This window comes from Juglans microcarpa x Juglans regia, chromosome 4S (genome assembly GCF_004785595.1).
Source record: "Juglans microcarpa x Juglans regia isolate MS1-56 chromosome 4S, Jm3101_v1.0, whole genome shotgun sequence".
Classification (NCBI taxonomy): Eukaryota; Viridiplantae; Streptophyta; class Magnoliopsida; order Fagales; family Juglandaceae; genus Juglans; species Juglans microcarpa x Juglans regia.
This window is the reverse complement of record NC_054601.1, coordinates 9191721-9263809: the sequence shown is the minus strand read 5'-3', so window position 1 is coordinate 9263809 and position 72089 is coordinate 9191721. Positions and strand designations below refer to the sequence as shown.

Sequence of the window (72089 nt, the reverse complement as noted above, 5' to 3'; positions counted from 1 at the left end):
AATTTGAAAAATAAATTTTAAAATTTAAAGAATTAAAAAGATATAGATATAATTTGTAGATTAGGCTCTAGGACTAAGTTCCGACTCCGACTCCGATCAAGAGCAATCTCTAACTCCAATTGAAACTTCAGAGTCAGAATCGAAACTCTAGTCGAAGTTGGGCTTGGGTGGAAAGACACAAATGCACTTATTTGCTCTTCTTCTTCTTCTTCTTCTTCTTGATCTGTAAAATCTCAAAAACTCAAATCTCATTTCATAACTTATAACAATCTTATAACAATTTGAATAAGAAAAACATATATGAAAAGATAAAACTTTACACACATTAAGAAGAAAGAACCAACTGCACCCAAGTAGAAATACATGAGTTAAGATTCATTCGCTTAAGCTCCCGAATCGCTCAAGCTTCAAGCTAAAACCCTTTGTGACTCGATCCATTCAATCTTTGATGCGAAAAATCCAACATACATCTCAACTAAATTCGATCCAAACTCGTATAATCTAACCAATCCACATTTGGTGGTATAAAGAAGAATAAATCTTGGGCAATATTGAGAAGAAGAAAGAAGAGAAAGAGACGGGAGAATGAAATGAGTTGGTTTAGGGCTAGCGAAAAGGAAAAAGATGAATATATAGGAAGATTTAAACGGCTTCGTTTTAAGAGTCTTAAAAAAACTCAATGAATTCGGTCTTACGGTCGTGGGGGCTCGAACTCGTGATGCAGGTTTACAAAATAATATCGACAATCGTTAGGCTACTCGGCCTATTTTCAATTTTATTACAATATAAAATATATTACAATTTATCATTTTACATTTTTTCTTTTATAAATACTATCAGAGTCGGAATTCAGAAGTCTAAGCTGACTTCAGCTCCAACCCCGACTCCAACTTCGAGTCCCAACTATTTTTTTCTCAAAAGAACTCCGACTCCGATTCTGAACTCCAAACCACTCAATTCTGTCGAAGTCAAAGATGGAGCGAACATCAGCTAAAGTCAGAGCTGGCGGAAGTTTTGCACAGCCCTAATCAAACATCTATACTGGGTTAGTCAAGCATGAACTAAAGAATAATTCTATTCTAAAAACTTTACACCATATACCATCCACATCACATAATTTGTTTAGAAGATAAATTTTAAAATTTACATTTTACAAATCAAGTTATGTCACATATATGATGTGTGGTGTAGAGGCTTTAGAATAGTATTACTTCCGACTAAAATAAAATTTTGCTACAGTGCTCCAACAGATTTGTTTGCTATGCTAGTTTCAGCTATGAATGCTTTTAGGCTTTGTTTGATGAGTGAAGTAGTCTCACTATTATTCACTATTATTAACAAATTATTCATTAATTTTTTATTATTATTTATTGCATTTTCTCTACTATTCACATATCATTTAAGATCACCTCAAAATCTAAACGTAGCCTTGATAGATCCTACTTTTAATATGTGACAGTCTCACATACTCTCTTTTTAAAAAGTATAGTCTATTATTATAAAAATATTTTTTTTATACAGATTTTAAATTTATTTACTTTTTTCTAATAAAATATACGAGATTTGTATACAATAAAATTGTAAATATCGTTTCTCTATAATCCAACGTCGTAGGATACATAGCAACTAGATCACCATGTAAAATAGTCAAGAGGTCATGTTCAGCTAAAATTTAGCTAGAATTATACATTAACTGACACTAAATGATATGAAAATGACATTTTCCCAAATACACTACCAGCTCTATTAAAAATAAATAAAATTAATTACTCATTATCATAGAGTACTCCGCAACCTAATTCATAACAGAAAGAGGACAGTCTTTGCCCGGCCAGCTCGTGTTTTAAGGTTAAGGTGTTATCTTTTTCTCCTTTCCACGTGTGAAACGGCCAATAGTTCATGCAACGTGATGAGTCTAAAGGAAACGTAGCTAGCCTTTCACCATGAAACGACAAGATAATTGGTATTATTTAAAGAAAAAGTTGATCTCATTTGCGCAAAAAATTAAGAACTGAAAAATAAAGAAAATTAATTGACGTGATATATATGTGCGTACTGCATGGTGGCCTGGAATTCTAGCCATAGGTGATCGATGGGCGATTGGTTGCTCGCGCTTCTTGAATTCAATGTTAGAATTCTCTCATTTTCACGATTAAATTCTTTTTCTTTTTTTCTGATCTTTACTCCATCAACAATTTCTGTTAGGATATAAGATCTATTTACAATACATTTTCAAATTTCTCAATCTTGAGACTAAATAAAAATCTTCATTCTAATTTTTCAGAATGTGTAATTGTCTCTACAAAATAGTGAAGGCCGATTACTAGATTAACTTTTACCAAAGATAACTGTAATATTAACCATATGATCTTAACTCAAAAGATAGTGAATCTTATAAAAGAGTCCTTACTTTGATACCAATATTGTTGCCTAGATAACTAACACAAGAGGGAGTGAATGTGTGATATTTAAAAATTGATAATTATAAACTAAATACATAATATAAAATATGAACAAAATACGAAGCAGTACTAGTAAAGAGTAAAGGTAAGAGAGAAGCAAACTTAGTATTTTAACAAGATTCAGCCTCATTACCTACGTCCTTACCTCAAGCTACACCTTGAGGATTTTCAAATTCACTATTCAACTTCTTTTAGGTAGAGATAGAAATATATTACACATTTGAGTAGTATCGTTACAAAGTTTCTGTGCAGAATACCCTCTGCACTTACGATCACCTTACACATTATGATTTAACTATTCCTTATGTAGAATACCTTCTACACGCTAAGATCAAGAGGGGGAGTGAATTGGGTTGTATTTACCTGTTAGGATCAAGCGCTTACCAATAGGTCAAAAGCAATTGTTGTTAACAAAGGCGCAACTTTATTTCGTTATACATTTTGGTAGTGCAAAGCCCCACATTTATACGTGTTGCGGGCGGGCATGAGGAGCTTTATGCACACAAGGTGTACCGGCGGGTTGGTCTATCAAACACCGATAAACTCCCATAAGCCTAGCAAGTTCCTAAGGGAGATTGCTGGATCCCCAACAAAGTGGTATATATATAAACCCTGAATTATTAGGTAACTAGGTACTATAATTTTTGGAAATTGCTATGTACTTGCCTCCTAGTTTTGTCCTCTGGGTTTGACCGTTTGTGTATTTTAATTTTTTTTAATGATTAAGAAATGACTACTGAATTTATGTATTTTTTTAAAATATTTAAAAAATATTTAAAAGAAAAAAAAAATACAATTGTACTAGGGGCACCTCACGCTCAGTGTATATGCTAGCAGCATAGTAGCATGATCCATAATTTTCTCAAAATAAAAATAAAAATAAAATAAAATAAATTGGTCAACTTCGTTAGTTCCGTATCTAATTACTTTCCATCATCTTCAATTTCTATAAGAGAAATTCTATTTGCAGTCCTCACTTAGGAATTGTGAGAAAAAGAATCATTTTAAGAAGGATAGTTTTGTAATTTTAAAAAATTTTAAAGATAAAATTATTTAGACTTATATTGCAGTCTCCAAATAAAAACTGTAGATAACATTGCTCCTCCTATAAGGTTGGTCAATTTACCGAAAGGTAATTAATTACATGCAAGCAATGAAGGCCGTTCTTCCTAGTAAATTAAGATGCTACTAATTAAATCGAATAAAAGACAAAGTCTTCGTGAAGGGACCACAGCCAATTAGCCAAATACAATAGCTTACTTGGTCACGTGAAACGCCGCCTAGGAATATTGCTTTCTTAATTTCCACCTCCAATTAACCCAATCCTGTTTCGACCCCAAATGAAATTTTGGGACCCTCTCGGAGTATCGAGCATCACTTTAATTTAAATACATCACAAGTGCTGGCTTGCTAGCTTTTCATGTGAATCATAATCACGCGAACTGCCTCGTTTGTTTTACATATAAAAAGAGATGGATTGAGATTAAAGTTAAAAGTTAAATAAAATATCGTTAGAATATATTTTTTTAATATTATTTTATTTTAAAATTTAAAAAAAATTAATTGTTTATTTTATTATGTGTAGAAATTTTAAGAAAGTTGTAAAACTTGTAATGATTAGAAGTAGTTTAGATTCAGAGATGAGTTGAGATGATTTGTGAATAGTAAAATAAAAGTTGTATTGTTAATTATATTTTGTATGTGAACTTGGAAACGTTGTTTTGAGATTTGAAAAAGTTTAATTGTTTATTATATATTTTGTGTGAAAATTTGAAAAAGTTATAATAATGAGATGAGATAAATTAAGATGAGTTGACGTGGGTTTTGAATTCAAACGAGTGAGTTGAGTGGAGTTGTGAAATCAAACGAGGCTGAAACTATCATAAACATTGTCGCTGCGAAAGGCTAATTTCCCTGCATAAATTCAGTTTTGGCTTATATCCAGTAGTACTGAGATCAGTAAAAAAATGAATGGACAAAATTCATTATTTATTCGACTTCGGCCTCGTTTGGAACTTAGATTTAACTGAAATTAATTTTGTTCAGTCTAATTTTAAACTGAGTCTAATATCTAAACATCAAAATCTCAAATCATTAAACTCATCTCAACTCAAAACCTCTTTACACGTGGGACTCATAATCTTTTTTAGCTCAACACCTTTTTACACATGAGACTTGCAACATTTTTTAATTTTTCATAAATACATCTAAACTCATCTTAGCATCCAAACACATCTAAACTCATCTTAAGTGGACCTCACAAAATTTACTCCACATTCTCAACTCATTACTATTTATAAAGAACTCAACTCATCTCAACATCCAAACAGTGCCTTAATTCATTTCTTTCATTCATTTACTTAACATGACATATTTAGCCAAAAAAAAAATGGATGTAATTAAGCCAAACGGTTAGTATAAAATGAGCATAATTAACTGTTAAAACTTGAGATATTACACTGTTTTTTTGCATTATTCATGATTTCTAGCTGCTAAGAACTCAGTTCCTAATTGAAGTGATAGCTAGAATGGCACAGCTAGCTTGGTACTTAGCTTTAAATTTCCCTAGATCTCATGATCTCCCATGATTATACATAGATCTAGCTAATTAACAACTTCAGTAACATATATAAACAGAAGCTAGGGTTTTATCTGATCTTCTTTGCATGAGTACTTGTGGGAAGTACACACTAAAGTGAGAGCTTTAGGTCTAGTAAACCTTTTTCTTCTTCTTCTTTTTCTTTTTCCTGATCAGTTTCTTGAATTTGAGAAGAACCAGAACTGTTTTGAGCTGAGCTCCGGCCACCTTTTCCATGAAGTCTTCGGGTTCGAAGGACGGCTTCCAAACTTCAGTGACGATCTTGATCTTCTTCTCTTCCTCGATGACTTTATTCATCTTTGATCTCTTGTGGTCTATCGATCCCTTTATTACATCTGGGCCATTCGATCTCACACGCTGATCACGAGCCTCTTGGATATTCCTGATGAGCGCAAAAAACTTTTCCATTTTTTGTTCGTCATCTTCCTCAACGTCGTCATCATGATGAAGGCAGTATTTTCTCTTTTTGCTTGCATCCTCCATGTGATACTTGTGCAAGAAGAAGACAAAGAAGAGAGAAATATACCCGAGACTCGAGAGAGAGTGCAGTTTCTAGGTTGCTTCAGCGCTACTTCTCGTGGAAACGCTCAATTTATATATAATAGGTTTATGGTCATTGGTCAATGGGTCATGGAGTCATACGTGGAATCATTTATTGTATGTATTGCTATCATGTGAACCACTTTAGTACTGCGTCTCAGACGTGAATTTATTGAATTACCCTCGTAGGTCTAACACCTAAATTACCTCTATATATATAAAAGTAAAATACTCTAATCATAAAAAAATCAGAGATATTATTTATCATCTTCGTATCATACATTAATATATAATTTATTATTTTATTTAAATATACATATTTATACATTAATATATATTTAAATAGAATAATAAAAATATTAGAGTACATATTGATATGTGGTATTTGTAGGAGATGATAAATAAAATTTTTTAAAAAAAATTACATAAAATTAAATTTACAAACTGATATAATTTATATGATATATTAGATTATAAAATTATTTTTATTTTAAATTAAATCTAATAATCTCATAAAGCTTCTTCCATTTATTAATTTATTTCAATATAATTACTTTAGGTGGAGCATTGACTATATTTGACTGTGAGCATCTGGGTCAAAGAACATGGCAATTAATTGGTCATTTGGGTTCTGCAATAAAGGATGAAAAATTTTACTCATTTTTATTCTATATATTAAATATAATTTTTTTTTATTAAATATGTAGTATATAAAAGATGAGTAGAATAAATTAATTATTTAAAAAAATAAAATTAAATAAATTAAATAAATATAATATATAATATGCGGAAATGATAAGTAATAATTTATGTCCCTGGACCTACAATGTGACGCACACTCGTGACACCAGATGGAGTAATAATTTCTTTTTCCTTTTTTTTAATCATTGCACTCTTCTCAATTCGAAGATTGAAAAGTAATAAATTTATAACTTTTTTAAAAAGTTATTTTTAAATCTAAATAAAGGTAGTTATCTCAGGTTATTTTTAATTAAATAACAGTTAAATTGATTGATTATAAAAAAAAAAAAAAAAAAAGTGTTAAAATAGTTGTAAATACATAATTACATGTAGAAAATTAAGATTTTTTTATATTTTGTTTGATCCAAGACATTTTTCATGATTCGAAAAGATAGACACATTATATTAGACTTTATTACATTTAAATCTTAGGTCCGCATTGTCTATTAAAATTTTGTGATCATCCGAAGACGATAGATATTGGACGAAAAACGACTTAGAACTAGAAAATTAGGTTAAGGTCCCGTTTTGAATTTGGATTGAATTGAGATTAATTTAATTCAATTTAATTTTAAGTTAATTTGATATCTAAATACCTAACTCTCAAATCATAAACTTATCTTAACTTAAAATCTCTTCACATGGAACTCATAACTTTTTTTAACTCAACACATCTTTACACGCTGAATTCATAATTTTTTTCAATTTCTCATAAATATATCTAGACTCATCTGGATTGGTTTGAATTTAGAGATGAGATGATGTGGTTTTAGATGAAAGTTAAAAAAAATATTGTTAAAATATTATTTTTTAATACTATTGTTATTTTGAGATTTAAAAAAGTTGAATTGTTTATTACATTTTATGTAAAAATTTAAAGGAGTTATAATGATGATATGATATAATATGAGGTGAAATGGAACATTTTTCGAATCCAAACGAGGCTATTATCTAAATATATATAAACTTATTTTAGGTGGATTCTACACAACTGACTCCATAATCTCAACTCATTATTATTTATAAAAAAATTTAATTCATCTCAATTCAACATAGTAATCAAACGGGACCTAAGAAAAGAAAAGTAGTTTATAAACATCATGTCTGTCTTTGAACCTTTTGGTGGAAGATCGAGGGAATGGTAGAGAGGATTCGATGCTCCTCCCAGCACTCCAGTGAGCTAGTTCTACAGATCAGAAGAGAGATCTCCAGAGATAGGCGAGAGATCATAGTTCACTCTTGTTTTTTGGCAGATCAGAACAAGAAATTAAAGACTCTTCGTTTCTTTTCTAATGCCTAAAGAAATAAAAATAAAAAAGTTAAATGCATGCATCCGAGATTTCAGGCTTTATTAAATAATTTTAATTGATCTTTACCTTTTTTTTTTTTTTTTTTTTTCCTTCTCATTTTTCTCCCGAGTACTACACCTACAACATGATGATGATGCAGACTAGACATGAGGACTGCCAGGAAGAAGAAATTAAAGAGCACTAAAAAGTTAAGTCTAGCTAGCAGCAAGCTGTAGTAGTACTGCAACTATCTCATACGTATCGATCTTTAAATAATTCGATTATTTGATGGTATATATGTTGTTTTTTAGGCCCGTAAATTAAAGGGTTTAACAGTACCATGATGATGTTTTATATAATGGAGACATCAATTGATGGAGGACTGTGTTCCATCCATTATGGTGTGGTTCGATTCTGTTTTATGGCATCCCAATCATGACTTGGATCACGTACAATATCTTTTGTTATTTCCACTACTTGAGGTGATTATTACGACACGAAGAAACAACGAATCCCAACTAAAGATATATAACTGCAACATAATTATTTTTTAGAAATCGTAAAGACCTTTTAATGAAACTATCACAATTTTATAACTGGTACTAAAAAGTAATTGTATTATAGTTATACATTAAAGATAGATGAGATTTTTTTTTTTTTACGTTTCAACGTATGAGAAATTTATATTCAAACATCATATATGCATTCAAATATTATGGTTACTTACGTTTAAACGTAAAATATTTTAGTGCCAACGTTCAAACGTTAGTAATTAACGTTCGAACGTTAATTGTAAATTTAAATTAAATATGATCCTAATTTAAAAATGATGTACTTTTTATAGTGCATAATTTGTGAACAAATCTAAAAAATTGATTTGTATATCTTTATATTCACACAATTTACAAAATATAATTATATATTTATATAAATATATAAAAATATTTATATATATATAAATATATATTTATATTTATATATATTTGACGTGCAGTGATTTAATATTAAAGTTAAAAAATATAACATTAAAGAAGGTTAAGAATTGAAATTAAAAAAACTATAGAAATATTAAATAATATTATTCCTTAAATATATTAAAAGCAAAATATAAAATATGATTGAATTTCATAAACAACACTCAGATGATTGCGTTATTTGTAAAATTCGTACTCTGTATCTCCTCAGTCAAAGGTATCAACTTTGTTGTTGAGGATACCTACATGATGGGTTATCTTGGCGACAGATGCCTCTACAACCCCGATCGATCAATCTTACGATCGATATGTGCAGTCAGCTGTGAGATCACCGCATCAATCCAAGCAGGCCGCTTATCTCCTGTAGATGTACTCGTCGGCTGCTGACTACCACTCCTCACACCTGGCTCAGGCTGCGTTGGAGGAACTAGATCCTCTATAGGGGTGGCTGATGTCCTCTCGTCTGTCCAATGTTACATCGATGCGTAGTCATGTCAAGAGGGCTCATCTGATCTTTGACTTGCTCCTCCGACTGGGTTGGCACTCTTCGAGCAAGTAATAGCCGGCTGATCAGGACACTGTATGGGAGATTGTCCGTGGAGAGGATGCTTGCCTCGTAACGGATTCTCTCAAAGATGTGCAGTGAAAAATCTATGGGATCTCCACGTGCCACTCGTATAAAAAATTGTGTCTGAAACTGACTAAATGTGGTTTTATGTGCGAGTAGATGGTTTTAGTTCAAAGCGTTCTTCCTCTCGATCTCCGTGCAGTCTCTCCCGGTGAGGATGTAGAAATCCTCTTCTCGGTCATCATCCCGAGTCTCGAGGCCAATATCATTGGCTTCTGACCAGTCTGCATCTCTAGCTAATGTTGGCTCAAATGAGCCAGTAGATATGCAGAAGTGCCTACATCCTCGTCGGGTGTGCCATGTGCAGATGTAAATGTGCGAACCATGCCTAGAGAGTTTGCCGTAGTCGATGTCTCAACTCCTCGACGAATCCCGAGGTGCTCGGCGATGACATATGGCGAAATCTCAATGGAAACACCGCGTACAATCACGATGTGAGAGGATGTGTCCTGAGGCATGTTACACATCCCCATATAGAATTCTTGAACCATTGAGGGATATACATTCCCCCTCAATGTGTAGATGTTTCCCCATTATCTACAGACGAAGACATCTCTAAGGTTTATCTGCTCCCATTTGAGTTCGTCGAACTCATTAAGCAGGACCTCTCGCTCCACCATAACAGTATGAGCCCCAATACGAGTAGTGTCCTGAGTGGCTATTTCCCCCCTCATTTCTCGGTATGTAAAGGATGAGTCATATCCTGAAAATAGAAAAGAAAAAAAATTATTTACATTGATGTATTTTTCATGTTAATTTTACACTGCTCTGCATTAACGTTCGAACATAGTAACATAAATGGTCAAACATTCAGATAAAATGTTGGACGTGTATAATTTACATTCGCACGTAAAACACATACGTGTGAATGTATAACATACACGTTTGAATATAAGTAGTAAATAAATTTAAATAACGTACGTTTGAATGTTTATGTTATACGTTCGAACGTAAGGGTTTGACGTGCGAACGTAAAAGATACACGTTCTAACGTTGAAGTATAAATAAATTTAAAAAGTAGTACGTTCAGATGTTATAATTAAACGTTTGGACGTAAATGTTATTGAAAGTAAAGTCTGAATGTAAAAAAATATACGTTCAAACGTATAAGACATAACGGCTATGTTATTGAAACATCGTACGTTCGAACATCTTGGTGAAACGTTCGAACGTTAAGATACAGAATAGCTGAGTCGACTCAGTCATTATTGAAATCTCGAAAATCATGTTACAAGGTTCTAAATGCTAAAATGCCACTATAGAAATGAAGTATACACTTCAAGAAATTTTTTTATGGTGACTATTTGACCAATGACAACTCGTGGTGGTCGAAAAAATAGAGTTGAAAATCTGGCCACCACTTTACCAGTTTTAAACAAAACTGAACCAAATCTCAAATAAAATACATGTTACAGGTTAAAAGACGAATGCCTACCTTTTAGTGAAAGGTTGTGGCAAGGTTCGAAGGGAACATCGACGAAGGAGTGGCGGCGTGCAAATGGAAATGTGTACAAAACGGTGAAAATGACGTTTTGCCGTTACTTTTTAGGCTTATATACACAAAACGTTCGAACGTAATTCTAAGTACGTTCAAACGTTTGTCGATTAATTTTTCAAAATATTGACTATAATATATTATATTATATTATTAATATATGTTATATATTATAATGTATACTATAACATATAGCATACTATATCTAATATTATATTATAATATATATAGTATATTATAGTATATATATAGTGTATTATATATAATGTATTATATAGTATATTATATATATACTGTACTATATATGTAGTATAATATATATCTAATATTATATTATATATTATAATATAATATATAATATATAATATATATAGGATCTATTATAAACTAATTAAAACAACATTAGAACCACAAACTCTTATTACTAGCCCAAAAGGATATACTTTATTATTAGAATTTAGTACACAAAATTCTAGTGTATAAATTCCTAAACAGATTAATTGGAATCAAATTACTCTCCCTAATGAATGGTAATTAGAAAATATTACTTCATTACCTAAGATATAAAAGAATTCTAAAGACGATCTTGAATACACCCAGATGATCTGTTATTACATTAATATCTTGAAAGAAATCTCAAAATTTTGACAATAAATCCCAGAATCTAGACACACAGATTCGGAAAATTATTCATGAAAATATTATTGATACACCGGTATATTATTAACAAAGAATATTTTAAACAAGATTATATGAAAGAAGAAAATGGTCACAAAAGATAAATATTTTTCTTGACTTTTACAAAAATATAAAGAGATTATATTCAAGAAAAATATTACAAGTACTTAGAAGGAATACATATTAATATACATTTCTTTACATGGTTTGAAATTTATAAATAAAATCAATTATCAACTATAAACAGGACTACTAATCAATGGATTAAAGAAGAAAATAATCAAATTGTTTATGAAGAATATCCTCCTTTTGAAGCCACTAAATTCATTCAAACAAATACTCAATCCAGTACCTCTGATGGATTCCCAAGACTCGTTTGATTTGGAATTAACAAATTATGACCCTCAGATGATATAATTCTAGAAAATTATTACTTCCTCAGTTAGTCAGCATGATAGATGGAAGTTATCTGAAATATTATCTTTTTAGAAGAATAAGGACAAAGAACTTCGTCTATATATATATAGATATATTATATATATATATATATATATATATATATATATACTATAATTTAGAATATATATAGTGTATTTTATATATAATGTATGAAGATGATGGGGTTTCTTCGATCGGCAGCTCGGTACTGAGGGAGGCTAGGGTTCCTTAACGGCACTGAGGAGGAAGGTTAGGGTTCCTTACACAGAGAGAGAGAGAGAGAGAGAGAGAGAGAGAGAGAAGGTTGAAGGGTATGGGCTTCTTCTATCAAAACACAAGGGTTAAAAACCCTTGTGTCAAAACGACGTCATTTTGGTTCATCAAAACGGCGTCGTTTTGATACTGGGTTTGATTTGAAGAAAAAAAAAAAGGGTTCTAAACCTAATACCCGGCCCGGGTTGACCCGGGTTTTGCAACCTGGGTTCCAGCCCGGGTATGATCTAGGCCAGAACTCTGAATTGGGATCCGATTTTCCAGGTTCCGAATCGGGCCGAAAAAAAAAATCTAACCCAAATGAACAGTGCTAGTTGTGCACGGGGAGTTGTTCTTAGAATTTTTGCACAATTTGCACGTTGCGTGAAAATCTCGTAAAAACACAGGCCTATGGATGTATCAATTCTCATAAATTCATTGGATTAATTTTGTGGGTATGTTCAAAGTATTGGTAAAATAATTAAATTGATCTAAGATGTGGGCCACAAGATTTTTATGCAGATCAAGCATTTCATGAATCATGATCTCATGTTGCCGGCCATTATGATTATAAAAAAAAAAAAAAAAAAAATCCTTTTCACACAAAAAAATTGCATGTTCTATTAATTGTGAACGGTGCCTTTTACATTCGAATCCATTAATCCCTTTTGAGAATACCTAGCTAGCTCGATCGAAGCCGTATTTAATCAAACTAATTTATGATGTAAATAATTAAGGAGATTATAATATATATTCTACATCTCCTTAATTGCTGTCATGTAAATAAAAATCCTGCATGATGCTCGACATGATATAATTTAATATCAGATATATATATATATATAGTACAGTATTAATACAATTTCTTTTATTTGTTCTCTCTTTTCGGTTTTATCATTAATTAATTAAGCAATTAGCAAATTTCATAAATTTTCTCAGCTAAACTTTTCTCAGAAGTTAGAATTATTTCTTATATATCCAAGCATAACCTAAATCATCAGGATATAGCTACATAGATAGATTCATGATAAAACTTCAACAACTGTAACTAATTTTCAGCTGAAATGAAAAGTCGATCGCTAACTATGTGTATGGTGCGTAATGATTCTGCAAGGATAATGGAATTCTAGCTGGCCTGATCAGAATAAAAATACTGTTTGACCTCCAGGAAACGTGCACATGATCGATGAGATCATATCATGGTTTGACGACGAAGCTCCAGTACTTCCACAAATTTTGCTGTACATGCAACAGTTTTAGAGTGAAAGCCTTAGGTCTAACTCTAACCCTTCTTTATGATCAGTGTTTTCTTTCTGATGATCTGCTGATTCTTCCCTTTGCGCAGAACCCACAAAAGACATTGTCACATGGGCAGGAGGGACGACGAGGACGACGTTGTTGTGCAGAGCGGTCTGATCTTCCGTGAAGTCTTCACGTTGGAACGAGGGCTTCCATGCTGCAAATTTCTTCTCAGCTTCCTCGATTTTCTTCTGCTTTCTGATCATCTTATTCTCTGCGATCCCGGTCAATGCCTTAGATCCATTCATCATCAAACTTTCACGAGCCCCGCAAAATTTTTTTATAATATCATAGAACTTCTCCATTTTTTGTTCATCATCTTCCTCCTGATGATCACCTGCATCATGGCAGATCTTTCTCTTCTTGCTTGAGGTACCCATCTCCATGAGTGACGATAGGCTAGCTGCTTGCTTAAGGTGATTATCCGCAGGCAAAAGCTAGCTAAAAGCTGATTTAACTCGTAAAGAGACTCAGTGTACTACTACGTACCTCGGAATGAACTTTCTTGGGTGCTTCTAAGCTCCTTCTCGGAGAGCCACTCAAACTAGCTACTATAATAAGGTCAAGGTCTGTATTTTTCTGTGATTAATATTGCAGTCACGATGTGATGCACAACCAGACATGATTATTTTTCCAAATGTGGTGTAATTAATGTGCTTGCACGTGAAAACATGATAAAGTTGTCCCTTTTTTCCTGATTTTTGTCCTGTAATGTAGACTAGAGTTTTTGTAGTACTTTATATTAATGAATTTAATTAGGTCTCACCAAACTACTTAGTGAAGCCCAAGGCCATGATTAGTCTCTCGATCAACGCCCTCGTGCGTGCATTTTTAATGAAAAGAAGCTCCGGGGGTTCAATTTTTTCATTAATTTCATGCATGGTGGCCGGTGGCAGGGACAGGGCAACACCGCGCGGACATGCAGGCTGCGCATCGATCTGGCCTATATGTTAATGCATGGTACTTTTCTTGATCTTCAATTACTTGGGATTAATGCTCCACAGCCAAAGCTGCTAGCTAGCTCTCATGATGTGCATGCAGTACTACCTAATTAAATAAACAAGTTGTAACAATTAAATAACTAAAAAAATAGACTTGTACGTACGGATGTTCAAATTGGTTGAATATTTTAAAGAAATTTATATTATTAATATATAAGTAGTATTATCAAACCCAAGTCATTTGACTAGGACTTAACATTTGGACAATAATTAACTTGATAATTAATTAATTAATTAATCTAAGCCTCCTAATTAATTAATGTCCAGCGATCGACCTTCTTTTCCATTGATTTGAAATTACAGGAAAATTATTAGGAACTAGCAAGAAAATTATGATGATCAAGACCAAGATATAGAACATTAATATAATTATATGAAAGCCAGAATTTCTCACTTAAAGCTTATATTAATTTGGTTATAATTAGCTGTGAAATACAATAATATTTATCAGGTAGGTAGAATATATAATGGGCTTTTGAAATTAGTCTGGAGCTAGGCACGCACGCGCATTAGTTAGAATTTTAAAGGCATCGTACCCTATTTTTACGCATCATATAAAAAAAAAAGTTTGTGAAAGGTCAGTAAGAAATTAGGATCATAATTAACAGTACCTTCTGATCTTTGTATTGAATTTTCATCGATCGTTTTCCTTTTGTTTTATTGAGTTTTGAAATTACTCCGTTTTCGCCTTTAATTTTATGGAAGAATTTGTAATTTCAACTTAATTTCCTTGAAGTTTCCTACATCTGCTTGTTCAATCACTATCATTGGAATGTTTATTTCTAGTACTGAAATTTTGTGTGTCATCGGCAAATCGTGTTTTCGTATTGCATTTGTGTCATGTCAAACTATAAATATTTGACTATATAGATTAACTCGAATCTAACTTATTAAGTTAAACATGTCAAACTTCTAACTCTAGGTTTGAGGAGTGAGATGTAAATTCTTGACCTATTTAATAATTAATTAGAAATATGTTAACACGACATAACTCATTTAAATCCGTTTGTTTTATGTAAATGGGTTGAACTAATTAAATGCTTAACTCATTTGACCTGATTAACATAATTTCACATAAAAGTTAAAATCTATATTTATTAGTAACCACAATATCTTAAAAAATATATATCAATATTTTTCATATTTTAACATATAATAAAACCAATGTTACAAACCATACAATAACAAATATAAGCATAGGTCTAAAACTACAATCCTAACAATAAAAACATGGGTATATTGAAAAATATCAATATTACAACTTAACAATAATAAAATTTTAATTTTGAAATAAATTCTAAATGAGTTGATTTCGTGTTAATTAAGCAGGTTGACCAGTTATTGACCCATTTATAAGTCATATCTTAACAGGTCAAATCATTTTGACCCGAACCCGTTAACATCAAACCTAAATTTGCTAATTTCGTATCATGTTAGTGTTAAGTTCATGAGTCGTGTCACATATTGACATCCCTAGTCATCTACCTATAATCTAGTATAGAATATATGGCATTTCAATTATTTTATATATGAAATTAATATTTTAGAATAGAATTTCTAAATCACATGATCATGTTTTGCAATAAATAGACTTGAAAGTAGAGAGCATCATATTCATTAATAATAAGGGTGATATTTTCATATTTTCATAAGAAATGCTACTTAATATTTTCACATCACACACTATTATAAAATTTTGAAAAAAGAAAAATATTACTTTACTTCTCAATTCGACTGCTCAAGTTGATCGCGTGACAATAAAAAAAAAATTAATTTTTTTTTACGATTAAGAAAATGATTTTAAGTGTATTGATATATTTTTTATTTTTTAAAAATATTTAAATATATTAAAAAATGTGAATAAAAAAACAAAAAAAATTATAAAAACAACTAACGGTCAAAGTAATAGGCGGCAGAGTAGTCCAACAAACGTAAATCTTTGAGTGTAAATTATAAAAACAACTAACGGTCAAAGTAATAGGCGGTCAATGTAGAAAAGAACTGAGGGTATTAACGTCAATTGAGTGTAAAGACGTTCGAGTTTTTGACTTTCTGCCACCGCAAACGTAAACGACATACGTCACTAACGGTCCATCTACAGCCCCTCGGCCTCCCACTCAAAAAGGTCCACATGCCAGCGCACATTCGCGGAAGGTACGCGAAGGGCGTTTACGTCATTACGCGAAAAATATTTCACACTTCCGCGTGTCCGTCAAGCGAAGCTCGCATTCGTGTACTTTCGACTCTCTGAGCGGTCCCCATGTATCGTACGGACTATAAGCTCACACCTGTCCACCCTCTCGACAACTTTACCGGTAGTCACCGGTCAATCAGTTTCCTCCACGCTCCTCTTATAATGACCAGTTCCGACCGTTGCCCCCTGAAAAGCTTCTGGTCATTGCTACGACATACAACATCCCCAGCGCGAGCAAAATCTCAAGAAAGACCGAGAAAATATCAAAGATATCTTCCTTTTGTTTGTTCTGGAATGATATTGGAAAATGGTTGCTGAAGCAGAGATTGTATGCCAACAGAGCATGACTGTGTTGGACGTTCAGTATATCTCAGCCTCTCAAACGGTGAGATTTTCTAATCAGCTTAATTAGTTTGATGTTTTGTTTCTTTGGTCTTATAATAGGCAATTTGCTAATGGGTTTGTGCTACTCTTACACATGAAGTTCAAGATTTTTTTTTTTTTTTTTTTTTTTTTTTTTTTTTTTTTTTTTTTTTAATTTCAGGACTTGTATAGTTTTATATATTAATATTTCCCTTGCATTCTCACCTCAATGAGCTCTGGATTCGGCTGGTGGGTTTGTGTTACTTTTCAATATGAAAGCTAAGGTTCTGATTGTTTAGGATTTTAGGACTTATTTTGTGTTGGATCAAGTGCTTAGATATTAAATTTAGCTGAACGTTATTGAGGATTGTGTGAAAAATATGACTTTCTTGTAAGATTGATATTGTCAGTAAATTCCTAGTGATGAGATTAGCACACACCCTATGCCACTAAATATGAAGTAATGGGATTTTCCAATAAATTGAAGCTATAAAATTGATGCGTCAACAAGAAGATTTCATATGCACTGTAGGTGCACAAAAATGTATGATTATTTGTGTCAACATGGGTGTTGGTATTATTCGTATTAGTAAGATTTGGGGCTGGGGGCCTCAATTTGTAATATTTTAGTCTTCAGGGGAAAATTTTGACGCCCGTTTATTTCCTACTGATAGGATATTAAAGGCACGGACAAAGTTCTAGATGCAACTCTTGAATCTTCCACCCTGCCATTTATGCCCACTACCCGTTCTGGTAGCTTTGCTGACATTGGTCCTCGAAGATACATGGAAGATGAGCATATCCGTATAGATGATCTATCCTCGCACTTGGGATCAGTTTTTAAGTTTCCCAAACAAAGTGCCTTTTATGGGGTAATGAGCTCTCAATCCTTGGCTGCTGTGAAATTAATTCTGATGATTGTGTTGCTTTGCAACTTGCTGAAACGACTGATGATGTATATGCTACACAGGTATTTGATGGTCATGGAGGACCTGAGGCAGCAGCTTATATAAGAAAGAATCTTATTAGACTCTTTTTTGAAGATGTCGACTTTCCGCAAACATCCGAAGTTGATGAAGTTTTCTTAGAGGATGTTGAGAACTCACTTCGGAAAGCATTTCTTCTTGCTGACCTGGCCTTAGCAGATGACTGTGGTGTGAGTAGTTCCTCAGGGACAACCGCTCTTACTGCTTTGATATTTGGAAGGTATATACCTGCTTTAGGATTTCTCTTATCAAAAAGATTTTTCTTCTTTCCTTGGAAAAACACTGTTTTAATTACATGATATTAGTTTCACAGCATCATTTTATGCCATTTTACTGCCTTGTTTAAAAGATGCTGAGTTAGGAATATACGTATTCATTTGCACACGTATCTTGTTTTAGGTTCCTTGGAACACCAAACAGTTGCACGATTCCTGATTTCCTCAACTCAACTTTTGCTGTATTGGTTAGATGAGCTAATGTTATCTTTAACTATTTCTTACTTATGTTGAATGTGGGTTAGCTCAAGAAGAAGTTGCAAATTGCTTTATATATGCTTTGGTTTAACCAGTCCGCTTAGAGTTGTTTTGGCATTACTTTATCTCCTTCTGACTTATCTCTTTTCTCTTCCAGGATTCTCTTGGTTGCCAATGCTGGTGACTGCAGAACAGTTCTCTGCCGGAAAGGAGTGGCAATTGATATGTCTAAAGACCACAGACCCATTTATCCATCAGAAAGGAGGCGAGTTGAGGAGTTGGGTGGTTACATTGAGGACGGGTATCTCAATGGTGTTTTATCAGTTAGTCGAGCCTTGGGGGACTGGGATCTGAAGTTCCCTCATGGTTCTTCTTCCCCTCTCATTGCGGATCCAGAGTTCCAGCGGATGGTCCTAACTGAGGATGATGAATTCCTCATCATAGGGTGTGATGGAATTTGGGATGTGATGTCAAGCCAGCAGGCAGTTAGCCTTGTTCGTCGTGGGCTAAGGCGGCATGATGACCCAGAGCAGTGCGCAAGGGACCTTGTCATGGAAGCCTTGCGTCTCAATACATTTGACAATCTCACTGTGATTGTTGTATGCTTCTCTTCTTTTGATCACTGGGAGCCATCACTACCTTGGCAACCGAAGTTGAGGCGCTGTAGCCTCTCTGCAGAGGCCATTTGTGGCTTGAGGAGCTTGTTGGATGGCAGTGCCAGCAGTTGAAGGTATATACATTTTTTGACTAAACTTAGACTGTTTTTGGCTGCTTCAGTTAGGTGGGAGAAAAAGCAGCTAGCAGTTTTGTTGGTGCTGATTATTTAGCTATATGTTGTTGACTCCCGGCTTATGTACATAACCAGCTTATGTTGATGGTGATGTAGAGATGTTCTGTATTGATACATTCTGTGTCCAGAGTGCCCTACCTTCTGAGATAATCCATTTTTCATTTGTGGTGTGTACCTTTTGTATATTCTTAATAAAAGGTCTTTATTTCTTCCTTGCTTATCTGATTCAGGCGACTACCCATGTAATATATTTGCCATCCATGATGTTTTAGAATGCCTATATACCGAGGGAAGCTAGCTTTTGAGGGCAATAGTAAAAGGCCCTCAGACTTCAGAAGAGAGCACCAATATGTGATGCGTGGTCATTTGATGAACAACATTGAAATGACATTTTTTTTTCTCCAAGATTCTTGCTACACATCCTAGATCCCATTAAACCGGATTAATAATCAAATCATGCAAGTAAAAGGGGTCGACCTAGTAGTAATTATCACATACCTATCAATGCGCTGTCTCCAACCTCAAGGAAACAAAGCATTTCCGTCTGCACCGCACATTGATGGTGGGCAAATGTCCATTCATTGGCAACAGATACACATACATGTTGATCCCATCCATCTCACATATCTAGAGGACTGGGCTTGCACGTAAACCAGTAGGCAGTAACCCATTATACAAACAATCGTCTGGTATTGTCATCCATAGGCGGTAATCCTTGGCATTTTTCATTCTCGAATTACCGAGAATAACAATTCAAAATGAGAAATCAACAATTATTATATTTTCTAGTTTATTGTCTTTGTTAAGTGAAAGATAAAAACTCAGCCTGAGAGGCAACAAGCAGTATATGATGGCAGCAAGGTCTTAAACAAAATGAATTCTCTGTTTGGGGGGTGGTAGCAAGTGACATCAGGAATTAGTTCTCTCCCAGTTCACTGCTTTTGTCCGAGAGTAATGTTACTCTTCATCCTATATTTTATCATCTTTAATCGGGTTGATGAAGTGATATATTTTACGTAAACTTAAATAGAAAGCTTCTTAAAATGTGACATCTCAGCTTTGCTACGATGGCAAAATTCACCACATTTCTCTCAACATGATGCAATGAAAGAAAACTTTTGAGATCTATAACAATGTAAGGTAATTGTATTTGTATCTTTTAAGTGCATCTTTGGGTCCTCTGTCCTCAACATCCTAGCCCGACCCCGACGGAGGATCAGAACCAAGAACTCCTGTACAGATCTCGAGTTTGTGGGTCAGAGAGAAAACCTTTCTCCGATTGAGTTTTCCATATTGGTAAACATGAACTGAAAGTGGACAGGGAGGCTAGGTCGGTGAAACAAAAAAGCCATGTTCTTGCAACTACCTTGATCAACACAACAAACGAATTAACCTTTTCTATGGGATTAAACGAGCCCTCGTTTTGCAGAATCCTGTAAATATAAGAATGTGCACCAAATATTAAACAAGCCCTCGTCTGAGGTGTAGTACTTGTCATCAGTAGTCATTATTCTTGCTGGTTAAAATAACTTTTGATTGGTACTGAGTGTCCGAGAACAACTTCCTTACTAATCCTGTGGGTATATGGGCCCTCAGCAAAGAGTTATTCGCAAGTGCATATCAGATAATTCAAAGAAAAAATCTCTCGGTCCGATGGCCTCTATAGATTGTTTGTATCTAAGAGAATTTGAATCTTAGACCGAGGGGGTGCATACCCCAAACCTTTTACCACTTGAGCCAACCCCTAGACGTTAAGGTTAAAATAATAACTTCACGATGTCAGAGTGGCACCATTCTTAAATGGAGAGACCATTAGGTAATACCAACAAATCAATAACAATGTACATCACCAAAATTGATCCGAGTTGACCCTAAAATTATTCACCAAAGAAACTCCATAATCCCAGAGAAACAAAGTAATTTTTAATATATGTATGATGTCTAAAATACATGGTACCAATTATTTCTTTACAGTTTATGCATTACCATTGGATGTGGCCAAAATACGCATTCCATGTCGAAAGAATCAGTGACAACTATCGCACATAAGGTTTACCTGCCCTTTGTACTATCAGCTAGTTAAAGTCTGCCTAGTAGCTTTTCACAAAAGTTGCAAATCGTTCCAAACCACTTCGTAGTAAGCGTTGAAGTAAAGGTTGCAGTGCCTGAACAAATTCAATATCAGAAAAAGAAAAATGATGGATGACATCTTTACTTCTTTAAAGTGAAGAAAAATCTAATGCGAAATCTTTTTTTCCTTTAAAAATGGAGAAAAAAATAAAAAGAAAAAGGGAACTTTGAGGCATATGCCTGAAAAATATTTCATACTCAGATCCCTTTCCTTTATCATTCCAAACAACAGACAGATCTTCTTATGATAATTTATTGTTGTTCCCTAAGTAATTTGAGGTGCTCCAGCTTGGAGCGATGCATAACATCCAAAAACAGAGTCAGAAAGCTTACCGATGCCACTGGAACTAAAATTTGAGGAACTTCATATGACACTGTCAGCTGGAAAGAACAAATACAAATAATTGCAAGGACATAAGTAAACCTTGAACCAAGAGAGGTGGAAAATAGTTGAAGAGACACTTTTTCTACTTCTGCTATTATGAAAGCATGTCAATAATTAACTTTTTAATCACATTCCGTCATAGACTCATATGCTATTTCCTCTAGCACATGGAAACAGTGGTCAAGAAGGAATATCCTTCTTACTATGACAATCAAATTTAACGTACTGTCTCCTTACTGCGGCATCAATTTGATTGCATGTATATCATTCACAAGTTCATCAAATTGTGGCAAATTAAAATTGTTAAGAAGAGAAGGCAAGGAACATTGATAAGACCATAAAAACAATGGTGGAAACTATAAATCAAATGTTGGAGGAACAGCAGCCTTACTTCTACAATGCATGATGAAGGCCCTTTTGGATAAAATCGAACAGCACCTCTGCCATGAGAATAATCAGTCTATCAAGATTCTGATATTATCTTAAACATAAATATATTATATATATTGTGTATGACCTGAAACTATACCCAATAAATTCATTATTTTATGTTCTTATCCATGAACAAAAGGGGACTTAGACATAGCAAGTAAAGCAGTAGCGAATACTTGTTAAAGGAACAGGCAGTAGTATGTTCTAATTTCCAGTGCATGCTCACAAGAAACGATAAAACTGAATAGGTCAAACGGCAGAAAGAGGTTTTCGTGATGGTTCCAAGGACTCAAAAGTTGTAAATTTCAACTCTTGGTTTCATTGCGCTTCACAGAATAAGCAAACCACCATTTTTCACCCAAGCAAAATGTAGACAAATTGCAGCAATTTGACACCTGGGCAGAAGTGTCAACTTTTCAAACAATCCATACTTCTTGAATAATTGATATCCAAGCAACTAAACACGTGCAAATACTAAGGGTGCTATTACTGTAGGAAAACATAGAGGGTCTAATTCAAAATGTCAATAATTTAATTAATGGACTGCTTCACGTAAATATTTGAAAAATCAAACTAAACCTGGTCATTTAGGAAATGGTAAGCACTACAAGGCAACGAGGAAATGTCAATGTGTTGAGGACTGACAACCTGCAAGATTCCATTATACTCTTTTTCATTGTTTAATTTCCAGATTCTGTATTGTCTCTCTCTCTTTCTCTCTCTCACTTTCTCTCTCCCCTTTTTTATGCCATCATGTGCTTCACCTAATACCCTTGGAAGACATGCACCACTAATATTGAAAACAACAGATAAAATACCTGATACTGTATCACTGTTTCTTCTAATTACCTGTTAGGAAGACCTTCCAGAGATCTCCAATGGATTTTCTGATTTGGGATAGGCTGCAAAAAAATGTATAATAGCATGACTCAAAGGCAAACATACAAAAAGCATAATCATATATTAGCAGAAATAACAGGAGGAAACAAAAACGAATTACAGGAAAAAGTGCGACATAAACATTCTTACCTGCATATTTCGGGCAAGCCAAGAGAATTCAAAATCACGATCAAATGCTTCATACTTCAGTGACCATCGAGATAGGTCAGGCTTGTCTTCCAATATCTGTTAGGAGAAACTAAACATCAAGTTCTCACAGATGCACAATTCTGAAGCTGATCAGTTAGCTACAAGGGACTCAATACTATCATTACAGTGATGCACTCTTTTTGAGGTGTTAATTTGACTGGTTTGCAAACTCATTAATAACTCAAGTCTGCCATAACATTCCCTGCAGTTATGGATACTATGGAAAGCAGAACCATTTCTATCTTCTCAGATTTGGCAGACTTAATAATTTATTGACTGTTTGCCATATTAAGCTGAGCTTTAAAACCGAGTTAAGTGTCGTGTAGTATCAGAGTCAGATATACAAGAAACTAAACATACCCTATAAGCTTTACAAAGGAAACTTTGCTTTTGCCCAAGCAAGTAAAAAAATCTGATAAGGGCAATACTTTGGAAACTCAGCCATCACAATCAAAGTCGATTTAAAGAGTTATTTTATGATATCTAGTGGCACCTTTACAGATGAAATGAATGGCATCCAACGGGGAATGGCTTCACGGTCAGAGTAACAGTTATAGGCAACTGAAATAGGCACATCAAGTTCCATCTTAACCCTGCATTTTGTCAAATTTTGTAGTTAATAGTAGTAACTAGTAAGCTGGTATCTTAGGTCAAGTTGCCAGCCGAGGCACATCGGGAAAAACGGTATGTAAGGACTTGTATTATATCAAATAAAAAAAGTCGACACAATAGAGCATCTTGGCATCAATTATCAGGTAAAAAATTCACATTAAGAAAGAAGCTATGCAGAGTTACAAGATAACCTCATTTTGTGTAAAAAAGATAGATCCAATGTGTAGAATCAACTAAGAGATACCACATTCTCGCAGATTGTTGGGAGTAAGTGTAGCTAGGACTAACGCGAAGTATAGTAGCGGAACTAAAACGAAAGAAGTTGATGACAATCACACAGAATGAACATCAAGAATTAAGTGGTTCGACTCAAAACGAGCCTACGTCCACTGGTGGGGTCGGTATCGAAGATTTCACTATCAACAGAGATGGAGTACAAATCAATACAACAAAACTTCACAAGGAAGTTATCTCTCAAAACTCTCTCTAGACTTCTCTCTCAAGAAAACACTAAAACAAATGCCAAATGAATTCTGAAGTCTTAGGACAAGAGAGAGGCGCCGTTTGATATTTATAGGAGAAATGAGAATTCACTTTTGTGAACATTGGCTCGAGCGAACGTCGAGCGAGTGTCGAGCGAACGTAGATATTCTGCACTTCGCTCAAGCCAACAGTTGTGCGAGAGTCGAGCGAAGCTCTCTGCCTGAACTCGCTCGAGCTGGGTGTCGAGCGAGTGTCGAGCGAAGCTCTCTGACTTGGATATTGCTCGAGCTAAATGTCGAGCGATACTTGAGCGAAGCTCTCTGTCTGAATTCGCTCGAGCTGAATGTCGAGCGAATGTTGAGCGAAGCTCTCTGTCTGACTTCGCTCGAGCTGAGTGAACCTCCGCTCGAGCGAACCTACGACACTTGCACTGTTCAATCAGAATTCAAGCTACCTCATAACAAATCTCCACCTTGGCTTGAACTCTGCCAAAACACAAAAAACCTCCGACCACAAAACCAATCCCCACCACCAAATCCCTTACGGGAATAACAAAATGCGAACACCAATCAAGTCCAAACAAAGTTTGAACTTGTATACTGCAATTGGCTTAGTCATCATATCTGCTGGATTCTCTGTAGTAGCAATCTTCAGAATCTGTATAGTACCCTCTATAACAATCTCTCTGAGAAAATGGTACCTAACATCAATATGCTTTGTTCTTTCATGATACATTTGATTTTTGGTCAAATGTATTGCACTCTGACTGTCACAGAATACTGAGATCCCATCTTGTTGTAAACCCAAATCATTGACCAAGCCTTTCAACCAAATGGCCTCCTTAACAGCCTCTGCTGCTGCCATGTACTCTGCCTCGGTAGTTGATAAAGCAACAGTGGATTGCAGTGTTGCTTTCCAACTGATAGCTGACCCACACAGAGTGAAAACATAACCTGTCAATGATCTTCTTTTATCTAAGTCTCCAGCATAATCTGAATCAACAAAACCAGTAACTTTGGAACTGAGATCGACATCTCTATCAAATATTAACCCAAAGTTCAGGGTTCCCCTCAGATACCTGAGTATCCATTTCACAGCCTGCCAATGAGTCTTACCTGGGTTAGCCATATACCTGCTAACTATGCTCACTGCCTGTGAAATGTCTGGGCGGGTGCAAACCATTGCATACATGATGCTGCCAACTGCACTTGAATAAGGAACACTAGCCATGAACTGTTCCTCTTTAGTTGTCTGAGGAGATAGGCAAGCTAAAAGCTTAAAGTGCGTAGCAAGTGGTGTACTTACTGGTTTGGAATCAAACATCCCAAATCTCTGAAGCACTTTCTCAATGTACTTTCCCTGGGACAAGTACAACTTTCCAGCTTTCCTATCTCTGAAGATTTCCATTCCCAAAATCTTCTTTGCAGCACCTAAGTCTTTCATTTCAAACTCATTTCTGAGTTGGGTCTTTAACAACCCTATGTCAGATATGCTTCTAGCAGCAATAAGCATATCATCAATATATAATAGCAAATAAATGAAAGACTTATCAGATAATTCCTTATGATAAACACAACTATCATAGTTACTTCTCAAATAACCATGATCAATCATAAAGGAATCAAACCGCTTATACTATTGCCTTGGCGACTGCTTCAAACCATATAAAGACTTCTTCAATCTGCACACATGATCTTCCTTGTTTTCAACAATGAATCCCTCTGGCTGATGCATGTAAATGGTCTCTTCAAGTTCACCATGTAGGAACGCTGTTTTAACATCAAGTTGCTGTAGCTCTAAGTCATACAATGCTACTAAAGCTAGTAGCAATCTGATCGAACTGTGTTTCACCACTGGAGAGAAGACTTCAGTGAAGTCGATGCCTTCTCTCTGACTGAAGCCCTTAGCAACTAAGCGTGCCTTGTACCTTGCATCTGTATCACCCTGGATTCCCTCTTTTCTTTTGAAAACTCATTTGCAGCCAACAATCTTTACCTTCTTTGGCAACAGAACCAAATCCCATGTTTGGTTTTTGTGAAGAGACTCAATCTCTTCAGTCATAGCTGCGCGCCACTGTGCAGATTCTACGCTCTTGACAGCTTCTGAATAACTGGAAGGTTCCTGACCAACTATATTCTCTGCCGTAGTAAGAGCATACATAACCATATCTGCATGAGCATACCTCTGAGGTGGTCTAATCTGCCTCCTTTGTCTACCAGTCGCTATACTGTAGTCTTGCTCACCTTGTGCGCCGCTACTTGAATCAGAATCATGCTCATCTTCAAAAGCATGATCTTGGGCGCCGTTGGGCAGCCCTTGTGATGCTTCCACCTGAAATTCCACCTGCTTTCTAACATCCTGTTCTTGTCCTATAGACTCAGAATTCTCCTTCCTCGGATTAAGCATGGACTTTTCATCAAAAGTGACATCCCTACTGATTACAAACTTGGGTGATTTAGGATCAGTACACCACAACCTGAATCCCTTCACCCCACTGGCATACCCAATGAATATGCCCTTCTTTGCCCTTGGCTCAAGTTTTCCATCATTAACATGGAAATATGCAGGACAACCAAAAATTTTCAAATTTGAATAATCAGTAGGAGTATCAGACCATACCTCATTCGGAGTCTTCAAACCAATCGCTGTGGCTGGAGAGCGATTGATCAAGTAACAGGCCGTGTTGATTGCTTCGGCCCAGAAATCCTTAGCCAAGCCTGCATTAGAAAGCATGCTGCGAGCTCTCTCCAAAAGGGTCCTGTTCATCCGTTCAGCTACCCCATTTTGCTGTGGAGTATGTCTAACTGTACGATGTCTGGCAATACCCTCATTTCTGCAGAATTCATCAAACTCACCTCCGCAGAACTCCATACCATTGTCAGTGCGAAGTCACTTGATTTTCTTGCCCGTCTGATTTTCAATCAAAGCTTTCCACTATTTGAAGTTGACAAATACATCACTCTTCTACTTCAAAAAATAGACTCAAACCTTCCGAGAGAAATCATCAATGAACGTAAGCAAGTATTGAGCTCCACCTTTTGACGGGACGGAAGATGGGCCCCAAAGATCAGAATGAATGTAGTCCACAGAACTTTTGGTTCTGTGAACCCCTGTTGAGAACTGAACCCTGCACTGTTTGCCAAACACACAGTGCTCACAGAAATCCAGTTTCCCTATCTTCTGATTACATACAAACCCTGCTTACTCAGAATTGACATTCCCTTTTCACTCATATGACCCAAACGCATATGCCACAAACGAGTGACATCTGAATCTGGATCATCTGACACTGACACTGCAGCCGCACCTGTCACTGTAGAGCCCTGAAGGAAATAAAGACCATTTGTCTTATCTCCTTTCATCACAACCATAGAGCCCTTACTGACTCTGATAGCTCCACCTTCACCAGTGTACTTATAGTCCAGAGAATCAAGAGTACCCAAAGAAATGAGATTCTTTTTCAACTCTGGAATATGTCGAACATTAGACAATGTCCAGACAATTCCATCAAACATCTTGATTCTGACTGAACCAATTCCAGCAATTTTACAACCCATATCATTCCCTAACAAAACAAAACCTCCGTTGACCGATTCATAATTAGTGAACCAGTCCCTCTTGGGACACATATGGAAAGTGCAAGCTGAGTCCAAAACCCATTTGTCACTAAAGCGACTATTGGAGTCGCTTATTGCTAGAACAAGATCTAGGTCGTTAGACCTATCATCAGCAACACTAACGGCATTAGATGAACTAGTGCCGTCCTCCCTGTTTTTCAATTTTGGACACTCGTTCTTGTAGTGACCAAACTTATGGCAGTAATGACATTTGACGTTTTTCTTACTAAACGTTGTTTGTGAACTGCCCCTGAATTTCCCCTTATTCTTTTCTGAACCCCTGTCATTCGATCTACCCCTGCTTGAGGACCCCTTAACAAACAAGCCACTAGCTTGTTCATTAGTGTTCTTCACACTCAATTTATTCCTCAACTCCTTAGAATTCAAAGCAGACTTTACATCTACCAAGGAAATTGTATTTCTACCATACAACATGGAATTTACAAAGTTCTCAAAAGATGTGGGTAATGAACATAAAATAATTAACGCTTGATCTTCTTCTTCAAGCTTAATATCTATGTTCCTCAGATCCATAATGATTTTATTAAATTCATCTAGGTGTTCAGAAATAAGAGTACCTTCCTTCATTTTGAGAGTGTATAACCGTTGTTTCAAATACAACCGGTTAGTGAGAGATCTCTTCATGTACAGATTCTCAAGTGCCGACCAGAGACCAGTTGCAGTCTCCTCATCAGCAACCTCTCTTAAAACTCCATCAAATAGTGACAAAAGAATAGTACTGTGTACATTTTCTTCTTCTTCTTTCGAAGGAGCCGTAGAATCTTCAGATACCGAGACTTCTAATACTTTTGACAAGCCCTGTTGTCGCAGTAAAGCCTTCATCTTGATGCGCCATAGACTGAAACTGTTCTAACCATCAAATTTCTCCACTTCGAACTTAGCCATAGCCATCCCTCCAGATCCTGAGCCAAGCTCTGATACCAGTTTGTTGGGAGTAAGTGTAGCTAGGACTAACGCGAAGTATAGTAGCGGAACTAAAACGAAAGAAATTGATGACAATCACACAGAATGAACATCAAGAATTAAGTGGTTCGACTCAAAACGAGCCTACGTCCACTGGTGGGGTCGGTATCGAAGATTTCACTATCAACAGAGATGGAGTACAAATCAATACAACAAAACTTCACAAGGAAGTTATCTCTCAAAACTCTCTCTCAAGAAAACACTAAAACAAATGCCAAATGAATTCTGAAGTCTTAGGACAAGAGAGAGGCGCCGTTTGATATTTATAGGTGAGAATTCACTTTTGTGAACATTGGCTCGAGCGAACGTCGAACGAGTGTCGAGCGAACGTAGATATTCTGCACTTCGCTCAAGCCAACAGTTGTGCGAGAGTCGAGCGAAGCTCTCTGCCTGAACTCGCTCGAGCTGGGTGTCGAGCGAGTGTCGAGCGAAGCTCTCTGACTTGGATATTGCTCGAGCTAAATGTCGAGCGATACTTGAGTGAAGCTCTCTGTCTGAATTTGCTCGAGCTGAATGTCGAGCGAATGTTGAGCGAAGCTCTCTGTCTGACTTCGCTCGAGCTGAGTGAACCTCCGCTCGAGCGAACCTACGACACTTGCACTGTTCAATCAGAATTCAAGCCACCTCATAACACAGATACCTCTTAAAACTACAAACAAGTAATGCGGATCTTCAATAAGATGGAAATTAGGCACACTGTTTAAAGAAATTAAAATGTCATGGGTGTCAACCCATCGCACTAAACCTCACACAACAATCCAATCACTGCATCAAATAATTCGTCACAAAAATCATTGGGAGCCGTTAGAAAACTTGAAGTTTTATGAACCTGGGCAATAACATTACAAAATCCGATATGAAACAAACAAAATGAAGATAAATTCTTCCGGAAGATTGAGTTTTTACGTGCAATCCTGCCATTCCATGACGGGAGAAAGGGGCTTGGAGCCAGTGAAAACCGAGCTTCGCTTGGAGGACCCATATGGGATTCTGAAGAAGCGAGACTGCGGTCTCAAAGAATGGTAGCTTCTCCAAGTGGGTATGCTGTCTATGGAGCTGAACAGGATACCGTTTCCGGGTCTTGTTCTTGTCATCAATTTTCTAACACACAAAGAGTTTGGGCTTGAAATGGCATGGGATATTGCGATTGCAGACATGGTACACTGATTTTGGGGAAAAGCCAGGAGAGAAGGATAAACGAGGCGGTGACTGTTTGACTGCCAATGGCAACAAATCCACGGTAGAAGCGAGCTTGTGTATCTGACACAGATTTCTCAGCTGTGAAACACTGCTGCCTTGATGCTATCCTACAAAAGCTGTTACAACATAGATATGACAGACCAACGAAGTCCTTCCAACGGTGAACCCACATGTGTGGGCATGCCTGTTGCAATTCTGATAGCCGAAGAGATGGATTGTCCTTGCCCCTCTTTTGGGCTATCCAAATTTCACTGAAGTTCAGAGAACCTCATTGAAAACGGTCATACTGCTCATGATAAAATTTCTTTATATTTTCAATATCTTTAACATGTGGAGATATAAATTAAGATGGTAATTAATAACACACTCCATTTTTTGACCCAATGTGGTTGGAGATGTTGATGGGGTCGATAATATGGTCCAATCCACTTGGATGATGCGCATGAATTCATTTAAGGATATATCGCACGTAGGGAAACTTTAGAGATGTTTGGCAAACAAAATCTACTCAAGCCATGTTTGGATACATAGATGGTTTCATTTCATGAGAAAGTCTACCATGCCGTCCCATTTTGACCTCTCTATTTGACCATTAATAAAAAAAAAAAAAAATTACTTAGTGGTTAAGAAAGTGATTTTAAATGTATTGGCATATTTTTTTTATTTTTTTAAAAATATTTAAATGTATTAAAAAAATGTGAGAAGAAAAAAGGAAAAAAAAAAACCACTGGGCAGCACGCCCAGAGGTAAGAGTGGGGCGGCATAGTAACCCCACTCTTTATTTCATCTTATTTCATCATTACAATTTTTTCAAATTCTCACACAAAATATAACAAACAAAATATATAATTATGCGAACCGATTCAGTTCGGTTCGATCTGATCCTAGAAAACATAAAACTGAGACCGAATCGATTATGACCGATTTTTAAAATAGAGGAATGGGTCCCGGACCGAACCGGTCCAAAATCGAACTGAATCGGTCCGATTTTCCGGTTCACCGGTTTATTTTTACAACCATATATATAGTGTCCTACCCATAGTTGAACGACGGCATTATCGATCAAAGGGTTATTAACTTATCAAAGATATTTATTAGTTTTAGGGTATTTCATTTTTGAAATTGTTCTACTACTAATATTTGAATGCTAAAAATGAATTATTGTTAAACAACAAAATATTGATTGTTTTAACTAAAATATTCATTAGGGTCAGGTAGCATGCATCTACAACCCGACTCACCTAATCTGCCCATCCCATTATAGGACGAGCATGCAACCTGCCCGCCATGGGTCATGGCCACGACCGTGGATCTATGTTTTTTGTACACAAATCTAAACATCTACAAAAAAATATGAAATTTCTTATTGGTTTTGTTTTATTCTTTTTCCATATTTGAAATTTTGTGAAGAATCTATTGTTAGACTGGATGGCAAGACAATGGTGGCGTCAATCTGCCTAGTAAGCGAAAATAAACAATCAGATATATGTGCGGAGACGGGATGTGGGAAGGGTGGCTACCCACCCAATTAGGATGAATAGCACCCCTAAAAATCACACCCTTTAAATTTTACATTATCTCTATTTATCTTAAACCAAACAATTACTTGTTAGCCATTGATATCAAGTATAAACCTTACAACATGCCTAATGCAGCGTGCCAACATGGAACTAAGGGTTGAAAACAAAATAACAAATCTAGTTGTAACCAATTAAGGTGTCATTTGGATATTGAGTTAAGATGAGATGAGTTGAGATCAAAGTTAAAAGTTGAATAAAATATTGTTATAATATTATTTTTAATATTATTATTATTTTGAGATTTGAAAAAATTGAATTGTTTATTATATTTTATGTGAAATTTTGGAAAAGTTGTAATTAGGGGTGGGGGCAAAAACTATGCCCACTCCGACTCTGTCCAAATTCCGACAAGACTCTGACTCTGACAGAGTCAGAGTTTTCAAAAATCGGAGATTGGAGTCGGAGTCCGGAGCCCATGTTGGCTCCATACTCCAACATAAAAAAAAATAAAAAATTCTGAAGCATTTTCTATTACTTCTCTGTCTGTATTTTTAGTATATTTTCTATCAATCTGCCATTCTGCCTTTCTTGAGACTTGCGTCTCTCTGTCAGTTCATTTGTCTTGTCCCTTTCTGTCTACTTCACTTTTTTGCTTTTTTGAGTTTTTCCTTCTTTTCTTTTTAATTTCTGTTCTAGGGCCCTGTGAGTGGACTAATGACATGATGTTAACTTTTTAACTTTTTTGAGTTTTTACTTTTTAAATCACTGTAAGGACTTTCTTACTTTTTGAGTTTTTTATTTTATTTTATTTTATTTTTTTAAGTTTTGGTTCAAAGTTTCAAACCGTCAGTGTTGGTACCAATCCCCACCCTTCATTTGTTTATATCTATTTTTTGATCTCTCATATCCAAGCTCCTCTTCATCTTCAACATCGATTCCCTACTCTCTCTAATTTCCTTTTATGTTTTTGTGAAGCCATCTTGCAAATAGAGAAATACATGTGGTTTAGACTCTTATAAGTATAGTCTCTATAACAAGCAAACCCATTAGCCTGGAGATGGTTCGATAGGCAACAATGGCAACTCAAGTTCTCGCAGAAGATGGCTCCATTGGCTTTAGCAGTGTTGACACCTCTGCCATTCGACGATGGCAGTCACCGAGGCCCCCCTCTCTCTATGTGGCTTCAACACTCCAACAACTCCGATCGAAGTTAGAGTCCACTCTTAATACAAAAGTTGGAGTCGGAGCCTAACTTCAACTCTGACAAAAGTTAGAGTTGGGCTTTCCGACACCACCGAAGTTGGAGCCCAACCCTACTTATTATGATTAGATGAGTTGAGATCACTCTTGTATTCAAGCCGGACTAAGAATGTTACAATATTTTAAGAAACATTTGACTTTGAGAAATAAATTATATATATATATATATGTATATGTATGTTGAAGACCAAGTCCAAGATACTGTTGTTAGAGACCAAGTCAAGGAGGTTATGATGGAAAAGGAGCAGACTTGATCTTGGAAATTATCACAAACTTGAAATCTGAAAGTTACCGTAGTTATAGTTTATTCAAATGTAAACTTGAAATTTAAATTCTTGCTATTTTGTTCAACAGCTCTTATATAAATCATGTGTAATCCTCACGGAAATAGAGTAGAGAAATATACGACTTCTTTTCAAATTTCAGTCTTCTGAACATTTTACATGGTATCTGAGAGCCAGCAAGACTAACGTCCCACCATTTACAATGCCTGTCTCCTCCAACTCCAACCCAAATTAGTCCCAACTTCCAACCTTTAAAACTATGCCCTACATGGTCACAATTAAACTCCACCGTGAGAATTATCTTCTTTGGAGAGCCCAAATGGTTCCATACTTCAAAGGTCAAGATGTATTTGGCTATATTGATGGTTCGATTCCAAAACTATCTCCGACCCTTGAAAGTTCTTCCTCCACCAGTGATATCTCCCCCTCACCAAATCCTGCCTATCTACAATGGATAAAATAGGATAATCTCATTCTGAGCACTCTGATGGCCTCTCTTACTTAGAGTGTCCTTGTTCAAGTTATCAACTATAACACGTCTCGAGACATGTGGCTGTCCCTTGAACAAAATTTCTCCTCCCAATCGAAGGCTCACATTGTTCATATTCGGTCTCAGCTAGCCACTGCCACCAAAGGCACTTCCTCTGTCATTGATTATTTTCTTCATGTCAAAGAGCTCTCAGATGAGCTTGCAATTGCTAGGTAACCCCTCTCTGAAGATGTCATCATCTCTTACATCCTCGCCGGTTTGGGAAACGATTATGAGTCGCTGGTTTCCACTTTTACGGCATGACCAGATCCTCTTAAACTTGAAGATGTCTATTCTCTTCGATTGACAAGTGAGTCTAGACTTAACCATCACGGTCAAGTCACACCCATTATCAATGTTATTGCTAATGTTGCGACCAAACAATCTCCACAAAATTGCGGATGAGGCCGTAATGGAGGGTATAGAGGCCGGGGGCTTGGTGATTGTCAGGATATTTTGTTAAAATATCTATTTAAAGTAAGGCAATTGAGTTTGATTGGTCATACAAATAAGATTAAATGTTACACTTTTTATAAAATGGATATTGTCTCATGGGCTGTGAAGTTTAAGAGTTATTTTTCTCAACACTTGCTTATTCTTTGTAATGGGCTAATGAAGGTTTAACTGTGCAGGTGTTGAAGGCCCTAGAGCCCGAGCCCCACTCAGCCTTTGAGTCCCGAGTCCATCGAAGCATTAAGCCTCTCAACCACTCAAACCCTTTACATTTCTTCTGCTAAGAAGCCAAGTTCTTCCAGAGGGTAGAATGGAGATAAAGAGAAGGCGATGGTTAGAGGAGAGAGAGGGAGAAATGATGAAGGAAAGTGAGGATAAAAGGGGTCGAGGCTCAAGGATGCAAGGAGGAGTATTTTGTTGTTCTTGTAGTGTTTTCTATTTTACTTTTGCTTTCTATTACAAGTGTTGCTCTGTTAGGGTTTCTGTGAAGCTTTGGAATCATTCTAGGCTAATCTCTGCAACTAGGGTTGTAGGGAATGTGGTTTTCTTCCTCCTTTTGAGTATTGCTGGTTGCTGTGATTTTTAGCAAGACTCTGTCTCTGCGTTTTCATTCTTGATTCATTGTGGGTTTCTGAAAGATCTCTTGTTCTTGACCTATTGTAGACTCATGGCATGTTTTTTCTGAGTTTATGTGTTAATATCATGACTGGTTTGACACAAGCATATGCACCCCCCGGCCAACATCTCGATGGTTGAGGAAACCCTAACCCTATGTCCCTAGTATTTACTCTTCTGCCATTACTTTTTCAATTCCCCAAAGGTTCTAAACTATTTTATCTAAGTTGATTGTTTCTGTTCATCAACTCATTTTTCCAAGAAATTAAAGAGTGCAAAAGCTATTTTCATTTTAACTTGAATTCATCTTTTATTTCCTTTAGAGTAATTACAGTCCCTCATCCTTAATGTCTGAATACAAACTCATCCTACATATTGTACAAATTCCAAATACATAATTCATCCCATTCTCACAGTAAATAACCTTAATCCCATCTAACTACGAATGTCCATATGTTTCCATCTTTTACTGTTCTTTTTCATTTGAACCTTTTTGCTTGATTGATTGTGTTGACAAAATTATCCCTATGGAGATGACCTAGGAAGCTCCTTGTACTATTAAATTTGCTTTTATACTTGGAAGCAATATTTGGTGAGTACCATATGGTAACCATAGTAGTAACAATAACTACACTAGTCGTGGACAGTTTAGCCGCACCTCTCTTGTCTACCAAGTATGTGAAAAACCTGGACACTCTGCTAAAAAATATTTTCACAGATTTGATATTTCCTATTAGGATAATTCTAATGCGGCTCGACAACCACAAGCCATGGTCGCATCAAACCAACACAACTTGGAGTCTAATTGGCAGCCAAACACAGGAGCCACGCATCACTTGACAAATGATGTCAACAATCTCAATCTTTGTAATGAAGACTATGATGGACCTGACCAATTTTTGTCCATCACAAAAATTGGTTCTACCTTATTTTCTTCTCCTTCCAAACCGTTTGTTCTCAATAATGTTTTGCTAGTTCCTGAAATTCAAAAAAATCTTATTTCTGTTCAGCAATTCTGTCTTGATAATCATGTTTATTTTAAGTTTCACGATCTTTATTTTGCCATCAAGGACTACTCGGGGAACATCCTACACCGAGGCAATCTTAAGGATGGTCTGTATTCCTTCTCACCAGCTCCATGTCAAAGTCACCCTTGGGCCCTCTCCAATGTTCGTTTATCTATTTTTGGTTGGCACCGCAGAATTGGCCACGCGTCCATATCTATAGTCCAAAATGTCCTATCTAATTTTTATGTTCCAGTTGATAAAAATAAAATGCAATCTGTGTGTCTGGATTACCAAATGGCCAAATGCCATGCTTTGCCGTTTAAGTCTTCTTCTCATGTGTCAAATAAACCTCTTGATTTAATTTTTACGGATACTAGCTTCTATTCTTTCTAATTTTGGTGCAAGATATTATGTTAGTTTTCTTGATGATTGCACAAAGTTTTTATGGCTTTTTCCTCTTAAACTAAAATTCGAAGTTGAAAAAATATTTTTTAAATTTCAAGCTTATGTTGAGCACTTCTTTAAAACAAAAATTAAAGCCATTCAATCTGATAGGGGTGGTAAATATAGGCGACTTAACCAATTTTTCAAAGATTATGGAATTCAACATCATCTCGCCTGTCCCTACACCTATCAACAAATGGGTTCCATTGAGCGCAGGCATAGACAGGTAGTTGAAATGGGACTTGCTCTTCTCTTACATTCCAATTTATCTAAATGTTTTTGGGAAGACGCATTTCAAACTGCTACCTATATTATAAATCGACTACCAACTCCAATCTTTAAAAAAAAATCCCCATACGAAATCGTTTTTAATAGAAAGCCAGATTATTCATTTATGCGCACTTTTGGTTGTGCATGTTGGCCTTACTTTTGACCATACAATAAACACAAAATTGATTTCCGATCTAAAACGTGCATTTTTATTGGCTATATCATTTGTCATCACGAATATAATTGCCTCGATTTATCAACTGGAAAAGTTTATATCTAGCGACATGTCGTCTTTAACAAAAATCTATTTCCATATTGTAAAAGCCAACTTCCACAAAAATCTACCAACTCCACCGACCTTGTTCTCCTCCCATATCTCATTCAAATGCCTTCTACTTCACCTATTTGTGATGTAGGTACTCGTGCCAATCCATTCTCTATATCTCATTTGAATGCAAGTCAGGGACAACATACATCTTCATGGCAAAAGGAAGAGAATGCATCTCCTGTCAGGGATATTGAATCACCTCCTGAGTTGTCTCATTTGGTGCAGCCACGTTCCTCTCCACCAGTCCAACACATGCCAGTCCCGCAAACCCCAAGGCACTCAATAGTCACTCGCTCAAGAAATAATATAGTCAAGCCAACTATACCATTTTCAGGAATTATTCGGTATCCACTTCTGAAAGCACTTGTTGCTTTTGTTACCATAGAAGATTTTGAGCCAGCGTGTTATACGGAGGCCTCCAAATATCAACAATGTCGAGAGGCGATGAACAAAGAGTTTGATGCCTTGCTCCAAAATGGCACATGGACTCTAGTACCTCCAAAACCTAACATTAATGTTGTAGGTAGCAAATGGGTATTCAAAATTAAAAGGAATGCAAATGGTCAAATAGCACGCTACAAAGCAAGGTTGGTAGCTAAAGGATATCATCATCAACATGGTGTGGGTTTCAATGAGACTTTCAGCCCTGTGGTCAAACCAGCAACAGTTCATACTGTTCTTTCACTAGCTGTGACTCACAAATGGTCCATTCGCCAAATTGATGTGCAAAATGCGTTCCTACATGGAACCTTACAAGAAGAAGTCTATACGGTTCAGCCTCCCGGATTTCAACATCCTCAATATTCAAATCACCTTTGGCGTCTCAAGAAGTCTTTATATGGCTTACAGCAAACCCATCGTGCTTGGTTTTCTCGGCTTACAAAAAAACTCATGACCCTCGGGTTTCACAATAGCAAGGCATATACATCTCTCTATATTTATCACACCTCCTATATGATTATATATATATTCTAATATATGTTGTAGACATCATTATAACAGGACCAAGTTCAGTTGCTATTGATCAGTTAATTAACGTACTAAAATCATATTTTGCAATGAAAGATCTCGGGTCTCTTAGTTACTTTCTGGGTGTTGAAGATGTGCCATATGATGGTGGTTTATTCCACACAACGTCGCTATCTTGTTGATCTCTTCAAATGAAGTTTTATGGATAAAGCCAAACTTTGCTCCACTCCAATGGCTACTACCATTTCTCTCACAGTAGATGATGGAGAATCCTTTGAAGACCCTCAGTTATATTGCAGTATTGTTGGAGGGTTACAATATCTTTCCTTCACTAGACCGGATTTTGCATTTGTTGTACACAAGGTTAGCAAATTTATGCACAACCCATGTGTTCCACATTGGCAATTGGTTAAACGTATTTTACGTTATCTTAAATTTTCCGTCTTGGATGGATTATATATTGACAAAAGTCCAGAATTTTCACTTCATGGATTTTTGGATGGTGATTGGGGGGGAGATCGTGATGACCGCAAATTTATCGGCTCCTATTGTGTATTTTTGGGCCAAAACTTAGTCTCTTGGAGCTGTAAGTAGCAACAAACAGTTGCTAGAAATAGTACAGAGGCTGAGAATAAGTCACTAGCAAATGCAGTAGCTGAGATTCAATGGTTGAAAACACTACTGACTAAGTTACGCATTCCTATATCTTCAACACCAGTGTTATGGTGCAACAACGTAGGTGCAGTCTATTTGTCTTCTAATCCAGTGTTTCATGCACACACAAAACATATAGAAATCGATTTCCATTTTGTACTGGATGGTAAATAAATGTCTACAAGTTAAATTTATTTCAAGTCGAGATCAACTTGCGGATTTATTTACCAAACTGTTGAGTGTTACACGGTTTCAGCTTCTAAAGTCCAATCTTAAGGTATGAAATCTTCCCTTACGATTGCGGGGGCATGTTGAAGGCAAAGTCCAAGTACTACTATTAGAGACCAAGTCAAGGAGGTTACGATGGAAGATGAGCATACTTGATCTTGGGAATTATCACAAACTTGAAATTTGAAAGTTACTGTAGTTGTAGTTTATTCAAATGTAAATTTGAAATTTAAATTCTTGCTATTCTGTTACAACAGCTCTTATATAAATTATGTGTAATTGTCACGGAAACAGAGTAGAGAAATATATGACTTTTTTCCAAATTTCAGTCTTTTGAACATTTTACAATGTATGTATGTATGTATGTATAGATTCGGTTGAAAAGTATAAACCCTTGCTCCAATTATTGAATATGACATTTTAAAATATCCAAGAATGGTTGACTTGAGAATGAATGCTTTATGGGGCATCACTAAGTTTATTTCCTCATCATTATATATATATATGATAAAGGTAATATAAACAAGAGATCCAACAGAACAAGGACATATTGCTAATGTCTAAGCCAAGGTAAGACTTTCTAATTTCCTTGACCACCCTTAACTAGATATGCCTTCGAATCCATACATTCACCTGTAATTATGAACTTCTAATCTTTTTCTTGCTCATGCACGATTTCAATATTTTTCCAGCATAAAGACATATTTTCCAAGGAAAATTATCACGCTTTATATGCTTGATGATCTTTAGGTTGCAAGGCAAGGTGGTCCTCATCACTGGTGCAACAAGTGGAATTGGTAAGGAGGCAATCAAATTATTCGCTGAGAATGGAGCTTTTGTTGTTGCTACCGATGTTCAAGACGAATTGAATAATCAAGTTGCAGCATCAATAGGTCTAGAGAGAGTGAGCTATCGCCATTGCGATGTAAGAGACGAAAAGCAAGTGGAGGGAACAGTGAATTATACTTTGGAAAAATATGGCAGCCTAGATGTCTTGTTCAGCAATGCAGGAACCCTAGTTCAATTAACTGGCATCCTAGAGCTCGACATCAATGGTGGCTTTGAAGATACCATGGCCACAAATGTTCGTGAAATGGCTGCAACAATGAAGCACGCAGCCCCAGCCATGGTTGACAGAAAGACACGCGGATCCATCATCTGCACCACGAGTGTGGCTGCCTCGCTCCGAGGAGTCGGTCCACTTGCCTACACTCATCCAAACATGCCCTCGTTGGTCTCGTCCAGGCGGCTTGCAGCGAGTTTGGGGCCCACAGTGTAACAACCCGCTAGAAATTCACCGGTGGAATTTCTATTGACTTTAGAAACCTTATGAAAACGCCATAAGTTTTTACGAATCGACCAATCACGCAGCTTTTAGTTTGTTAACATAGTCAGTGTTATCACTCACTATGATCCTAGAAATATGAGTTTAATTATTTGAAGTAGTTAGAAGTGTCAGATTGTGTTTTGGTCTACACCATTAGACTTAGTTGATTATTTAAGATTTTATGACTCAATAGCCAATTTTCATAATTTCGGACAAAACAACTGTTCGAAATTGTGAAATTATTTTTAGGGGCACTTCGGGGTTGAATTTCAGTAAACGATTTTCACTACAGGTTAATATGAATATTTTGGATTTTTCTGTACTAAGTTTATCATGCATTTCTTCGGAATGAATAGTAACTTCGATAAGCACACCCAGTGCAGTGTTTTCAAAATCACTATGTAGAATGTCCAAATTAGCTTAAAGAAGTTTTATTTGGACACTTGGCAAGATCTTAGCCATATATAATGATTAGTATTAGACACTTGACACCATGAGGAGCTATTAGATGGATTTGTGAAGGAAGTCAAGGTGTGAGATCATGCCGCCTAAGCAAAACTTTGTTTCATCTGATCAACCAATTTGTGCTAGACCAAAGAGGATTTCAATCCTAGCAAAACTCTAAATGGTTGGAATCCAATTGAAACCCCAAAAGCTTGATTGAAACCAAAACCCTAAACAGTTTCTCCAAACCCTAAAGTTGGCCTCCAAACCATTTTTAATCCGATTTCTAGCATTGTGTTTAATTACTTGATTAAATCACTCTCATATGCTATTAATTAATCAAACCCTTGTTATGATATTATTATCAACCTTTTAAACCTTGTAAATTTTATTGGGCCAAAATAAATTGGTTTTGGGCTTGATAGCATCTCAAACCCTAACCAAACCACCTTTAAACCCCAAATTGAAGCCCACTTGGTTGGGGCCCACGAATTTGGCTACCTTGGCAAAGCTTCTTGAAGAAGTTTCCTCCCCACATGGCAGACCATCCACTGCCATTGGTTGTAACCCATTAGAGCCTTGATGTGAAGAGAAGTCCACACCATCAACCTCCATCTCTCACGGCTACTGCAGGCAATCATTTGCCCTCATTACTATCTACTTTATGTCACATAGACAACTCCAATCAAGGGTCTTTCAAGCCCATAACTTTCCCCACCAGGAGTCTAAAGTCATGCAAGACACATTTCTCTCTATTTTATCACTTATTCCCCCGTTTTTAGAGAGAAACCCAAAAGAGCTCTCTCCGGCAGATTTCTGGGTCTTTTTATGTGGCTATTTTTTACCATTTGTATGTATTTTCTCATGATTACTCCATCATAAAAGTTTTTTGTTTTTGAGTCTAGTTTCCGTAGATGTCTTATTAGTCTCATTCCATGCTCATTTGCTCAGTCAAAAGTATTTTTAAACATAAAAAGGTCATTCTGGGCATGAAACTAGAGAGTATGATATGTTTTGGAATTTTTTACCAAGCTAGTGGTCTGAAAATTTTGTGGATTGTTGTTAGCATTTGTTTATGAATTTTCATTAAGATTTTGTTGCATGAATAAAACTTTTGATGATAGATTTTCTTAGGTTTAGAAACTTGAAAATTGGAAGTGAAAAAACAATTTTTGTTTTGTGAAAGTTGGAATATTTCGTGGTTTGATGTTATTCCAAAGGCTTTAATATTTTTATATGATGATCCTAAGCCTCTTATATACTTGTTAGGATGTTATTTTGAAGATATTTAGTATTAGTTTTAAAGATATGATTTTCTATTCAAGAGGATTTCGGTTAGGCCTAAGATTTGATGTTTTTGAGTTAGATCCATGTTTTATTGAGTTTTAGCTATGTGATTTTAAGTTTGATGGTTAGATCTTCTTTAGGGCACATTTTTAAACTATGAGATGTTTTAGTTTGAAGATCACATCTGTTTAAGCCATGGATCAAGAGATTGATCAAAGTTAGTGGAGATAAAAGTTTCTGTTTTGGATTAACTTTAAAACCAAAAACTCCAAGTGTTGTGTTGTGATTTTTGGTGGTTTTTGTTTGATGATTTAAAGCATGGTTGATCTTAGGATGATATTATGAATGTATTAGAAGTAAGATTTGTTTTTTTTTTTTAGAATTCTTGGAGATGTTTTTATTAAGGCCAAAACTTATGATTTAAGAGTTTACTTTTGTTAAAATGTTTGGGTCTTTTTATAAAAAGTCTGGTGTTGATGATTAGTTTTTTCTTAATGGATATTTTAAGTGTATTTTTAAACTTAGGATAGGAAGATCCTTGTTACAAAATTTTGATTTAATCATGGATTTTGAAGATGGAAGAAATTGTAACCAAAATCAAGAGAAATGACCTATGAATGTTTAGGCTATTGTGAGTTTTTCATAGTTGTAAATAGTTTTAAATTTTTTGAGTTGATATTTGAGTCTAGGACAAAATTTACATGAGAAATATAAATTTTGGTAATTTTTAGAGTTAGGATGTGAAATCCTTAAGTTAGGGGTAAAATGGTTATTTTTCCACATGTACAGGGTAAAATGGTAATTTTATTATAAGTTATCTATTTTCACATTTCTAGTTGTTAGTAATTAAACTTCTATCTTTTAGAATACCCTCTTACAGTTACTCGTGTTTCGCACTTTAATCTTGTAGAATGCAACGATCAAGGTAAGTTAACTCTAAACTTACTATCAGTTTACAGTGTATGTGTGATGGATAAGGGAACTACAGTTTATGTTCGTATGTTGTTATATATGTCATGTCAACACATGTTTATTACATGAATTATGTTGTCACGAAAATCTTATCTGTTACACAATATATTCTGTCACATGTTACTATATGTTGCAAGTATGTCACATTACGTATACAATTTGTTATATGTATATCATGTCACATAATATTCACTGTCACATGTTATGCCAAGTTATGAAATGTTGTCTATTACACGTTATGCCATGTTACAAAATATTGTCATGTTATGCCATGTTACGTTATATTACGGAATATTTTATGTTACATGTATTACATGTTATGAAATATTATCTATTATATTTATGCCTCAAAGTATGTCATGTTTGCAGTCTTACATTCATGTCATGTTACGCTAAGTTAGGACTTCTCTCGTTTATGTTACGTCACATGACGAAATGTCATATATGCCAATTAAGTTATTAATGTCAATCACGACCCTAAGCGTTAGGATGGAGTAATGTCCTAGTAGAACTTATTTGTTCACGCTAGAGTGTCTAAATAGGTATGAAATTTATTGGGTTGACGAAGTACAGTCAACATGTTGCGAATGGAGCCTAACTAGCTAGTCACCGGAGCGCGCCAGACACTAACAACGATGGAGTCACACATTATGTTACGTGTGTCCACATCAAGTGTGGCACAAACAATTCATAGGGCCACAACAACATACACTACGTGAGACACAGCAATTGTGACATGTAGAATACGTGGGGCCACAACAACTGTGGAGTACGTATTAACTCATTCATAGCTGGTATAGACGTCTGTATTGTGATACTGCAATCGACAGGGACACACGGCTCAAGGGGACCCGTGTAGCACTCGTATGGTCATTTTATTAATTAAATCTATTGAATAAGATTTCAAATTCATGTATTTCACATTCAAGTTATGTTTCACGTCATGTTAAGTTCAAGTATATGTCCATGTCAAGTTTCAAGTTCATGTCAATCATGGTAACCCCATGAGACAAAAATATATTTCAAGTTCATGTTTATATCATGTTATGTTTACGTTCATGTTATGTTCAAGTTCACGTTCATGTTGTGTTCAAGTTCACATTCATGTGATATCATATTCACGTTCATGTTATGTCATGTTCACGTTCACGTTCACGTTATGTTCCAAGTTCACATTGATGATATGTTATGCGTGGGTTCATGTTATGTTCAAGTTCACATTCATGTTATGTCATGTTCACGTTCATGTTATGATCCAAGTTCATATTTATGTTATGTCATACTCAGGTTTATGTTATGTTCAAGTTTATGTTCAAATTATGTATGTTCATGTTCATACTATGTTTCAAGTTCACGTTCATGCTATGTTGCTAGTCCATATTATGTTTTAAGTTCACGTACATGCCATGTGACGTCAAGTTAAGTTTCAGTTTTAGTTCAAGTTATGTCATTTATGCTATATTGTATGTCAGGTTATGCTATGCTTACTTATGACTTTGATTATACATTCATACTTTTATTGTCATGCATGCATCATTAACCTGTGTGGAAGTTTCCTATTAACTTGCTGGAATTTGTAATCAAATCTCACCGTGATAGTCCCAACTACCATTCCTCTAGAATGGTAGGCGATGCGTTAAGATCAGAGCAGGGAGCAGACATTGGCAGACTGGAGGAGGTTGACTAGAAGCCGTAGACGCAACACGGAGCTTACAACCTCCATAGTTAGGTCTTTGGATAGTATTCCTGCATTGTTAGTCGAATTACGTGAGTTATTCAACGAATTAGTCCAATAGTATATTTTGGCAATGTAATTATGGAGCCAGGTCTCCGTTGTTTTGAGATTACAATCTTTTGAGACCCGTGCTGTAATCGTGGATGTTTTAAGTATGCATGATTTATGTTTTAACTAATTGAGATATTATAAGTTTGGTGCTTAGTATTGCTAAAAAAAATTATTCACTGCAAATATTACAAAATGCTAAATGCATGTTAGGAACATTGCATCTTATATGTCATGAAATGGGGCAGGCAACCTTGTATTGCATATCTCGACGCTTCAGATATCCGTCTGATTCCAAGTAGAATCTGGGGTGTCACACACAGGATTAGTGTAAACTGCATTTCCCCATTTGGGATTGCCACTCCTCTCTCATGCAGAGCTTTCAATCTGCAACCTGATCAGGTAGAAGCTTACAGTTATTGTGGCGCCCTCGACCTCCACATGTTATTTTTTTGAAGTTTGTGACACCGGGATGATGACCACACAGATCACGCACCCCAACGACCAATGCTTAGAATGTGTACAACATGCAATAAATGTACAAAATAATATTTGTAGCAGAGAAATAAAAATATCTTTCTTTATTAAGTACTAGAATTGGTCAAAAACAGTAAAAGATTATTACAAGATTTATACAGTCATCCGACAGATAAATTAAAGACAAGAAATAACATAAGGGAAAGAAATCCCATAACACTGATCAACATATCAGCAACTCAAACCTCCAGCGGAGCTGATCCCTCGGGTTCATACTTGAGTTTTGCGTCAGACTCTACGGCACCATAAGACGGAAATGTAGGGTAAAACATCACAATGGAATTATGACATCTCAGCAAGTAATTAACCAAAACAACATCCAAGAGATTTAAAAAACATTAATGTAATCACACGTCTCCATAGGGACAAATATGCAAAAAACAAAACCACGTTCATTTTTTTCCAAAAATATACTTTTAATTACTCACGCCATTTTTTGGCCCAATCATAACCATTATTCTATTATTCATGCACCACAGTCTCCCTTATGGATTGTCCGCACACTCTGACTCTCATCGTCACATTACGGGTAACGTCCGTTTATGAGACTTCGTAACGAGCGATGCACAGTTCCGCGTCCAGCACGTACATAGCCAAGCATCTTCTAACTTCGCCAGCCTAAAGGTCATGGAATCGGTACGAGAGTGTTATCGTCTCGTTTGTTTCAGTCATCGCCCTACGACAACTCAAAGGACATCACGTCAGTCTGTTACGATCCCGAGTGACCAGAGGAGCTCCATCGAGATAACGCCCCCATCTCGGCTTGGGGTCATGATACACACGCTCCCACGTTGTTTGGATTCGAAGATGAGTTGAGATGGGTTGTGAATAGTAGTGAGATGAGTTGTGAATAGTAATGAAATTTGTGAGTTAAAGTTGATAAATAGTAGTGAATAGTAGTAATATGAGTTGAGATGAGTTGTGAATCCAAACCTCAATTCCAAACATACAACGTGACTTCACAGCAAAATTTATTAAAGATGATAAATATGCATTTCAACAGTTATTGGAATACATATTAAATTGCTCATTTATAAATTCACAATAATTACAAAAATATAATTTACAACCAACTACACACGTAATCTTATCCTCCAATCCGGCCCAAGGCCCAATTCCAACAATTACATTTAAAATTCCAACACTTCAACGGCCTAAGGCCTAATTTCAACAACAACTCCGTCTAATACCCAACATTTCAACGACCCAAGGCCCAATTCTAACAAATCAACAGTTTACAATTAAAAGACAATTATAACAATGCTATTTAAAACTCATGGGTTGTGTTGGAAAATTACATACACGAAGATGAAAATTTTTTGGAAGATCGCACGAAAGGAGGTGTTGCCAAAGGTGGTAGTGCACGGCGGAGGAGTGCCAAAAAGGGCTTTTATTCTCACAGGTTGGCTAATTTTTACAAGTTGATATTCACGGGTGACTCACGGGGATGGTCAAACAGCCAAGGGAAAACACTGTGTGCGGCGGTTCATGATGGTGTACACGGCAAAAAGCCTAAGGCTTTCGGGTTAACAAATACAAACTTTGAAACAAGATTTAGAGTTGAGAGAAAAAGAGAGAAAGATGAACTAATATTCTAATCTCTGGGGAACTCAATCCTATTTATAGGCTGAGCACAGTGGTAACAGGTGGCCGTGTGTCACTTGAATAGAGAAAACAAAACCGCTAGCTCAAGCCGTGGAGGAGAGGGAGGCTAAGGAGTGGACGTATGGCACGGCAGCTGGACAACAACTCTTCGGAGTTCATTGCCGCACGACACAGAGAAGAAAGTAGAAGAAGGAGGTGGAAGATGGTGGCCGTGTGGAGCGGCAACTGGACAACGAGTCTTCAAAGTCCCATGCCAAACGACACCGAGAAGAAAAATGGAAGGAGGAGGTGGGAGGAAAGGAGGTGGCGGCCGATGGTGAGAGAAAGTAATTTTATGTGCTGTCGTGCTTTGATTGGAGGAAGAAATCGGCATAATAGTAGCTAGTATAAGAAGAAACAGAAGAAAGAAGAAGATAGAAGAAAGGAGCAAGAAGAGAGGGACGTCGCAAGGAAGAAAAGGATGAAACCCTAAGGGGTTTTCCTCCAAACGGCGCCATTTAACTAAGGGGAGGGCTGGGTTCCAAATGCCACACGGGCTGGGCTTCAAACCACACGGGTCGGGCCAAAACACAACACACACACGGGCTGGATTCAAATCACACAGGTTAGGTTCAAAATTCATATGGGTTGGGTCCAAACACACGGGCTGGGTTGAGATTAAACCCCAAGGCTGGGCCAATTAACACAACACACACAATTCACGCATAACTCAAAAAAATAAAAACACAACAATTTAAAAAGTCCAACCGAAAATACACCAAATTAAACATAAATAAAATAAATAAAATAACACAAATAAAATAATAAAAATACAATTAAATAAAAAATAGGGATTTAAAATACATAAAAAGTAGGAATCTCACAGTTACGTAGCAACCAATTTGAAGGGAATTGTGTTGAAGGCTAAGTATGTTGCTGAGGCTGCTTTGTTTCTCGATTATGATGAATCTGCTTACATCAGTGGCCACAACTTAACTGTGGATGGAGGATTCACGGTGGTTAATCAATAGTTTTCTGCTATGTAGAAGATGAACGACCACATTTTAATCTCTATCTGAGGAACCAGACGTTATAATATTCTATGTAGGATTGGCTTTTTAGTTTTTCGTCTTCAATTCCATGTGAAATTGAAATGGTTTTGATTTTTGAACTCCAACCGGATTGTAACTGAGTAATGCTATATACAATTATGGAGTGTGCAAATGTCATGCAGTCGCTTTGAAAAAGAGTGGAGTTTATTATTAAAAAATTAATTTTTTTCATATGGATCTCATATTTATTCACTTTTTTCAAAGTGATTGCGTTGCGCTTACACACTCACAACTGTAAATATCATTACTCTTGTTACAAGTACTTCTCATGTGCGTTTTCCTCGAAATCTGTATGCATTAATGTTACCTCTCATGTGTTTTATTTTCCCATGGGCATGGCGAAACCTAAAAAATATTTCCTATCAATAATTTCTGAGTTTTTTTCAATCTCTGATGACACGGATGCTTGTCACCATGATCATCAACCTAGAACTTAAGGAAGAAACATATTTTAAAATTAATGGTGTAAATTGCAAGAATACATGTTCATCCAAATCACTCTTAATTATAAGTCAGACATGTATTTTGATCTATTAATAATGTGTTACTGATTCACAGGTGCTTTGGATTAAAGAATAGCAGGAGTACATGATGTTTTTGTCTAATTTTTTATAGGACCAAAGCTTTAACTTTCCCATTTTAAGGCCAGGGCTGATCTGTAGTACTCAATAATTTTATATTAATATGTGATATGCATTATCAAGTAATTTTACTATCGTCATCAATCATATAAATACTTTAGTGAAAGTCTATTAAAAGACCATATTAGATTATTACAAGTCTTTATTATATTTCACTTGCCAAGCAATCATATAACCATACACCATAAAGTCATGTTAAGAATGTGATGATTGAAATGATGATAAATAATATTTTCATTCTTATATCCTTTACAAAATAAAACTTGAGAGTCTATAATTTTTGGTTATACAAATGAAATGAGATGAAAATTAAAAATTGAATAAAATATTATTAGAATATAATTTTTTAATATAATTTTTTTTTAGATTTGAAAATCTTTTATTGTATTTTGTGTAGGAGTTTTAAAAAATTATAATAATTAAATGAGAAGAGATAGTTTGTATAAACAAGACCTAAAGAATTTAATTAAAATGATGAAGAATAACATTAATGCATTGTAGAGAAAACTCGAGGGAAGGAAGAAGTTGAAAAGAAAAAATCTATTAATCATCAATTTTCTCATCATCCTCTTATCATCTCATGATGTGGCATTAGATGATAGGTTCACAAATGAAATATAATAAATAGTTTCCAATCATTTAATGACACATCATAAGATGATGAAAGGATGATAGAAATTGGGATGATGAGTAACATTACTAAAAAATGGGAAGTTTTCTTGAATTGTGAGTTGCTACTAGGGGTGGCAATATGTGACACAATCTGTTAATCCAACACAAATACGACACGATAGAAGCGGGTTAGGATTTAGCCTTAACGGGTTCGAGTCAAAACCGGTTGACCCGTTAAGACACGATTACTTAACGGTTTGATAACGAGTTAATCCGTTATGACTTATTAAGAAAGTTAAAATTACAATTATATCATTATACCTAAAAATAAAATTATTGAGATTTTTATTGTTTGGATTGTAATTTTGGACTTATATTTAGTTTTATATTTTTTATAGATATTGTGATTTTAACATTTATATAAAATTATGTTAAACTTAACTAGGTCAAACAAATTAATTTCAGGTTTGTTCAACCCATTTATATAAACGAGTCAAAACGGATTGACACAACACGACCTGTTATGTTAATGGGTCGTGTTAAGGTTTGAGATTTTGACACGATAAGCTTAACGGGTCAAATTAAGATTGACCCATATAGTATAATATATATGTTTTGACACGACACGAATACGACCGGTTAACACGATTTGACATCCCTAGTTGCTAGGATAGTATTTAGGCTTGTCATTGTCAATATTGAGCCCAAAACACAAAGTGCCGCACACGTGATTTTGTTGGGCCAGTGTCTACTGTAAACAAGTGTGGTTAGCAGTGGCGGACCTATTAAGGGGCAGGGGGGCCATGGCCCCCCCCCCCCCCCCAAAGTTTGAAAAAAAAATAATATATATTAATTTTTTTATTTAATAGGATTATATTAATCTCATATTGCGTTGGCCCTCTCTCTAAAAAATTATCTTGGCCCCTTCTACAAAATTATTTTGATCTTATAGATTATTTTGACTCAGAAATATAATAAAAAATATTATTATAGTTTTAGCTTTGCTTGGCCCCCTACAACAAATTTCTAGTTCCGCCACTGGTGGTTAGGCTATAAATCTCTTCTTCATCACGTTGAATATGATAAATTTGTTTATAATTCAATCCAAAATTTTAAATTAGATTAGGGTTTTTGACTGAATCTCTAATCCTAAATTAGGTAATTAGGAGTTCAATCCTTGTAGGCTTGAATTAATTTTCTTTCATTTTTTTAATTCAAGTTCTTTTATTTGTTGGACATCGCATTATCATTTTTATCCATATTTTTTTATGTTTTTTTTTTCAGGTTTTTCTATAGTTATTAACTTATTGCATCTTGGACACTTAGTTCTTGTTTAGTTACATAGATGAGTTGAGATGAAAGTTAAAAGTTAAATAAAATATTATTAGAATATTATTTTTTAATATTATTTTTGTTTTGAGATTTGAATAAGTTGATTTTTTTTTGTTTTTTTTTTGTTTGAGAGTTTGAGAAAGTTGTAATAATTAGATGAGATGAGATGGTTTGTGAAAATATATCCTTGAATGGACCATTTGTAATAGATTTGTTATTTTTCAATTACTCAAACTATTTGTAAGTTTTACTTTATAAACTTTATTTAGGGATTAAATTTATTTCTTGATTATTTATATTTTTAAATTTGAAAAAGTATATTTATTTTGTTGGATATGGGCTGAAAGTCATTTTTGGGCGGGAAAAAAACCTTATATATTTGGGCTCAATGGGCAATGACCCATGGGTGACCTTAGTGGGGCCGCCCGACCACTAAGGGGACTTGATAACGGACACAAAAGGAGGCTCCCTATCAAGGAGTAAGAGCATTCTCATCCCTTTTCTTGTAATCTTTCTTAAAATTTGGTTAAAAATCAAACTTCTTATAATTTTTTCCTAAATTTTTCTTATTTTTAAAAAATTTCATATATCTTATTCTCTATTATTTCTCTATTCTATTAAACTAATATTTTTCTATTCTTTCTTTATTAATTTTTTCTCTCACTTCTATTTTCATTCTTAACTGCCAACTCTTTTGTATTTTTCTCTTGTTTTCAATATCACATTCTACTAATTTTGTAAATACTGGTACAATTTTTTTTCCCAGATATAATAATAGTTTTCAAACTATTACGGTATTACAAATAATAATTTGTTTTTGAATATGCGCATTTTCCAATACGAATGCATTTTTTAATATGGTTTTGTTCGTATATATAACGGTAATATTTGATTTGTCTTTGTCTAATGATAACATTTTTTGTCATTTTATATAACGGTAATATTTTGTTTCCATTCTCCAACTGTAACACATCTTCTCCGTGTAACAACGATAATATTTTTTGTCATTTCTCTAATGATAATATTATTTGTCCTATATTTAACGGTAATATTTTTGAATTTTTTGTAATGACCATATGGAATGTAATGGTATCTTTTTTTTCTATATAAATAGGATTTTAGTTCCATTCATATACTCAGGAACCTAAGTCTAATTTCATCTTAAGAGAAATTTGTCATTCCAATCTTATCTTCTACTCCTTTAATTAAATGACTTGTTCGTTCTTTCGTAAATTGCTAGTTAACTTATTCTTTGAAGATGAGTTGGATGTGTTCGATTTGTGTGAGAGAGAATGATAGAGATTACAAGAAATCCGACCGATGAAGAGAGGCCTCTAATGATAGTAACAAACGGTGCGAGAGAGGGCCGTTACAAAAGAGGACAATCAAGACTCGAGAGAGATTTTCACGTGAGACCAACACCAGGAAAGGAATGGATGGGTCAATTGGGGATATTTGAGGAACCACTAGAGCAACTCTAAATCAAATCTCTAATTTAGGAATCTGGATGGGAGGGGGTTTTTGAGGTTTTTCTAAATTTTTTCTTCAAAATATAGAGATAACGGGCGTTTAAAAAAGGAGAATGCTGAGGCAAGGTGGGCAGTTGCCCAGGTAGCAAGCTTATAGGAGATAACAGGCCAACTTGTAACACATATGGACTCTAACAAAAGAAAGAGTGATTTACAGCTTGGTATTATCATCATACAACTTTGTTTTTCTTTTTTCTTTTTATTGTTTTTAAAGCAAGTCTACCCACTCTCATTTTACATATATATATATATATAAAATGTACACACACAATTACACATTATTGTATTAAAATAATTGTAGAATCGTGGACTTAGTTTTTGGTGGGTCCTTGTCATTTTCCTTCCCACTCACCAGCCAATGCAGCCATACTTCAACACAACTTTCACATAATTTATATAAAGTATAATTTATTATTTTTTTTAAAATTTTCTTATAAATTAAAATTTTCCATGTCCATTTAGGCAATATAACTTTCAAAGAAAGCACTTTCGAATCTACCATCACATGTGGTCGTGTAAAATTGAGTCATTAATCATGCAATTGTGTATACTCCACAATTTATCCTATCCTAAACAAAACCAGACACAAAATTTTGTTTTTCCTCCTGAATTTTTTCAGCCCTTATTTAGGATTTGTATCTGTCCCTTCATTTATGGGGACTGTGTCACCGACCAAGGCGCCAGCGTTATCTATCCTATTCTCCACCTTAACTGATAAACATTTTTTTTTATAAACGTGAGTTCAAGATCCTAAACCAGACAGTCAAAGCTAACAGTCTTGTATACCGAACCATCTACTCAAGCTTCTCCGATTGAACAGGCTCTGGAAACTTTATACACAGATTCACTGCCATAATACCATTCCATCTCAAGTCTTCATATCTGATGTTGGAAATCTTTGATCTTAGCATCTGAAGGCCTAAGATCTCCAAAATATTAGTAAGACTACCCTAGCAATAGGTGGATTGGTGTCCATATATGGCACTCGTAGTATACTGGTATGATTTTGTTTGTTTTGGGATTGTTGGGATTGCCTTCTGTGGTTCCTTATGGGTGATATGGAGGAAGGAAGGCGGCTCAAGATGCGATGAAAATACAGTTTATGAGAGCCTTCTGGTGGCTAGACCTGAAATTGGTGATGTCTATGTGAGTGCACTCCCAAAGGGTCATGTCAGCACCTCCCAGCTATGGACCAGTTGCTGGCGAGGGGTGCACCCCAGCTGGCTCTTAGCTACTCGTTTTATATCCTTTCTGGTCATGGCAGGGTTTCTTACTTGGGATGTTTTGGACTGGAATGCTGAATCTGTCTTTATGTTCTACACCGAGTAAGATCTTCCTTTTGCTTACATTTCAATCGTGCATGTTTTATTTGCGTGTTCCTTAGAATTGGAATTGCAGTTCCTTAGAATTGTGTTAAATTGTATAACAGTCCCTTTGGTTTGCGTAATTTTGGATAATTTAGTATCTAAATCTACCATAAACGTACTTAAAACACATGGAATAAACATCTTGGGAAGTGCACAGTCTAGTCAAATGTTATTCAGAAAGAACAGCCCATCCTTAAACATATGAGGGAGTGAGTGCAGAGTTCTGAACCTTTTGGTGAACAGCTAATAGGGTACTAGACTCTTATAGCTGTCGTATGCAATGGAAATTTCTCATAGTACCATAACTTGCAGAAATTAAAATTGCAATTGCTATTAATCATATACTCTTTTAGGCACATCAAGGATATAACTTCCATGCTAATCCAATGTGAAAAGATTGTGACCTTAGGCAAACATGTGTATGCAAAACCTATTAGGGGCAGGCTCTATGCATCGATTGGACGAGGCGATCCCAGACAACTGAATTTTGGAAGGGACATCTAAGTGTAGCCTGCGTGAGAAAATGTCACAAGAAAGAAGTTAAGCAGGGTTAAAACCGACTACAGAGAAAAATCATGGGAGAGTAAAATAAAGGGTACAGAGGGAACATTATGACACCATGGCCAAAGGCATTGAAGTTGTACATGTTTTTGAATAATAGGTCTGATGATAAGTGCACAGAGGGAACATAATGACACCATGGCCAAAGGCTCTTTTTCTTCTTGATCTTTTAGGTCTTTTGCTTTACATTTTTTGGCTTGAATATCATGCCATAGTGTCTTTACATTAAAGCTTCCACCTTCTATTTCTACATACTGGATCCTCATTTTTGAAATTTCACCTGCATTTTGCTGTGGGCAAACACTAAAATAAAGAAAAGAAAAGTTTATCAGACTTTAATGTTTATCCTACCTTTGTTTCCCTTATGGATATTGGAGGTAGGAGAATCTAAGTGAGTTGTGTTTTATTGACATGGAAAGGTGCCTAACCTCCTATGTTTTGGTATAATTTTTGTGCAGGTGGACATTTGCATTAGTTCTGGTCTATTTTGCAGTACGTACATCAACATATCCGTATTTCTTTTTCCATAGTCTTTAGTGCAAGAACTTCTATTGGTTCCTACTTGCTTCTAAATGCTCTAGGTAATTATAGGTTGGAAATATCAAAGATATAGATGGAACATAGACCGATAGGCATTTATCTGTTTTTTTTCCTCTCTAAAATCAATCAAACTTGAATTCATTTCAAGGCAGCTCCTGCTTTACATATGCCATAAACTTCTGTGTAGCTTGGTACCATTGTATCTGGATATGGATGCTGGCTATCCTCACAAACACCTCTGTCTGAAAATGGGACAAGGGATGAGTTTCTGAGAAGGGATTTTGAAGAGAGTGGAACCACAAACTCCATTTCTTACAGGGAAAAAGTGATTGAGGGTACCATCAAGCTGCAAAGCCACTATGCTGAAGAGGAATTTCAGAGAAGAGCAGGATTTTGGGGATATTTAATGCAAGTTGCATATCAGGTTAATCCGAAACTATTGGTTAAACTGCTATAGCATGTTGATTAATGAATATCTGTTAGGCTTTAAATTCTGGTTGGAGCTAATAACTTACCTGCAACAGACTTGTGGAGGTGCTGTTATACTTACAGACATTGTGTTTTGGTGTGTCATCGTCCCATTTTTATCAATTGCACATGTTCGCTTAAACGTGGTAAGAATCCATGCCCATACTCTTTTGTATGTGACATTCCTCCTCCAAAAGTTAGGGAAATGAATAAATTTGGAGTAGCGTCCTCTTCATGAAAAAAAAAAAAAAAAAAAAAAAAACTCACTTCCAGAAACCTTTCTATTTCTCTCTCTAGCAACCTAGTCTATAGGTGAATATTCATCCTCACTGGTTTCCTCCTATTGTTTTGCAGTTGATGGGTTGCATGCATGCTTTGAATGCTTTTTTCCTTCTTCTGGATACCTCACTCAATAGCCTTGTAAGTATCATACCATTAAGAAGTGAAAAAGCCTATTGATCTATGTGACCTGTGCTAACTCTTGTGCATGGTCACTGGTTTCCTCCATTATACATTGGCTTCACAGGTTTAATAATGCCACATTGCATTCTTGTCTTTTCCAGCCATTTCCTTGGTTCCGGATTGCATATTTTATCATCTGGAGCTGTGTCTATGTTGTTTTCCAGTGGGTTATTCACGCCTGTGGTTTTACATGGTATGAACGATTTTGTCAGCCTATGTCCTTTCCTATGACATTGTTTTTTTTTCCCTTTTGATAAGTAAAAATCCTATGACATTGTTCAAAGGAAGGATAATTGATATGTTGGTGCAAGCACTTTTGACTTACTTTCGAGTCTTTCCCAGGTGGCCATATCCCTTCATCGAGCTAGATACACCCTGGGCTCCTTTATGGTATATACAATATTTCCACCATTTTCTTCCATTTCACCTTGAATTCCAGAGTATCTAATCAATGTGTTAATTTTATACAGGTACTTTTCCTTCGCTGTGCTCCACATCCCCTGTTATGGGATATATGCACTGATCATAAAAGCGAAAAACTCGATTCTTCCCAGATTGTTTCCCCATTCTTTTATTAGGTCACGTTAGTTTCTAGTTGTTACAGTACTAGTTTGTAGAAAACTTCTTGCCGAGGGCTTGTGCACTCTCAAGATTAGTCATGACACCGTTCCCGGACACCCAATGCCAATCTAAAAAAGAAAATCTGAGTACTAGTACTGTTGGAAGTGGCAATAATCTTGCTAGATATGATATTGTCCTTTTTATGTGTGGATCTTCCTCTTCCTCTTCTGTTTAGTATGAGCATATGATTGTCCATATTTTATGAGAAACTTGGGTATCCTACTACAACTGCTTCAATCAACTAGATATGATTTTAGATGGAAAATTAGATGGAAAATCTGGAGAGAGGTTTATGTCAACCAGCACACACAACTTGTTTAATCAACAAGCCCTGAAATCATAAATTGTGTTTCGATTGCTGCAAAAGTTCGATACGAGCAAACTAAAGAAGCCATAAAATCTATCATACCAGAGGTAGTCCTTTGAGATGACTTAACTGTATGACCATGACCAGTCTCTCAAATAAGACCCTCAGCTACAAAAAGCTAGAGATTCATATATGAATGGATCAAAACTGTCGAGGCAACTCTGAACAAAACTGCCCACCCAATTCAAACCCCTTTTAACAGTCTTAAAGGATGCAAGGAGATGATTACCAGCCTTTAAGAAAAGGAAATTTTACTAATCTCCTTCATTGGAGGAATACTATGAGTAAAAATCTCTTTTAGAACACCTTACCGATGAGTAAAAATCTTAAAACCAAGGTGTAAAAAAGAACCAAAAAGACAACCTAAGTAGAACACAAACTTAAGCAATTATAGTGTGTTGTCCATTAGTTCAAAACCATCAACATATCATTGATAGTTATCAAGAAAAGATGCTAACATTGGAAAATGCACTGCTTAAGGCAAACATAAATTACCTTTTCCATTCAAACCAAATTTCAAATGCAGAAAATGCTTGAAAATTTGACATACAGAAGATAAATGGAATAGGAGAGAGAAAGCAGGGGGTGGCAGATTTTGAAGCTTGGACGGAAAAACATTATTCAAGTTAATTGGAATAGAAGAAGGCATGCTTTATCACTTTTAAGGGCCTGTTTACAACATAACTATTATCAGGTCTTTTTAGATATTTTCTTTTTAAATATTACTTAAATATAAAATATTATTTTAAATTTTTTAAACAAAATACAAAATCTTATATAACTTTACCAAACTTTCAAACAAAAATTATATTCAAAAATTATATTTAAACAATATTTTAACTTTATAATATTTTTATTCAATTTTTTTTTCCTTTCATTTTTCAAAATCTATTAAAACATCTTAACTCAAACTATCTCATTATTATTCATAAATCATTTTACTATTATTTAAAATTTGTTAATATCTTTCACGACTTATGTCCTATTATTACATGGAAGAAGAAACATTGGACAATAATTTTTTTTTTTTTGGCTTGAGTCTGTGGTTCATTTTTCATTTTAAACGAAATACATTGTACTCTCTTAAAGACTAGTAATTTTAAATACTTATTAGTAATTTGATTAAAGATGTCAATTTCCATTAAATCTTTTTTTAATAAAAAATATTGATTTAACTAGATATATAATTTTCTATTAAATAAGTTTAACTTAATTGAATATATTGTCTACTTTTCATTCAATAAGAACGCAATTGGAGGAATGATATAGTTTTATATAAATAATTTCAGGTAATAAAAATAAATGAGAAAAGATATGCTTTGAAAATTGGGTAATAATAGACCTATAATTTTTTTCCTACCCGCTTGCAATTCATTTCACTTTAACCAATGCAAGTACGTCATTTCATTAAAAATGAGTTTTAATTTTACAAAACTATCATTATTTCATAGATAAAAATAAATAAATAAATAAATTGAAAAAAGTCGGCTAATCATTTTCCTTAAAAAATTATATAGCAAATATATAGATAGATTTCCTCAAAAAATAGAGAGAAAGATAAATTATTTCATTAACCCAACACATAAAAAGTTAATTATGATATATTGATGGACTTATTGCTACAGATAAATGAGGAGAATCTCAATCCATTGTTTTATTATTTGCCTTTAAACTTCAATATTAAATATAAAATGAAAAATTCTATTTGTCATTTTTTTCTTTCTAATATATTCATCTAAGGTGAAATAGTAAAAAATATATATATATATATACATATATTGGGTTTAGCATAGCAAATATATATTTTGTTTTTCACCAGAAAAATTCACAATTATTTTCAAGAGCATTTTAGAACTATTATGTTTACCGGATTTTAAGCCCCACTTTAATTAGGTAGGTTAATTGTATTTTAGTTTGGAATCTATCAAAATCCTCATTTATTTTTCAATTCTATATATCAATGAATTTTGCTTTAAAAATTAATCTTTCTATAATAATTTTTTTTTAACTTAAGGTGTTGTAGTAGATTTTTTATGGTCTCGTTTGGAAGTGAGAAATCGTTTTATTTCATCTCATTATTATAAATTTTTTAAATTTTAAATTTTAAATTTTATATAAAATATAATAAATAATTTAATTTTTTTTAAATTTTTAAAATTTTAAAATAATAATATTATAATATTTTATTTAATTTTATTTAAAATAATTTTATTTCATCACACTATCGAAACAAATGATTAAGTGTCGTGCAAGGAAGCTAGATTTTAAATTATCTAATTAATAATAATGAATAAAATCATTAATAGTCTTTGGATCGCTCTACTGATCCAAATCGTACTCGCTTAATCGGTAAAATCCAGGAGGTCAAATCCTCGGCGGCGTAAAAGTCCAAACGTTTTCACCCTTTCGCTTTATTTTCTGAGAACCCTAGATCAGATCTTCTTCTTCTGCTCATCTGCGATCTCTCGCTCGCTTCCATTGGAGGTTTTCTTTTCATCTCTTAATTTCAATTAAACAATCAAGCGGGGAGAGGAAGACATGGACGATAGCTGTGCGGTGTGCGCCGAATCTCTCGAATGGGTGGCCTACGGGCCCTGTGGGCATCGGGAGGTCTGCTCCACCTGCGTCGCTCGGCTCCGCTTCATCTGCGAGGATCTCACTTGTTGCATCTGCAAGACCCATTCCGATGTTGTTTTCGTCACCAAGGTCTCAACTTCCGTCTTTTCTTTCTTTCTCTATATTCTGATCTCACAACTAGTGCCGTCATTCGAAGTTTTCTTATGATTTTTACTCGTTTTGTTTCCTTTTCTGCGAAATTACCCATTTTGCTATTGATTTGTATCTTAATTCAGATATGGGTATATGTTTATATGTGAAATTGATTGAAATTAGGGGTGGAATTGATTTGGATGTATGCTGAAACTAGAACGAAATGCAATATGCGAAGGGTTGAACTCTTCGGCTTTTTGGGACGATTTTTTTCTTATCTGCCTGTCAAATATACAATCTGGGCATTATAATAGGCTTCTTCTTTTTTGAATACGTTAACTTTTCACTGCCAAGGCAGTCCAGTAATCTGCATTGACGCGATCACGTTTGTGTGTGTGTGTTAACCTTTATTCCCTTTTCAATCTCATACATTTGAAGTTGATAATGAGTTCTGTGTACTTTTTATTTGTCGCTTAATGTTGAACTTAAGCATGTATTTTGTACAATTCTACATGTTCTTTGATGCTATTCAAGTGATTTGATTTTTATTATTATGTAATCAAGAGGTTTGATTTTCATAATCACCAAGATATTTACCTTACCTCATCTCCATGTAATTTCCTTATAAATAAATACATATGCTTTGTATTCTATCACATTAGAGAATAATCAAGATATAACCCTCAAAGTTTCCCTCTCTCCACATTCTCCTCTCTTTTCCATTTGAATTTCCTTTTTATTTTTAATTTCTCTCTCTTCTCCATTTCAGCTTTTTATATATATATATATATATATATATATATATATATTTTTTTTTTTTTTTTTTTTTTATGTTTTATAATTTCTATTATGGTATCAGAGCCCTCTGCTAATGACAGGCTCGATTCTATGGAATATTTCTCTTTATTCAATCCTTCTAATGCTTTACCTCTCATGGAAACTTTATCACCTTTCAACCATATTTTGTCTCAAATTAGAGTATCTTTATTAGCTGAGTCTCTTTTATCGGGTTCTTTGTTAACCCAATTATTCTTTTTTAGTCTGTTGTGAGCATGGTTTGAAGCCCCAAACCCATTTTTGGCCTTTTGTTTTTGGTCCTATAGTTGACCAATTCCATATTTAGCACATTGTTGGTTCAATATTTTGTCCTATTGTTATCCCTTCGTTGGATTTGGCCTGTTTTCAACCCATTGCCGGCCACAAATTCAGATTTAAGCAACGTTTGGGTAGTGAGGTGAACTCAAATGATCTATAAATAGTAATGAAAAGTAGGTGAAAAGTAATGATAAAATATTGAATAGGAGTGGAGTGATCTGATCCACTACCCAAACACAACCTTAATGTTTCAGTTGTCAGTCACTTCATCACCACCGCCAGTTTCATCATCTTATTGGCAATCAATCAATAAATATGAGTAGGGGTGTAATCGGTTCCGTTCAATATGGTTTTGGACTTACTGATGAACCAAATTGATTCGATTCAATTTTGGAATTGTCACAATTGGAACTGACCATTCACCAAGGGCACCGGTACTTTTAGGCCTCGTTTGTTTTCAGAAAACATTTCATCTCATCTCATCTCATCTTATCTAATCATTACAACTTTCCCAACTTCCAATACAAAATAAAATAAACAATTCAACTTTTTCAAATCCCAAAACAAAAATAATATTAAAAAATATATTCTAACAATACTTTATTCAACTTTTTAACTTTAATCTCAACTCATCTCATCTCATCTCATCTTATCTCATCTGCGAAAATAAACGAGCCTTTAGTTTTCTCGGTTCTTTTGGTTCGGTTAAGTTTTACAATGATGATTCGGTTTTGGACTTTTTGTTGGGCTGGGTGGTTTTTTGATCCAAATGAATATTTTTTTAGTCCAAATATAAATTTTAGAGCCCAAAATACCATGTATATAACCAAGTAAATGCTAAAAACAAGTAGCCAAAATACTAATTTGCATGAAATTATTATCTAATTAAAAGTGCTATATAATTTGCTAATATGTGCTAGTTACTACATATGATAATTTCTTATTCTATTCAGCTGTCTTATATTATCTTACTACATGGGTAACAGCCGGGCTTGGCAACGCGGGCCTGTTACCCATGTGGGGGCTTCAAAGTGATGGGACACTGGCATATTCCATCCGGGTCAGGCTCCCTGATGGCTTATACTGGCCCGCCTGCTCCAAGTCAAGAGATGAGGCATGTGATCTGGGCAAAGGCCCTCGGGTCACGTGATTCCTAGAGGTTGGGGCAAAGCGTCAGGCTGGTTTCTCAGAGCAGCGACAACCCCCGCTCCTGACGGTGGAGGGATAATGGGTCAGTGCCTCTGTGACCCAATAAAGACCCGGTGGATTTGACCTGGCTGGACCATCACTTTTTCAAGATAAACTTATCAAAAAAGAAAAAAATGTTGTCGTTTGATAAATATTATTTAATATGTACTAAGTCAGTAAAATACACATATATGTTATACTTATACCATATTGTATATGTAAGTATGTAACTTAATATGTAAGGATAAATAATATGTTAATAACTTAATATTAATATTCATATATAAGAGTAAGTTTATGTCAAGGAATCATAAATAATAAGATTAAAATATCATGCTATAATTATAATTTTATAATATATATAATGTATATAGCATAAATATATATAACATAAAAAATTTAAAAAATATATATGTATAATTTGGTTCGGTTCGGTCCAATTCGGTTCACAAAACATGAAAACCCTAGAGTGAACCGGTTTACAGGAAATTTCGGTCTAGTGAACTAAAACTGACCAAACCGGTCAGGTTCGCTTCAGTTCGGTCGGTTTTCAGTTTAATCTTTCACCCCTAGATATGAAGGCTAAACTCAGATTTCAAACTCAAAATCTCAAAGTTCTACATCTTGAGTTTGATTTTGGGGGGGGGGGGGGTTGTTAGGGATAATAATATCAAACCAAGGATTTTATTTTATTATTATTTTAATCAAGTGGTTTGATTTCCAATATTATCAAATCAAGAGGTTTGATTTTTATGATGATCAAGATATTTACCTTATCTCATCTTCACGTAATTTTCATATAAATAGGAATATATGCTTTGTATTCGATCACAATTGAGAATAATCAAGATTTAGCCCTCAATGTTTCTCTCTCTCATTCTCTCCTCCTCTTTTCCATTTGACTTTCCTTTCTATTTTAAATCTCTCTTCTCCATCTCTAGTTTTTTATATTATATAATTTCTATGAGGGTCATAGTTTTGGGGATTCTGAAAGCTTTATAGGTTTAAATATTTCCTAGCCTGTAAATTTCTATTACTTGCACCATTGAAATATTTGGGGTTTGGGAGATTTTTTCATTCGGTTTTAATTTTTGATTTGACATTGACTTTTAATAATTATTAGAAGCGTTAACATATTCTTGTAGAGATAAGAATGAGCATTGGTGCTCTTCATCATTTCTGATATTTATTATTCACCTGTTTATATGATTGTTCTGATTATTTAAATCCATTGCTTCTGCTGTTATACCAGGCCTTAGGAGATTATACAAAGATGATTAATGACTTTTCAGTTTTACCACCCCAAGAAAGAGAGGGGAAAGTGGGATCATACTGGTACCACGAGGATACACAAGCATTTTTTGATGACATGGACCACTACAAGATGATCAAGGCGATGTGCAGGCTTTCATGTAGTGTATGTGATAAGATGGAGGGGCAACCAAATGACGGCTCAAAGCGCCGGGTGAATTTTAGGAACATTGAGCAGTTGAAGGGTCACTTATTCCATCAACACAAGTTGCTTATGTGCAGTCTTTGTTTGGAAGGAAGGAAGGTGAAATGCATGTACTTGATTTCTTGTTTAAGCCCACTTCACTTATGGTTTCCATGAGGACCTCACTAGCTTCATTTGCATGAGACAGATATTTATTTGTGAGCAAAAGCTCTATACTAGAGCACAATTGAATCAGCATATAAGCACAGGGGACTCCGAGGTGGATGGAAGTGAGAGTGAAAGAGGTGGTTTTACAGGGCATCCTTTGTGTGAATTTTGCAGAAGCCCATTCTATGGGGAAAATGAACTGTACTCACACATGTCTACAGAACATTACACCTGTCATATATGCCAAAGGTAAAAATAAATAATAATAAAAAGGTGCTTTATAGAAAGAAACGCTCTGTACAATGGCAACTGGCAGAGCTCACAATTTTTCACTCTATTTAATGCAGGCAGCATCCAGGACACTATGAGTATTATAAGAATTATGATGACCTAGAGGCAAGATGCTTGTACTTTCTTTCATTACTTTTAGTAATAAATCTGTGAAGATATGGTTCATTATTGTCTTTGCAGAGAAAATATATCTAACAACTGGTTGTTTTCTGCAACAGATCCACTTCCGTCAAGAGCATTTCTTGTGTGAAGACGAGGCCTGTCTTGCCAAGAAGTTTATTGTCTTTCCATCCGAAGAAGCCTTGAAGGTAATGCCTTATAGCATATGAATGTAGTGTGCATGCATGCGTGTGTTCATGTCCTTTATTTTGAATTCTTAATTTTAATGCTCATGGATTAGCTATATTTTTTTTTTTTTTTTTGATAAGTAATCAAGAAGTTTTATTCATAATGATAGGCAAAGCCCAAGTACACATGAAGTATACATGAGAAATACCTATCTATAATGTACAATTGAAAGAAGAAAGTCATGGACATTGAGTCCATTACAAACAATAGCCCCCACCCAAGAAAACAATGTTTTAAAGAAAAAAACTTTCAGCTCCTCCATTGTTCTCTCTTGGTTTTCAAAGCTTCTATCACTCCCGCCAAATACACTAACACATACATATAGGGACCATTTTCCATATTGCTGCAACTTGTGTATTTCTCATGGATTAGCTATATTACTGTAGGTTATTCCAGTATCTTGGAGCTATGTCAATATATTGACTGCTTCACTTTTCTGTGTTTCAGAGACATAATGCTCTTGAGCATGGAGGACGAATGTCACGTTCGAAACGTAATGCTGCTCTACAGGCATGTAACAATTGTTAGATCTTCGCTTGATCTAATTGCATCTTTCTGATAGTGGATTATGAGATCTTGTCTCACTGCGTTTTGTGTTGGTGGATTATAAAGTTTATTAACGCTTCTTGTTCTCTGGCTATTTTCTTTATTAATTCTTTCTTTCCCTACAGATACCAACTAGCTTTCGATATCGACGAAATAATGAACAAGATCGCCGTCGTGGAAGAGGACGGGCATTTCAATTCAATTCTTCTGAAAGTCAGCTTTCTATGGCCATTGAAGCAAGTTTGGAGACTGCTAATGCAGATCGTACATCTCACGATCCATCATCATCATCCAGTTTGCAAGTTGCTCCAGATCCTGTAGATGCAAGTGATATTGATGCAATCGTTCACCCATTTGAATCATTAGCTACAACAGATTCTGAATCATCTGTGAGATACCTGCAAGCCTTGGGAAGCTCAAGGAATGCTTCTTTGGTAGAATCTTCCTTTCCTCCCCTCCCCAAGGCACCCAAAAGCAGGCGACAAAAACCAAAACCAGGCTCAGAAGATTTTCCTAGTAACTCTATGGCAGCACATCTTCGCCGCCAAAGAAATGTGAGTGTTCTTAATTCAGCTCAGGCATGGCCAGCTGCAAGTCGCGGGTCTCTGCCCCTTGCAAGTGCTTCAACCCAATCTAGACCTACAACAAATACAGCACCTGTACCATCACGTAGTTCTGGGCAGTCTAATACGGCCACTAGCAACGGGCTAGCAACATCTAGTTATGCAAGTTTGGCTCAAGCTCGGCCAACTCACACACTTCTATCAGTTGGCTCAAGGGACTCGGGTAACACTGATAGGATCAGCCACTCTGCGTCAGCCCCAGATCTTGTGGAGCATGGGTCTGTAGAACCTTCAATTTCGGATTTCCCTCCCGTTTCTGCAGCACAAAGGCCCAAGTTGTCCATGAGTAGCCAGGCTTCGTTAAATATGGAGAATGTTCAGACTGCAAACCGGTCTTTGGTAGAAAAGATCCGTGCTACCCTTGAATTTGATGAAGACAAATACACATACTTTAAAGACATATCTGGACAGTATCGCCAGGGTACAATTGACACAGGAAGTTATCTGGATTATGTGCGGCAGTTTGGCCTGTCACATCTTGTTCTGGAGTTGGCCCGTCTCTGCCCTGATACTCGGAAACAGAGAGAGCTTGTTGACACCTATAATGCTAGTTTGCAAAGCAATGTTCCACAAGCTAATGGTTGGGGAACCGGCAATGCCCACCTAAAAGACAGCAAAGGGTCTAAGAAAGGTAAAGGGAAGTCGGTGGCTGTTGAAGACAGTAATTCAAAGGATAGATTAGCAAATAGCATTTTAGGCACTGTAAAGCAGCTGCAATCGACGTTCAAGCCCTCGGAAGAAGAGGCAGAGGTGTTATCTAAGGATGGTTACCGTGCTTTCAAAGGCAAATCAACGGTTTCAATGGATGACCAGCGTTTGGAGCTAAATACTGGTAGCCAACCCTTAATGAAGCCGCTGGGTCAGAATAATTCCCAATCAGCTGGTAGTATGCCTGATCAGAATGTAGGGGACGGTGGCGGAGGGAGTAAGCAACGAAAGAAAACCCCAAAGTTCCTCAGAGCTCGATTGGGCGATGGATCTGTGGCACTTTTGGATCCCAAAAATAAAGATACTGACTCAAATTCAGAAGCAATGAATGAAAGTTCAGATGCCACTGGTGGGTTGCCTGTGCGTGGTGTTTGGCGAAATGGAGGCGGCCATAAGCTCTTCCCTTAGTAGTCTCCAAGGGATCCAAAAATTACAGATTCCGGTTGTTTTATCAAAGAAAGTTGGAAGAATCAAGGTTATCAGAATCATATTTGATTAATCTTGGCAAAAGACGGAGGATTCCATATCTTGCCTTGATTAGCATGTTTTTGAAGTTGAATTTTGGATTGTCGAGTTCGGCCATTTAGGCTATAAAAGATTTTGTGGCATGATAATTTTGAAGGCAGAGGCTATGCTTTCCGAATGGGTTTCCAATTTCCCCCTTTAGGTATATCTTGCTCCTCTCAAGTTATGTTCATATACGATAATTTCTTGAATATAATATATATGTAGTGCAAAGGTCGAAGTTTGCAAGACCTCTTGACAGTTTCTGTTGAGTTTACATGACGGTCCCTAAAATAGAGGATCGAGATTTTTCTGTCCAGTCCCAATCCAAGGGTTTCCCACCTCTAATCGGATCAGACCGACCGAATTTAAAATATATATATATATATATATATATATTTAGGAGAATAAAATCGCTTTATTCATGATGTTTGCAACAAAGAACAGATACAAGGAGGGACTTCCTCCAAAACAATGTTTTCCTCAGAGTTTTAATGCATACTTTGCAAGACAATGTGCAATACAATTAAACTTTCTAGACACAAGAAACAGACCAATGCTGAAACTGTTGCAGCATCAATCTTATATCAGACACAATCAAACCAACTGGACTCCAATGGTCTTGCTGCCCCTTTGATATCATTGACCACTTTGTGCATCACCCTCCAATGCAACTCTTTGCAACCCAACTGTTTAATAAGAATGACAGCTTTTAGTGCAGCAAAAGCCTCAGCTAGATATGCATCAGGAAACAAGTCACGTTGGGATCTAAGAGAGGCTATAACTTTTCCATTCCAATCTCGGACAACGACCCCCATTCCAACTCTACAATTAACCTTGTCTAACTACTGCATTCCAGTTGGCTTCATATATATTATTTATATCATAATTATATAATTAATTATGTAATTTTCATCTAACTTATCACCATTAAAAATATAAAATTTTAAATATGTTATTAAAAAATTAATATTCTATCAATTAACTAATGTATGATATCAATTAATTAATTATATAGTAATTATATAAGTTAAGAATGTAATTTTTCATCGAATTTATTATCATTAATCATATAAAATAATTTTTTTTATTTAGTTATATGATCCACATTAATCCCCTAGTTTTGAGAACTAACTAAATTACATATGTGCTTCCCATCGACTGCAAGATGGCTAATTGGTTTCAAATGAGGAGCCAAAATTACATTGCATTTTTCGTCCATCTATATCATTTTTCTAAACTAATTTTTCTTCTATTTTGAGAAGATATCAAGAAGCTTTTCTTGCTTAAAAGGAAAAAAACAAAAAAATTGAGACTTTTGCTAAACTAATTAGGAATCCTTAAGATGTAATTACAATTTTGAGCGTTTGGTTATGGGCATCGAAGTCGTGGATTTTTAGAAGACATAATCAATAAGCCTTTTGAGACCGAATGAAAAAGAAGAAACAGAGAGACAGAAGATCATGAACAGAAAACGCCATCAAAGATGGTCTACTCTTCCTTGGAGGGAGGACATGTTCTTTTCCCCACCCATCTGGGTTTTGCGCGTGCCCACCGCCTGCTTCAGAGAAAGAGATTCGTACAATAGTGAATTAATTTGTAATGGAAAGCAGACTAACAAAAAAGCGGGGATAGCTCAGTTGGGAGAGCGTCAGACTGAAGATCTGAAGGTCGCGTGTTCGATCCACGCTCACCGCATCTTCCCTTTTTTTCACATTCGCATTTTTTCTCAACGACACCGTTGGTCGGTTGCCAAAGCAGTGAATGCTCTGAAATCCTCAGGAACCCTATTCCTCCTCTTCTTCTTCCAACGCAGCGTTGATGAGCCACCAGTCGTTGGTTCTGTGTGCCGAAGAGCCATCATTTAAATTGGAAACAACATCATTTACTTTTTATATATTTCAAGGTCTTCGATTGAACTCGAGAGTTACTTGATCAGAGAAGAGTTACTTCATCATCTATCTCACTTGTTAAAATCTGACCCATCATTTAAGGCTGGTTTGGGGGTTTAGATAACACAATTCTCATCTGATCTCATTTTATCTGATTTTATTTTTATTCTCAAATATAATTTAAATATAAAATTTTTAAATTAATCATTATAACTTTTTCAAATTTTCAAATAAAAAATAAAAAATAATTCTAACTTTTTTAAATTTTCAAACAAAAATAATATTGTAAAACTATATTATTACAATATTTTAATAATATAATATTTTTTATTCCACTTTTTCTCTTTTGAACTCAAACTATCTCACTATTATTCATAAATTATTTTACTATTATTTATAAAATTATCATCTCATCTTACTCTTTAAACAAGCCCTTACACCCCCATTTGTTTTATACTGGTCTTGATCAGTCTACTGGCTTTTTGGGTGGAGAAATGATAATTAAAATAATAGAATTCGCAAGCGTTGTATTTTTTTTTAAATAAATAAATATGAATTTATATAAAAAAAAAAATTAATATTTTAATAATAAATTCTATTCATTCAAAAACAAAAAAATGCAAAAATTACACAACAATAGTTTTACTCTCTTGGGAATGTTGGTAAATTAACAGAGCATGCTTGTTTAGTCGTCAGTATGTCGGAGCCAGAGGCAATTGATGCAAGTGCCTGTGGCAGGTAAAAGTGAAGCATCTCACTCTCATCTTACATTTATTGGTGCCCTTTCCGGGGATTTCTAATTATGATTCTGATAAATCAAGTTGCTTCTTGTTTTTCACGTCTTATCCATAATAAACCATGATCAGGATGCTGTTGCTGAAAGAGGGATGCAAATCCCTGACTTTACTGGAATCTCTGAAATGGGCAGGGGAGAGAATGAAGTATTTCCTTTCTTTTCCTGATTTTATTTTCTAGTGTAGATGAAAAGAGCTGATGATCTCTTTCAGCATCCCCTGGTTAGAGACTCGGAGCAAGAGCCATTACTCGTCACTGCCACACTGACATCTTGGTCACCCAAATTTCACCTAGATTGACCAGCTTGTATAAAATATCTGCAGCTAAGAAAGACAGTTTTCTGCTGGTTTGAGAAACTTTTTTCTTGGTTACCAAACAAAGTGATCATTAATTTGCACAGATAGGAGGCAACGAGGCCTCGCTTCCAAGGAAATGCATTCGCCTCCTACTAAAATCTTGTATGGGTTTTCAGTTTTAGGATGCTAGATTGACTTGTGCATACAGAAGCAAGAAAAAATAACCCCAAAAGGGAGAAGAACATGGCAATCAAAACGCCATTCTTTGAGGGGTTTGCTTTAGATAAGTGACAGTCGGACAAAATAGTAATCATTATGTAGGTTAGTTTCAACAAATAATTCATAAAGAAGGAAGAATCGTCCGTACAATCTGACAACTCAGCATCATCGGACTTAAATTCTCGTTCATCATAAAAAAAAACATTCTTGAATTGCATTAAGGATTAATTAGTCAAGAAGCTATTATCAGCCGTGGAAATAAGTTGTTTGAAGATGCCAACTCGAAACAGGAGTGAATTAATTGCAGAAAAATACTTTCTTCTTTGTTTATGCCCTCAGCTGACTCTATGAGTCTATGGTTTGAGATCTGGGTTAGGAATATTTGGCTGAAAATTTCTTCCATTATGTCACTTATCTTGGAATGCTTCTAAATTATATTCACACAAAGAATAAAACCATCGTTAGACTTGAATTTTGTAATCGAACATGCTAGCTAGTCATCAACCCCATGTTGTATTTTTTTTCTTTTCTTAATTTTTTTCTAATGTTGTCGTTGGTTTTTTGTTATTCTCCATGATGTTCCAAAATCCAAACGAAACCCAAATACATGTAGTGAAAATTTTGAGGTTAATGTATTTGGTTGGTGGACCATCTCTGCCGCCGGTGACCCTTCCAACCAAAGTAGATAATTATGAAAGCAGATCAGCAGCTCCCACAAATCCATATCATATGGCTGCAGATGGGTTTAGCAGCATCAGCAGCAGCAATTAATTAAAAAAAATAAGTCTTCATTTAGTGACATAAAAAAGCAGAGACATCCATCCATCCATCCATCCAATCATACATTAAAATGATCGTCGACATCAGGCTTTTGCTTTGTGGTCCAAAATCACCGGCTCTCCGCACGCGGGGGCCATGGTTTTCAGAGACTCCAAGATCTAATCATCTCCATAAATAAAGAAAAGGAAATGGACACGTTAAAAGGAAGAAATGAATGAATCCCAGATCCAATCAGCTATAATCCTTAGTCAATTCTCCGACCAACTCTCAAGCATCATAGTCACCAAAACCATAGAGAGAGAAGCCTCACCAACCCTATTTAGAGAGAGAGAGAGAGAGGGGTTTGAAGTCTTGAAGATGTTCATAAAGTAAACCGCGTGGTAGCTAGTGCTAAAGATGCTACGTGCCGGTCCCCTCCGCACATGAGACAGGATTGCTCTCGTCCCATGATGCTGACACATGCTGTTTTTTAATTTTAGAAAAGCCATTTATATTCTATATAACTACTCTATATAAATAAATAGTAATTCTATAAAAATAAAATTTAATTTTAATAATGTATTAATTAATAAGACTGAGATACGTATCTCATAATTTATAAGAGAAGTAAGAGAGTTACGTACTGTATTTTTCATCCAACGGATAATAACCTTCGGGAGCCTAGCTATTTTGGTAACTTGTGCTTGATACTTGAAAATTCTAATTGTTTCTTCGTTCTCATGGCGTCTCTGGTTGGTGACCAAACCCCCACAACTACTCAAAATTCAACCTCAAAACAAACAACTTTAGCACTAAATTCGTGTACCGCAACGAGTGTTTGAAATTAAGTTCTAAATAGGAATTAGAACCAATATTTTTTATTTTCTATTGACGGAATGATATATGGAAAGAGAAACGCTACAATTACAAATAGATTTTATAAAAATAAAATTATAAATTAGTATGACTTCATCCGTAAGATTTATTTTACAATAAAACTAATTTTATGAGTAATATTACTCATCATCTCAATTCTAATCATTCTATCATCATTCGTGTATTATATTAAAAAAATAATAAAAATTAAGATAAGGATTAGATTTTTACCTAATTTTATACCATCTAATGCCATAAATCTTATTGTGTTGACTGTTTAGCTAAAATGGTGGGCGTTGAATAATAATCAGTCCTATCTTATTGTGTTGCGCCAAAAAGGTAGGCGTTGAATAACGCCTGGCAATGTCATCAAACTTTTCTCAATTGGAAGTCTCGTGGCATGTGTTATTAAAAACATGATTCATATGGTGTAAAAAAAAAAAAAAGCAATGATTGAAAACGTGACATAAATAAAATAATTCTAATTCTATTTTAAAAGAAAAAAGAAAATACCTAGTTGTTTGAGAATATGTGATAATGTGAATATAGTGGGGTCCTAGCCTTTCTTTTTATAATTCCTTATCACCACTTGTAGCTTTTCATTATTAATTAACATTTTTTTTTCTTCTTTTTTGGATGCTATATTATATTAATATATCCTTACCATTGCAACTGTAGTGTCGGCGGCACAGTAATGAATGGACCAAAAAACCCAAAAAAAGAAAAAAAAAAAAGGCTACAATAAATATTAAAAATGGAATTGGGATGTCAAATGTGTAAGGACAAAGTTGCTTATTAACCCATTTCATATACTATTTATGTGGAGGGGAGGGAAATATTAAAAAATGTATATAAAAAAATATGGTTTTTAAAAAATATATAAATAATCTATAACTCAAATAAAAAAAATTAATTTTTTTCATAATAAATCTCACTTTTTTGGAATTAAGTGTGTTAGACTTGCAGGTTCTAAAATTTTATTTAACATTACTCTTATGTGGAGTATAATTTCATATACTATTTGATAAAATAATATTAACCTTTTATAGATATATTTTATAATAAATTTTAAAACAACTGTAGCATTTAAACATAGATTTATAAGTAATAAAATTTACATATCTTTAATTAGGAGAATTTCTCTTTCAACTCGTCTGAGAATGAGCGTCATGGCAAAATATAAGAAGAAAATAAAAGGAGAAATTTGTCCAGTAATCACAAAAGAAAATTTTATACATCACATTACTATTTCACTTTCATCTCATTAAGTAAGACGTGACACATTTATCACTACTGAATTATCATTTATTGGATACATCTTTATCATCTAATAGTAATAAATGTGTCACATCTTACTTAGTAGGATGAGAGTGTGGTGTATATCATTACTCTTATT

At 35.2% G+C, this 72089-nt stretch overlaps 5 protein-coding genes, 2 non-coding genes and 1 pseudogene across 8 annotated transcripts; 6 read left to right on the top strand and 2 right to left on the bottom strand.

The window, feature by feature from the left end:
* Positions 1-4874: 4874 nt before the first annotated feature.
* LOC121263354 lies at positions 4875-5828 on the bottom strand. Its single transcript, XM_041166201.1, has one exon. The coding sequence runs from the start codon at positions 5542-5544 to the stop codon at positions 5173-5175; it is 372 nt and encodes a 123-aa protein (XP_041022135.1). The 5' UTR covers positions 5545-5828; the 3' UTR covers positions 4875-5172.
* Positions 5829-16730: 10902 nt separating this feature from the next.
* LOC121263351 (probable protein phosphatase 2C 49) lies at positions 16731-19414 on the top strand. Its single transcript, XM_041166199.1, has 4 exons — positions 16731-16975; positions 17628-17825; positions 17924-18159; positions 18570-19414. Exons 1-4 carry the CDS (start codon positions 16898-16900, stop codon positions 19138-19140), a joined length of 1083 nt encoding a protein of 360 aa, XP_041022133.1. The 5' UTR covers positions 16731-16897; the 3' UTR covers positions 19141-19414.
* Positions 19415-21108: 1694 nt separating this feature from the next.
* LOC121263353 lies at positions 21109-30285 on the bottom strand. The gene is made up of 7 exons (XM_041166200.1): positions 29841-30285; positions 23732-23831; positions 23179-23274; positions 22999-23051; positions 22109-22157; positions 21666-21713; positions 21109-21367 (listed from the first exon to the last, which is right to left on the bottom strand). The coding sequence occupies exons 1-7, from the start codon at positions 30089-30091 to the stop codon at positions 21293-21295; spliced, it is 672 nt and encodes a 223-aa protein (XP_041022134.1). The 5' UTR covers positions 30092-30285; the 3' UTR covers positions 21109-21292.
* Positions 30286-33904: 3619 nt separating this feature from the next.
* On the top strand, positions 33905-34043 carry LOC121263935. Its single transcript, XR_005940416.1, has one exon. It is a non-coding gene; the product is annotated as a small nucleolar RNA Z247 (small nucleolar RNA).
* Positions 34044-39251: 5208 nt separating this feature from the next.
* LOC121262010 lies at positions 39252-47660 on the top strand (annotated as a pseudogene).
* A 4951-nt stretch (positions 47661-52611) lies between these two features.
* On the top strand, positions 52612-56017 carry LOC121263350. Of its 2 annotated transcripts, none has more exons than XM_041166198.1 (8): positions 52612-53180; positions 54242-54275; positions 54511-54747; positions 54848-54934; positions 55146-55211; positions 55355-55446; positions 55596-55643; positions 55724-56017. In XM_041166198.1, exons 1-8 carry the CDS (start codon positions 52834-52836, stop codon positions 55839-55841), a joined length of 1029 nt encoding a protein of 342 aa, XP_041022132.1. In that variant the 5' UTR covers positions 52612-52833; the 3' UTR covers positions 55842-56017. The 2 variants fall into 2 exon arrangements, with proteins under 2 accessions (XP_041022132.1, XP_041022131.1); XM_041166197.1 differs by having other exon boundaries at positions 52615-53180; positions 54848-54937.
* A 2548-nt stretch (positions 56018-58565) lies between these two features.
* LOC121263349 lies at positions 58566-66117 on the top strand. Its single transcript, XM_041166196.1, has 7 exons — positions 58566-58947; positions 62486-62788; positions 62877-63085; positions 63184-63232; positions 63346-63435; positions 63923-63985; positions 64147-66117. The coding sequence occupies exons 1-7, from the start codon at positions 58780-58782 to the stop codon at positions 65758-65760; spliced, it is 2496 nt and encodes an 831-aa protein (XP_041022130.1). The 5' UTR covers positions 58566-58779; the 3' UTR covers positions 65761-66117.
* Positions 66118-67481: 1364 nt separating this feature from the next.
* On the top strand, positions 67482-67554 carry TRNAF-GAA. The gene has a single exon. It is a non-coding gene; the product is annotated as a tRNA-Phe (tRNA).
* Positions 67555-72089: the final 4535 nt, after the last annotated feature.

Coding starts and splice junctions, on each gene's coding strand:
- LOC121263350 (XM_041166197.1), top strand. CDS start 52,834: ATGGCACTCGTAGTATACTGGTATGATTTTGTTTGTTTTGGGATTGTT. Junction 54,938..55,145: donor CACATGTTCGCTTAAACGTG/GTAAGAATCCAT, acceptor ATTGTTTTGCAG/TTGATGGGTTGCATGCATGC. Junction 55,212..55,354: donor ATACCTCACTCAATAGCCTT/GTAAGTATCATA, acceptor TGTCTTTTCCAG/CCATTTCCTTGGTTCCGGAT.
- LOC121263351 (XM_041166199.1), top strand. CDS start 16,898: ATGGTTGCTGAAGCAGAGATTGTATGCCAACAGAGCATGACTGTGTTG. Junction 16,976..17,627: donor ATATCTCAGCCTCTCAAACG/GTGAGATTTTCT, acceptor TCCTACTGATAG/GATATTAAAGGCACGGACAA. Junction 17,826..17,923: donor AACAAAGTGCCTTTTATGGG/GTAATGAGCTCT, acceptor TATGCTACACAG/GTATTTGATGGTCATGGAGG.
- LOC121263353 (XM_041166200.1), bottom strand. CDS start 30,091: ATGTCTGCAATCGCAATATCCCATGCCATTTCAAGCCCAAACTCTTTG. Junction 23,832..29,840: donor ATGGAATGGCAGGATTGCAC/GTAAAAACTCAA, acceptor GACAAAATGCAG/GGTTAAGATGGAACTTGATG. Junction 22,158..22,998: donor CTGGAAGGTCTTCCTAACAG/GTAATTAGAAGA, acceptor TTCTCATGGCAG/AGGTGCTGTTCGATTTTATC.
- LOC121263349 (XM_041166196.1), top strand. CDS start 58,780: ATGGACGATAGCTGTGCGGTGTGCGCCGAATCTCTCGAATGGGTGGCC. Junction 63,086..63,183: donor ACCTGTCATATATGCCAAAG/GTAAAAATAAAT, acceptor TATTTAATGCAG/GCAGCATCCAGGACACTATG. Junction 63,986..64,146: donor AACGTAATGCTGCTCTACAG/GCATGTAACAAT, acceptor CTTTCCCTACAG/ATACCAACTAGCTTTCGATA.
- LOC121263354 (XM_041166201.1), bottom strand. CDS start 5,544: ATGGAGGATGCAAGCAAAAAGAGAAAATACTGCCTTCATCATGATGAC.